Source organism: Bombina bombina, chromosome 1 (assembly GCF_027579735.1).
Source record: "Bombina bombina isolate aBomBom1 chromosome 1, aBomBom1.pri, whole genome shotgun sequence".
Lineage (NCBI taxonomy): Eukaryota > Metazoa > Chordata > Amphibia > Anura > Bombinatoridae > Bombina > Bombina bombina.
This window is the reverse complement of record NC_069499.1, coordinates 547,981,111-548,053,199: the sequence shown is the minus strand read 5'-3', so window position 1 is coordinate 548,053,199 and position 72,089 is coordinate 547,981,111.

Here is a 72,089-nt window from a genome sequence, read left to right as displayed (position 1 = left end):
CGTGTGGTTTCTTCTCTAAGAAATTGTCTCCAGCAGAGTGCAATTATGAAATTGGCGACAGGGAATTACTGGGCATAATTTTGGCACTCAAGGAATGGAGGCATCTTCTCGAGGGTACTAGGGTGCCAGTGCTCATTCTTACTGACCACAAGAATTTAACTTATCTATCTGAAGCAAAACGTTTGTCGCCCCGACAGGCCAGATGGGCGCTATTTTTGTCTTGGTTTAATTATGTGATCTCCTACCTGCCTGGTAGTAAGAATGTTAGGGCTGATGCCCTCTCTTGACAATTTTAGCCTCTGTCCAAGGAGAAGTCTGTACCTACTCCAGTTATACCTCCTGACCATATTTTGGCTACCATACGTACTAATTTGACTTCTCCATTGGGGGAGGAGATCCTGGCTGCACAAACCAATGCACCTCCTGAGAAACCTAGTGGTAAGTGTTTTGTTCCTGGGAATCTTCGAACTAAACTTTTGCACACTTACCACTATCCTAAAGCCGCAGGTCACCCAGGCAAGAACCAAATGATTTGGTCTGTCACTCGACAATTCTGGTGGCCAGGTCTTCGTTCTGATGTTGCTGCGTATGTTGCCTCCTGCTCAGTTTGTGCACAGAATAAGACTCCTCAATGTCTTCCTGTGGGTCTTCTTCAACCTATTGCTAATGGTGAGCGTCCTTGGACACATCTTTCCATTGACTTCATTGTCGAGCTCCCTGTTTCCAATGGCAATACTGTTATCCTTATGGTGGTTGACCATTTTTCTAAAATGTCACATTGCATTCCCTTGAAGAAGTTGCCTACCGCTCAGGAGCTTGCTTACATTTTTGCCCGGGAGATCTTCCGTTTACATGGGTTACCCAAGGAGATAGTGTCGGACCGGGGTAGCCAGTTTGTCTCCAGATTTTGGCGTTCCTTTTGTGCTCAAATGGGGATCCAGATTTCCTTCTCCTCAGCATATCACCCTCAATCCAATGGGGCTGCGGAACGGTCTAATCAAGCTCTGGAACAGTTCCTCCGTTGCTATGTCTCAGATCACCACAATAATTGGTCTGAACTGTTACCTTGGGCAGAGTTTGCTCGTAATAGTACTATTAATGCTTCCTCCAAGTTATCCCCGTTCATGGCGAATTATGGGTTTCAACCATCCTTGTTGCCTGATTCATTCATGTCTCAGGGTATTCTGGCTTTGGAGGAGCATCTCTGGCAACTCCGTTCTACGTGGGTGCAGATTCAGGATTGCCTTCATCATTCTATGCAGAGCCAAAAGTTCCAGGCTGATCGTAGGTGTCTGCCCGTGCCTTCCTACTAGGTTGGTGAGAGAGTTTGGCTGTCCTCCCGCAACTTGAACCTTTGTGTGCCTTCCAATAAACTGGCTCCCCGTTATGTTGGTCCTTTTCAAATACTCCGATGGGTCAATCCTGTGGCCTACGCTCTTGACCTTCCTCCTGCAATGCGCATCTTCAATGTTTTTCATGTCTCCCTCTTGAAACCATTGGTTTGTAATCGTTTTACCACTGTGTTGCCTCGTCCCCGTCCTATCTTTGTTGACAACCATGAGGAGTATGAGGTCAGCAGCATTATTGACTCTCGTATGTCCAGGGGCCGCGTACAGTATTTGGTTCACTGGAGGGGCTATGGTCTGGAGGAGCGTTCATGGGTTCCCTCCTCTGATGTTCATGCTCCCGCCCTCCTCCATGTCTTCCATGCCCGTTTCCCCAATAAGCCTTTTTTCCTTCCGCGGGGGAGGGGTCGTTGAGGGGAGGGTACTGTCAGGGTTTTTTCCCTGATCTGTTTGCCATGTGCTGCTGGCAGCCATTTTACTCACCTCTCTTGCTGATTTTGGTGAATACTGTGTGATGCTGCTCATTTCCTGCACTTCCTTTTATGGCCAGACTGGTGCACATCATCCATGTGAGACAGGATGCAGTCTCAGAATTGTGATGTCATCACATTATTTAAAGGGCCTCTGTTCAGTATACTTTGCCCTTGCATTGTCTCAGACCTGTTTGTGAGAGCTCCTGTGTATTATCTGGCTGCCTGACATCCAGTTCTGGTTTTGATTCCTGGCTTGTTATTTGACTTGTGGACTTTTTATTATTTTTTGCTATTAATAAAGGTGTAATTATTTTTGCACTTCTAGTCTCAGTCTGATTCTTGGCATCCTGACACCCACACACTGAAGCTTGAATGCAAGTCATTTTATGTTTGGGGTACCTTGCATTCCTATTGGCTGAAAAATTCAAATCAGCCAATAGGATGAGAGCTACTGAAATCCTATTGGCTGGGTAGCTTAGGTTTTTTTCAGTGTTAGTTTTTTTTTATTTTGGGGGGTTTGGTGGGTTGGGGGTTTGTATTTTTGAGGTAAAAGAGTTATTTAATTTAGGGCAATACCCTACAAAGGCCCTTTAATGGTTATTGCTATCTTAGTGTAAGATTAGGGGGTGTTTTTATTTTGGGGGGCTTTTTTATTTTTATAGGGGTATTAGATTAGGTTTAATTTTTTATTTTTGATAATTTGGTTTATTTTTTTCTGTAATTTAAGACTTTTTTATTGTTTGTAATTTTAGATCTATTTATTTTAATTTAATCTTAGTTTTTTTTTTTTTTTAAAGTAACGTTAGGAATTTTTATTTTAATTTAAATTTAGTATTTTTTTTATTTTATGTAATTGGGGTTAATTTAGGGAGTGTTAGGTTAGGGAGCTTAGTGATTAAATTAGTTATTTGCGTTGTTGGGGGATGTCGGTTTAGGGGTTAAGTGTAATAAGGTTTATTGCGTTGTGAGGGATGGCGGTTTAGGGGTTAATAGTTTTAGCTTAGTAGTAGTGATCTGGGGGGCAGCGGTTTAAGGATTAATAGGTTAATTTTAGTAGTAGCAATGTGGGGGGCTGGTGGTTTAAGGGTTAATAGGTTTATTTAGTGTTCGCTATGTGGGGGGTCGGCGGTTTAGGGGTTAATAGGTTTATTTAGTGTTGGCTTTGTGGGTGGGCAGCGAGTTAGGGTTAATAGGTTTTATATAGTATTTGCGATGCTGGTGATGGCGGTTTAGGGGTTAATAGGTAGTTTATGTGTGTTAGTGTACTTTGTAACATTTTTGTTATGAGTTTTGTGAAACATTTTTGTTTCACAAAATTCATAACTACTGGTCTCAGATAGCGGAATAGATTGTGGCGGTACAAGCCATAATGCTACCGTTATAGCCGGACTGCACAATCTGTAATACCGGTGCAATGAATGGAGAGTTGCGTAAAGGCTAAAACGCTAGCGGTATAGCTGTACCGCTGCGACTTGTAATACGGGAGATCTGCATATTCCGTGCGCAATTGCCAATTTTTCAGCGGTATAGCCGTACCGCACAACTTGTAATTTTGCTGATAGATAGTAACATAGAAATGCAAAATATATATATATATATATATATATATATATATATATATATATATATATATATATATATATATATATATATATATACAGGGAGTGCAGAATTATTAGGCAAGTTGTATTTTTGAGGATTAATTTTATTATTGAACAACAACCATGTTCTCAATGAACCCCAAAAACTCATTAATATCAAAGCTGAATAGTTTTGGAAGTAGTTTTAGTTTGTTTTTAGTTATAGCTATTTTAGGGGGATATCTGTATGTGCAGGTGACTATTACTGTGCATAATTATTAGGCAACTTAACAAAAAACAAATATATACCCATTTCAATTATTTATTTTTACCAGTGAAACCAATATAACATCTCAACATTCACAAATATACATTTCTGACATTCAAAAACAAAACAAAAACAAATCAGTGACCAATATAGCCACCTTTCTTTGCAAGGACACTCAAAAGCCTGCCATCCATGGATTCTGTCAGTGTTTTGATCTGTTCACCATCAACATTGTGTGCAGCAGCAACCACAGCCTCCCAGACACTGTTCAGAGAGGTGTACTGTTTTCCCTCCTTGTAAATCTCACATTTGATGATGGACCACAGGTTCTCAATGGGGTTCAGATCAGGTGAACAAGGAGGCCATGTCATTAGATTTTCTTCTTTTATACCCTTTCTTGCCAGCCACGCTGTGGAGTACTTGGACACGTGTGATGGAGCATTGTCCTGCATGAAAATCATGTTTTTCTTGAAGGATGCAGACTTCTTCCTGTACCACTGCTTGAAGAAGGTGTCTTCCAGAAACTGGCAGTAGGACTGGGAGTTGAGCTTGACTCCATCCTCAACCGAAAAGGCCCCACAAGCTCATCTTTGATGATACCAGCCCAAACCATAACTCCACCTCCACCTTGCTGGCGTCTGAGTCAGACTGGAGCTCTCTGCCCTTTACCAATCCAGCCACGGGCCCATCCATCTGGCCCATCAAGACTCACTCTCATTTCATCAGTCCATAAAACCTTAGAAAAATCAGTCTTGAGATATTTCTTGGCCCAGTCTTGACGTTTCAGCTTGTGTCTTGTTCAGTGGTGGTCGTCTTTCAGCCATTCTTACCTTGGCCATGTCTCTGAGTATTGCACACCTTGTGCTTTTGGGCACTCCAGTGATGTTGCAGCTCTGAAATATGGCCAAACTGGTGGCAAGTGGCATCTTGGCAGCTGCACGCTTGACTTTTCTCATGGGCAGTTATTTTGCACCTTGGTTTTTCCACACGCTTCTTGCGACCCTGTTGACTATTTTGAATGAAACGCTTGATTGTTCGATGATCACGCTTCAGAAGCTTTGCAATTTTAAGAGTGCTGCATCCCTCTGCAAGATATCTCACTATTTTTGACTTTTCTGAGCCTGTCAAGTCCTTCTTTTGACCCATTTTGCCAAAGGAAAGGAAGTTGCCTAATAATTATGCACACCTGATATAGGGTATTGATGTCATTAGACCACACCCCTTCTCATTACAGAGATGCACATCACCTAATATGCTTAATTGGTAGTAGGCTTTCGAGCCTATACAGCTTGGAGTAAGACAACATGCATAAAGAGGATGATGTGGTCAAAATACTCATTTGCCTAATAATTCTGCACTCCCTGTATATATATATATATATATACACATAGGAAAACATCAAGCAGGGGATCTGCACACACAATAAACTTTCAACTTCCGGGGTGCTCTGGGTAGGAAAAGTAAACAAATTAAATAAACAGGTCCCGCACTCTCCACTGTGAAAACACAAACTTCTTTAATTGAACTTCAATTAAAGAAGTTTGTGTTTTCACAGCGGAGAGTGCGGAGCCTGTTTATTTCATATATATATATATATATATATATATATATATATATATATATATATATATATATATATATATATATATATATATATATATATATATATGTGTATATATATATATATATATATATATATATACTGTATATATATATATATATATATATATATATATATACATATCCAATTACCAGCTTCTTCCCACCTGAATGACGTCCGCCTGGGTGCAAACTTGAACACAATACTGCAGCCAAAAAGAAGGTGAAACGTTTTCGGGGATCAGGTCCCCTTCATCAGCATATATATATATATATATATATATATATATATATATATATATATATATATATATATATATATATATATATATATATATATATATATATATATATATATATATATATATAAATATATATATAGGCAGGTAGAAATCTCTTTATCCAGACTGCTTGAGACCGGAAAAGGTTTGGATTTTGGAATATTTGTATCTTTAAAATGGGACAGTTTGAGAGGGGAACGGACAAGTGTAAGCAACAATATCTTATGTAACTTAGGAAATATTTATATGTCATAATACAACTTATGCATGTAACCTAAATGTAGTTTTATATAGTTTTTTATATTTTTGTATACATAGTACCCTCAGAAAGATAGCGCAGGACTGTAATAAGAAAGGTTATATTTGTTGTTTTAAATAAATATAGACTATTATTTGCATTTTAGAACACAAAAAAACAATCCAAAGACACAGGCAGAGAAGATTGTGACATAGGGTAGGTGGGGAAAAATAATCATTTTTAATAATTTTATTTTTCAAAACATTAATTAAAAAGTTTGGATTTTGGAATTCCGGATTTGGGGATATGTACCTACACACACACACATATATATATATAAGATGTGTGATTTGAATAGCACTCTGTTTACAAATAGAAAAATATAGTGTAGTATAGTCTTATCCACTTCTCGTTTCTGTTAACATGCTCACCTTGTTATACCTCACAGTTATGAAATATAAAATGCGCCTGGAGGGGACAATTGATCCCTGTCTGTAGTAATGATAGGAAAGCTGTAGTAAAAGAAGGTTTGTGGGGACAGATTTAACTGTGATCGCCTATAATAAGGAGAGAGATAATAATAATTATGTCACTATGTTTGACGTTAACAGTGTAGTGTGAATTAAAACATATATTTTATTTGTAATTAATATGAAAACTTGAAAGAATGGGGGCGTGTCCGAACCGCGATCTTACATGGTCGCATCTTCTCTGTGCTCTCACTGATCACTTGAGACCCGCCGGTAACAGGAGAGATTCAACAGCTCAAAATTATACCTAACTGTCTATGAGGACAGACCACTTAACAGTACCTGAAATTTTGAGAAGTTTGAGCTGTATTTGTGAAGTCTGAGGCAGACAACGGACATAGAAGGCCTAGAGCGGCGGCTCACACATAGGCAACGCCACCCCCCTCGACCATTCGAGGGTATTTGTCCTAACTGGGTGCTCACTATTACAACTCGATATATATACTAATCTGTCGATTCATATTAACCTCACAAAGCCTGAACAACAGAAGATATTATTTAATCTCCTCTTAATGCTGCATCGCAAAATGGATGCCGAACAGGAAATGGGTCTGCACGCTAGCTGTGATAGCAGCATGGAGAAACTGGAACGCTGTCTTCAGAGCCTGATGAACAGACCACCTTGGGACTTTCTTACACATCTCTACCAAAAGCGGCAGGAACTACTCCAGTCGGCTAAAGTCAACGAAGTGGACATAATGCCGGACCTACCAGAGGCTGTTGATCTTGCGGAGGAGCCACTGCGTTTGCCCTCGACATTTACTCCACAGCCGTCTAGCTACAAGGGGGGTATCAAGAAGATGATCGATTTTTGCTGTGGGAAAACTGTTGCCACAAAGCCCAAGAAGCTGTCGAAGCCCGATTTGAATCCTAATGCTGTTATAACGGAGCCAACCATACCCGTAAAAGCACAGGACTTTCTGACCCCAGGTAACAAATTTAACTCTGCTCCAGATCGGGTGCCTGAGGAGGTCACTTATGCGGCTCTAAACAACAAAAAGAGTCTTAGACTATCGGGCGTTTATAAGCCAAATAAAACTGGGCACTTATACCGGCTGGAATATGGGGACAAGAATCGAGCTGAAAGGTTGTTAGAGAAAGGTGGCTCAGGGTTTTCAAAACCATTATCCAATTACCACTCTCTAGATGTTGGAGGCCACATATGGGACACTGGGACAAAAATTTACACTTTTGCAGGATATGTCAGGATTCAGAAATATGGCGAGGGTCTTTCCTTAGCACGTAGAGCTTACTAGTTATTAAGAAAGAGTCATAAAGACATCTTGGGCTGCTTAGTCATATTTTGCCTGTAATTACAAAATGTTCGCCTGTATTTATTGTCTCATGATGTTATAATACTGGGGGTGAGATACGAGTCCACATTATTAATTAACCATGCTTTTGATGTTATACAGAGGTTCCGTTATTTTTATTATTAAAATGGCCTACTTCCCGCGGTTTGCGGCCGAGACCGAGGAGGGGGCTAGGTACGTCATTACAAAGTTATTGGAACTGTCTTTATTTAAATGTGACTGGTAACAATTTTTGTTAATCAAACTTATATCTCCGGTTTATTACGCCCTTGCACTTTATATAATGCCTTGAAGTATTAATTTCCTTTTTATCTTGCTTGGTAGACATTACTACTGTTATAGTACCCTTAAATATAACCGCATGTTCCCTGTGGGGTTTAGTGGGGGGCCCCCGGGGGAGACATACTATACAACACAGACAAAATAAGGGTCCCTAAATATGAAATATTGTTGTCGCCATATGTATGAAGAATATATTTCCCTCAGACCACTAGTGTAATACATTTTCTTATCCTAATCGCTAATAGTTCCCAAACACATAGTTATTTGCAACACCCACCCAATAAATAAATAAATAAATAAATAGAACATATTAGTGAGGGTGCACTGTTATCTGAGCTGCTCTTTTAGCCTCAAACTGCTGTATACTACCCTTCAGGAGAGGTTTTAAAAGTAAACCTGAATACTCCTTGTTATATCGAATCACAACCTAAACATTTTCAAACTAAGCAGCTTAAGTTCTTTTATCCAATAGAGGTTGATTTGTCTCTTCTTTATATGTTATGGTTCATGCTTAATTGTTTTTTTTTGTGTTATTGTTTAAATTTAATGAGTGAGTACCCAGTTGGGACCTTTGTATCTCCTATCCTTAAAATGTAACACATATTCAGCATTATTATTTTTTGAGATGCTATTTTTCTGTGTATTTTATGTTATTGTTGTTTATTAAACCCCTAAATGAAGCTATTTACAAATATAGGATCCAAGAGTGATCTACTATGACAGGAAAAGGGGAGAAAAATGAAGGGGAAGGTTACTTTATTTATAATTATTGTTTGCTTCTGGTGCATTGTATTTTTTCAGATATGCCATAAATGTTTGTAACGATTAATGTACCATACAATTTATGCCTGTAAACTTCTTTACCTTCAATAAAAAATTTAAAGAAAAAAAAAAAAAAAAAAACTTGAAAGAATAAATAAATATCTAAAAGTAAGAAAATGTTTTGGATAAAAACGACTGTTTCACATAAAAGTTGTTAAAAACAAGTTTAAAAGTTTAGCAAAAGATGGTAGTTTGCTATCCAGTATGTGTTTTTGTAGTTGTGATTTATGGATATAAAGGATTCCTCAAGAGTAATAAATAATCTGATGTCTTTGCTGGCGTGTCCAAGCTGTAACAGTAAGTGACGTCACCGTTATTCAAATCACACGTCTGGAAAATAGAACTCATCCCACAGTGATGGCATTGAGTAACTCTGAAGAAACAGCTAGTTTGGATATAGAATCACGATAAGGTAAAGGAATTAATACGACAACCTCTTGTGTAGCACTAAAACAACCGATATATATATATATACACACATATAAATGAATTTGCTGTAAAATTGTTTCTTTATGCTATTTTTTATTATAAGTTAAAGTGATTGTCAATTTTCCTTGTTTTGAACACATATTCCTGTAGGCAATCATGATATTAACCTAACCACCACTATACATCTATTAAAAAATTAGTAATATGTTGTTTATTTTTTAGTTGAAATATCAACGATTCACTGTACCTGCTCCTCCCACAGTTTACTTCCTTATTTTTAGCCATATCACGTATACAGCGGTCCCACCCGCTGTTTACGTCTCGTCAATGCGCGCTCCCGTTTTGATTTCCCATTGCGCATGCGCGAAATGCTGTTTCCGCTGTCAATCAACCATAGTATTCATTGAATTACTACACGTTGAGAAGAGAAGGAAACAATCTGCTACCCCAGCCCGTAATAACGCCAATTAAAAATACAATACACATCGATTGTAAGTGTATATTGAAACTGAGCTTTTTATTTTCATTATGTTTTGCCTGCTATCTTATATTTTTACAAAAATTTAAACAGACATTGTTCATATGGTTATAATTCCAAATCTTAGCTCCCATTATTGTTGCAAGCACTTGTCTAATCACAAATGTTTAATTTAGAAACTGATTTATAATTGATGTATTTTGTTTTTATTTTAAAACCACAACTAAATGAAATTCATATTGTTGCTTGTCCTAAAAAATAAGTAATTTTATATAATTGAATATATTTTTAACCAAAACCATGTTATAAAATCAAATTATATCTTATTTGTTCAATTCAAAAGAGTTATTATTCATCCAATATAAAATATATATATATATATATATATATATATTTATATATTTATATATATATATATATACTGTATATATATATATATATATATATATATATATATATATATATTTATATACATATATATGTATAGATGTATAGTAGTGTTATATCTATCTATCTATCTATCTATCTATCTATCTATCTATCTATCTATATATATATATATATATATATTCATCTATATATATATATATATCTATACATCTATATATTTATACATCTATATGATATCTTTATATATATATATATATATATATATATATATATATATATATATATATATACATATAGAGAAATAAATTATTAGATATCTATATATTTCAAAATATCTACATTAATATATATATATACATATATACATAAAGATAAATTTACATACATATATCAACATATCTACATATATACATACATACGTATATATATATATATATATATATATATATATATATAGATAAAAAAATATATATGTAATTATATAAGCATATATGTAGATATATACAATAACATATATACATATACATATATATATATATATATATATATATATATATATATATATATAGAGAGAGAGAGAGAGAGAGAGAGAGAGAGAGAGAGAGAGAGAGAGAGAGAGAGAGAGAGAGAGAGAGAGAGAGATACAAACAGTGTGTTCGTTTATATAATATATATCTGCTATGGATATGTTTGGAAGGTATGATGTGAAGAAATGTATTAAAATGTATTAATTACATTATTAACGATATTCAAAATTGGTGTCAAGAATAATAATTAAAATTTATTTTCTGAATTCAAACAGTATTGGTTTGAAAAATAAGCTGTCATTAGAGAATACGGAGCCCTGTTACTGATATACTTACCGAGCGGTACAGTAATTCAGAAATGACAGGGCTCCGTAAAGTAAAACTACTACTGCGCATGCGCAAAATGTGCACAAGCGTAAAAGGAAATCGTCTGTGAACATGATAACAACGCAGGCGCAGAAAGGAGTAGTTACATCATCGTAAGGGGGTGGGTCCCCCTGTGGTTAAAGCCTTGATTGGTTACTAAGACGTCAATCAGAATGACAATAAGTAGGCGCGCGTGCCGGGTGGACGATCAAAATAACGGGAGACAATGAAAAATATTAAAAAACAAGGTATCTAACAAAAACATTGTAAATCGATGAATGAAACTACTATTTATTTTTAATAGACGTTAAGGGTAACATTAGTCAGGATGCACACTTTACATTCACTTTCAGCCTAAAAAAAATAAATAAATGACTAGAAACTTTACTAGACAGTGGAACGTGCAGTGAAAATATCCCCTCTTCATGATGGTCTTCTGATATTGTGCACATGTCAAAACTATCTGTCAAAACTATCTAAGACACTGACCTTGATTCAATACAACCAGTTTGTGAAACTAAAAGATTTGTGCATTCATACCGAAAATCGGATATTCGTTTTCGTAAATATGTGTAAAGAAAAAGTTTAATTTTACATGTGCAAAGAAAACACAGAAATGAAAGGCAGTTCTGTAAAATACTCAAAAATGTTTTCCCCTTTAATCTGTTCCCAATGACCCACTTTACCTGCTGGAGTGTATTAAATTGTTTACAAGTATTTCCATTACCCTTATATTGGCATTTGAAAAAGTTTATTTAGCCTGTGGTATCCCCACCCATCCGGAAAGTTTTTGACCAGTAGAAGAAATTGCAATCCCAGTGGGTTATAGAAGAGATAAGGTAATAAAATGTTAATTTTCCATTGTTCTCTCCAAGTATTGGTGATTGGTTTATGGACAGATATAAGATAAAGAAGCAGGTATATGTACACAATGTGATAAAGTAATGAGATCTTATTATACCTACAAGCTCAACCCATTTTATTAGGTTGTGGCTTCAAAACACAAAATCAGCTAATTTATTTACACAAATAAACCCTAAAAAAGCAAATTTCATACATTTTATACGTATGGTAAAAATGTAATTGGAAACACATTAAGGGAAAAACTATTTTATAGTATACTGTCCATTTAAAAAAGTGTCATTTCCATACTCTGACCCTCAGCCTACATTCAATAAACAGTTTTTCCCCAAGTAAGAAAATGCATACTTCTTACTAATTCTATTAAATAAGAAAGAGTAACTAAATTAACCTTTTAACCAGACTTTCGAAAATAGTTTGCCAATGGACATTTTCCTGAGCTGAACAAATTCACGCAACACACACTTCCTTTTCTATCTAGTTTCTGCCCTGCAGCCTCAGAAAAATCACATCCTTTAATAAAAGTTTAACTCTTTACATAACTGACCATACCCATTTCCACCAGCACAATGGTTTCACAATATGCCATTACTAAAGCAAGCAAATTGCAAAACTACTCATAAACCACTTATTACTGTCCAGCTCTACAAAACTGCAGGAGGGGTTCTGAAAGAACACACTTTATATTGGTGTACAGTCTGTGTTGAGTCTCATTATTTTATGACTTTACCTGTTCTGACCAGTACTGATCATATAGTCATAGGAGGGAAAGTCATCCTTCTAGTCTGACCTCTTCTGAGTTTAGTCCATTAGATCACATCTGCTCGGTGCTTAATAAAAGGAAAATAATAAAATGTTTTTAATGTGTTAGAACATATTTTCATTGCAATATTGCTTCCATGTATTTAATTCCAGCAAAGGCATTAAAACATATAATTAAAGGGCCAATGTAGTTAAAAAATGTACATGCTCTAATTCATTAAAGTATGTAATTTTACTACTAGTGACCCTACTCCTCTATGTATTTAACCCCCACAAAGAGTTTAAACACATAAAAGAAGTACTGCTTGGGATCCAATCAGCAGTCCTAGTGATAAAACTCAACTGTGTAATTGGATCAGCGGTAGTTTCAGCTAGGGACCAGGAGTGCTCTCCGGGTCCCAATTGGTACTTCTACTATGTGTTTAACTCATTTGTGGGGTCATTTTTTTACTATAATGGCCCTTTTAAGTTATTTCAAGACCAGCAAATGTTCTAATGGTCCATCGCTGAATACAGATAGATCAGAGGCAGCATATGTGTGTAGTCACCAATTACTCATCGTCTTCAGCTCAGGACTGACAGTGCATTGCTGCTCTAAAGTGATTTAACAATGAATTTAACCCTTTTATGGGGGTTAAACATTGTTATCTGCGATTGTGTTTAGTAATAAATGCTTTAACACATTAGAATTTCTTTAAAATAAAGCTTTGAGGACCCACTTAAGATATAGTAGGTGCTACAGACAGTATCTTTTACCAAAATAAAATTAATGTGATTGTGCTTCTCCACCACAATTATCACCATGTATTTAAAATAAACGTGGTTCATTAAAATAATATATAATTATCCTATTATTTGCATTTAGGGCTAGATTACAAGTGGCGCTCAAGCTATAAGGGGTTTATTGCTAGTGTTTGCGAGTGTCGGAAGTAGGTGCGTATTAAAAGTTGAAAGTAAATGGGTTTGCTTGAGCACAATTTAAGAGCTCTGGTTCACTGTTACGCTCGACAAAAAAGTTGCACAAAACACATCAAAATAACATTTAAAAGTTCAGTTACACTCATAATAAAAATATTGCAAAAAAAGTTATAAGGGCTCAAAAATATAAAGTCTCAGGTGCTAAGAAAAAAAAGGCTGCAACGGGTTTTAACATAGAGATACATATATGTACATGTCTAAATATATATATGTGTATATATATATATATATATCTATATCTATATCTATATCTATATATATATATATATATTTATATATATGTGTGTGTGTACATATGTATTTATGTATTTATATGTGTATATATGTATTTACAGATATATATATATATATTTATATCTGTAAATATATATATATATATATATATATATATATATATATATATATATATATATATATATATATATATATATATATATATATATATACTAATAAACACATAAATAAATATGTATACATATATTGAAACATACATAAGTGCATTGGAGCCCTTTGCAGTCAACTAGCTGAAAACATGAAAAATCATATGTATGCAATATACACATTGAATAAAGTGTTTAACTGTGTATGCACTGTACATATTTGCACATTCCAATGTTCTTCACATAGGGGAATGTATTCTAAGTAGTTATAAATAGATATTCCTATTACTTTACCAAAAAAAAACAACATAATATATATATGATCTGTATTTAAGAATAAATTGAATGTATTCTTCTATGTGAAGAAAATTGGAATGTGAAATATTAATATTTTTATTTCGGGTTAGCGCACTTGGAAAAATGCGATCAGGTTTGCGTTTGATTAGTGATGTTAAGTTTCTTTTTTCACTTTTCATGCTCCATTGAAGTCTGTGGGGGGAATACGTTAGCACGGTCGCGATATTCAAAACATTTTTTTTGCGTGCTTCAGGTTAGCGCTTGTGCAAAATCTTTTACTTTTAACTTGTAATACACACGCTACCCAACGCGCTCAAAAAAGCTTACTTTTAGCTGAGTTAACACATGAGCGGGATCGATAAATAGCGCTTCACTTGTAATTTAGCATTTAGTTAACATGTGCAGACATTTTTAGGTAGTAAATATACTTCTATGGACATAATTGGTAAATGTCATGTGTATTATTGATAGTGTAGTGAGCATATAATGTGGCACTATACAAATTGAGTACATATTGTTATAAAGCTCTACATTTATTTTGTCCTGTTTATTTTTGCTTTGAATAATATAGTTGCACAAATAAAAATAACACTGTATTTTGATTCCAGCATCTTCCTTGAACCTCACAATATTTTAATTAGCAGGGAAATCTGACACCTAAAATAGTAACCTTCTCCTCTTGTCAGGAAAAAAAAACAGAAGTCAGAGAAAACAGTAAAAGGTAGAAATAGATATATAAAAGGAAAATAAATAAAACAGAATGGCTGTTAAAGCATGAAGCCTTTTAAGAACGAAGAAAGGACAATTTTTTCAGCTCTGTCAGAATGAAACAAAAAAAAGGAGAGGGAAAAATAAATCTTTTGTTTTGTGTGTTTTTTTTTCAAGACTAAATACCCCAAAATGCGACAAGAAAAGTCCTTTTTTTTGGTTTGCCTTTCATGAACTGATTCAGTGAATACAGCTCATTGCTTCTTTGGCTGTGACCTTTGACCTGCAGGGTGCAGAGTCATTTTGTCCTGGGTGCACAGCTTTCCCACAGGCTGTCTGACTGAAAAACAAGCGTTTAGCGCTAGTACCCACTAAAAAATAACAGGGGGAGTTTACTGATTAATATTCATGAATAGGAAACAGCCAGGTTTTGTAATCTCACAGAAACTTCTCATGCAAGGTAGGTTTGAAGGGAGGAATATATTTTAAAAATGTGAGTATAATCTGTAGAGACTTTAAAGGGAGTTTTACATAAAGTCATTTGCAGAGGATAGTCCTTGCACATCAATACAAATATATATATTTGGAATTTGCATTCAAGGCATTATAATTTTAATAGTTATTCAGATAACATATTTTAATTAACATATACTTTTTAACGATATAATCAAAGCAATCAATAATATTTCATATTATATGTTGTTCTTTTGATTAGAAAAAAAACTGATAAGACTGGATAAGCTTATAAGGTGCAGTCACTTTTTATAAATGTTGTAGGCCTCTTCCTATTCATAAGGCTAAAGCCAAGTCCTAATGTTTTTAAAACAAATTAACATCCTTTTTACTGCAGTTATTTTTAGTAGCTATACTCCACCATTTGCCATATTTGGGGGAGCCCACAGACAACAAGGCTAGTAACTACTTTCATGATGTTAGTACATAGTGCATTATTTTTGCAGTTATTTGATAACGCCAATCAGGGACAGATATGTTGCAGGGTTAGCATTGAGAAGTCAGCAGGATGCATTTCAAGTTCTGAGAGTTAGAAATTGCTCAATTATCATAGCTAAATTACAGGAAAAGGGGGAACAAATAAATGATGACAATATATTGTAAAACTCTTTCATTTTGCATAACTAAACATTTTATATAAAAACCTCAATGTGTTTAAAGTTCCCCTAACATTATGGCTGCCGAACCATGTGCCCCACCAACTGTGATCGTCACTCAGTTTTTCTACCACCACTCTGTACTGGATTCCCCAAGCTCCTCCCGATCACACCCATGGATCACCTGGTTCTACCCACAAAACACATGATCCTGCCCTCTTGTCACAACCCCACCCACAAATCACTGGTTTGCCTCTGGGATGTGCTTCCCCAATCATTAAATCCTGGAGAAGCCATTCACAGCACCTCCTATAACTCTTCACAATGTAAGCCCATAAAAAAGAAAATTTGCACCTTTCTAATTGACTTCTATTATCAAATTTTGCATTTTACCATTTGCAAGAACACTAGAGGGCAACACTATTTCCTGCTATGTAGTGCTGTAGACACCTACCTACGTATCTCTTCAACATAAATTACCATGAGAAAAAGCTAATTTGATACCAGAAGTAAATTGGGAGATTGTTTATAATTATATGCTCTGTCTAAATCACAAGAATATCAGTTTAAAGTGACAATTAAAAAGACAAGAATATCTATATATTTTTTAAATATTCTGTCCATATGCTATTTTGAAAGAACAACAATGCACTACTGGGCGCTAGTGGAACACATTCAGTGACACAATAAAAAGTGACATTATGTGCAGCCACCAATCCGCAGCTAGATCCCTGTAGTACATTTCTGCTCCCCAGGCTACCTAGGTATGCGTTACAAAAAAAAGCTGTTAAAAATAGTATGCTCTATCTGAATCATGAAAGAACAATTTTGGATTTCCTGTCCCTTTATGTTTATTTGTTGCAGCTAAACGAGGTTATTTATTTAGGGCTAGATTTCAAGTGGAGTGCTAAATTATTGCACCTGCAAATGGGCAAATGTGTCCATTTGCGGGCTTGCGATAATTAACCAGCCATTACAATTAATTACTAGGCAGTATTTTGGGGATAAAGTTGGTGGGAGTGGGGTGTTAGAAAAAAAACACACTGAAAAGTGCCTTTACATTGTGGTCTATATGAACTGTGTGTTGTTCCCAGTAAATATATATGTATATGCTTATATATTTATGTGTTTATATGTGTATACACATATTAAGACATAAATAAATATATATATATATATATACTGTATATACATAAGCACATACATATATATTTATATTTGCTGCCATTGCTTACCCTCTTCGCTGCGCTTAGGTTCTGATGCTCCCATTGAAGCTTATGGAAGCACAATGCTTCCCAGCAATGTGAATGCGAGCTTGCATTCGCATTTCTGACAACTTGTAATACTAGCGCACATTAGCGTGCGCTGGTATTACACAGTGGAGCGCAAAGAGGAAGAGACGTGCAGAGATGACGTCATCGCCGCACATTCACAGGAACCGCCGCATCCCTGGCAACAGCCAGAGTAGCAACCGCTTTGTCCCTGGCAATAGCGGCCCAGGAAGCGGCGTGACATATATATCTATATTTACAGAATATAGCTTGATATTATTGGTATAGATATATATATAATTAAAAACTATCGGCCAGATTACGAGTTTTGCGTTAGAAGCTGTGCGGTGCTAACGAGCAGTTTTTTCTGACCGCTCACTTACCTGCAGCGCTGGTATTACGGGTTTTTACAAACCCGGCATTAAAAGGCAAGAAGTGAGCGTTGAGCAAAATTGTGCTCCTTACCGCACTCCAATACCAGCGCTGCTTAAAGGATTACTTTCTGTTATAATTTTTAAGCTTAACAACTAACATATTAAAGTTAATAAACATTAATTAAAATCTACTGACCTATATTTTCTCCAAAACGAAGTTTCATAATGTTCTAAAAGTTATATCTTTTATTTGCCGATGATGTCACGTTATCCTGCCACTATTTTCAGCACTGAGTGTTCAAAATACTTAAACCAATAACTTTGTGTTTAAAGCGCCATTTTGAAACCTAGGTATTGTAAACGGATTGGTACAGAGCAAAGGATACCCACGGAGTGGGTTTGGAAAACAATTAAATTTGCAGACAAGATTTCTGATATACGGTAGAGATATGTTAATGAAATTCTATTGATAAAAAGCGTATTTGGGGTAGTTAGTTAGTAACAGGCATAGAAAATATTTACTTACAGTGTCCCTTTAACTATTTAATAACTACCTAGCTAAAATAAAGACAAAATGACCTGTAAAATAAAACCTAACCTAAGTTACACTAACACCTAACACTACACTACAATTAAATAAATGACCTAAATTAAATACAATTAACTAAATTAAATACAATTAGCTAAAGTATATAAACCCCCCCCCACTAAATTACAGAAAATAATAAACAAATTACAAGATATTTAAACTAATTACACCTAATCTAATAGCCCTATCAAAATAAAAAAAGCCTCCCCAAATAAAAAAAAAAATCCTAGCCTAAACTAAACTACAAATAGCGCTTAAATGGGCCTTTTGCTGGGCATTGCCCCAAAGTAATCAGCTCTTTTTTAACTGTAAAAATACAATACAAACAACCCCAACAGTAAAACCCACCACCCACACAACAAACCCCCCAAATAAAAATCTAACTAAAAAAACATAAGCTCCCATTGCCCTGAAAAGGGCATTTGGATGGGCATTGCCCTTAAAAGGGCAGTTAGCTCTTTTGCGGCCCAAAGCCCTAACCTTAAAAATAAAACCCACCCAATACACCCTTAAAAAACCCTAACACTAACCCCCTGAAGATCAGATTACTGTTCTGAAGACCGGACATCCATCCTCAACGAAGCCGGGAGAAGTCTTCATCCAAGCCGGGGCAAAGTGGCCCTCCAGACGGGCAGAAGTCTTCATCCAGACGGCATCTTCTATCTTCATCCATCCGACGCGGAGCAGCTCCATCTTCAAGACATCCGGCGCGGAGCATCCTTTTCATCCGGAGTCTTCTTAATGAATGAAGGTTCCTTTAAATGGCGTCATCCAAGATGGCGTCCCTTAGATTCCGATTGGCTGATACAATTCTATCAGCCAATCGGAATTAAGGTAGAAAAATCCTATTGGCTGATGCAATCAGCCAATAGGATTGAAGTTCAATCCTATTGGCTGATTTAATCAGTCAATAGGATTGAGCTTGCATTCTGTTGGCTGTTCCAAACCGGAGCGGCAGATTAGGGGTTAAAAATTTTATTTTAGTATTTGCGATGCGGGAGGGTTTAGAGGTTAATAGGTAGTTTATGGGTGTTAGTGTACCTTTTAGCACTTTAGTTATGAGTTTTATGCTACGGCGTTGTACCATTAAACTCTTAACTACTGACTTTAGAATGCGTTAGGGATCTTGGAGGTAGAGGATGTAACACTCACTTTTTGGCCTCCCAGGACAGACTCGTAATACCGGCGCTATGGAAGTCCCATAGAAAAAAAGGGTTTAAAAAGTTTACGTAAGTCGTTTTGCGGTAAGGCCAAAGAAGTGTACGGTGCCCCTAAACCTGCAAGACTCGTAATAGCAGCAGGCGTAAAAAAGCAGCGTTAGGACCTGTTAAAGCTGCTTTTTACCTTAATGCACAACTCGTAATCTAGCCGTATATTTTCTTCTATTGGAAGAACATAGGAATGCCATATATTCAATATTCGAATAACCACTTTCGCCTGTAACTAAGTATAAGAGTGATATAGACCTAGAATAGCCATAAACAGGGCCGGTGCTAGTATTTTTGGCCACACAGGCGAGGATAACTTTTGCCGCCCTCCCTAGTGGTTGTGCTGCATAACAAAATCAGACAGTGGTTGAGCTGCATAGCAAAATCAGATAGTGATTGTGCTGCATAGCAAAATCAGACAGTGGTTGTGCTGCATAGCAAAATCAAACAGTGGTTGTGCTGCATAGCGAAATCAGACAGTAATTGTTCTGCATACCAAAATCAGACAGTAGTTGTGCTGCATAGCAACATCACACAGTGGTTGTGCTGTATATCAAAATCAGACAGTGGTTGTGCTGCATAACAAAATCAGACAGTGGTTATGCTGCATAGCAAAATCAGACAGTGGTTGTGTCGCATAACTAAATCAGACAGTGGTTGTGCTGCATAACAAATCAGACAGTGGTTGCTTGTGCTGCATAGCAAATCACACAGTGGATGTTTGTGCTGCATAACAAATCAGACAGTGGTTGTGCTGCATAACAAATCAGACAGTGGTTGTGCTGCATAACAAAATCAGACAGTGGTTGTGCTGCATAGCAAAAACAGACAGTGGTTGTGCTGCATATTATTATTATTATTATCAGGTATTTGTAGAGCACCAACAGATGCATAACAAATATATATATATATATATATATATATATATATATATATATATATAATATATATATATATATATACACATACAGATATATTTAAAATTACATCTAAATCTAATTGATTTATTATTACTGACTGATCAGTGACAATGAATGATGAGGGGGCAAAGTGTGTGTGAGTAAAACTGAGATAGAGCCACTGCCTCAGGAGGACAGGACTTACCTCCATATCGATATGTTCTTCTCCCTTTGGACACACCAGTGCTATTCTTCATAGCGTGAGAGTGGGACGCCAGGCCATCCAAGGAGCACAGAGGGAGTAAGGGAGGGCAGCACATCATGTGTCTAACCCCTGTGCTGGAAGCCTGGAACTAACTAGCATCGCTCTGCACAGGCTGGTGTCCAAAGCATGCACGGCACGCCTGACACTTCAGAAGTTCAGCTCAAGCATTGGGCTCCCGGCTCTGCAGTCTGCACGTCAGATACATCACATCAAACTAACTGCAGACTGACGTGGTGCGTGCAGACTATGTTTTTTACCCCAGGGCGGCACTGGCGGGCAGCCAACACATTGTGCGCAGCGCAAGTGCAACACATATTGCCAGTATTAGCCTGTCATCATTACATTTATACAGCTGGCCCTTAACTGTGATGACTTCTGGCCTGCCACCGCCACCGACAGTTTTTGAATTAAAAAAAAAAAAAAGGCTAAAACTCCTGGCAGCGCCTAAGGAATATAAAAAACTGTGAATCGCACCTTTCTGTAAAGTGCTCCTCTGCAGCAAATGATTATGAATAGGCGCACTAAATAAAATAAAAAAACATTAAAGGGCCACTAAACCCAAAATCTTTCTTTCATGATTCAGATAGAACATACAAATTTAAACCACATTACAATTTACTTCTATTATTTATTTTGCTTAATTTTTTAGATATCCTTAGTTGAAGAAAAAGCAATGCACATGGGTGAGCCAATCACATGAGGCTTCTATGTGCAGCAACCAATCAGCAGCTACTGAGCATATCTAGATATGCTTTCCAGCAAAGAATATCAAGAGAATAAAACAAATTATATAATAGAAGTAAATTAGAAAGATGTTTAAAAATGCATTCTCTTTCTAAATCATGAAAGAAAAAATGTGGGTGTCATGTCCCTTTAAACAAATTATCAGTGTTGTTTTTCTCCAAGATTGCGCCCAGAGGCGTAACTAAAAACCACAGGGCCCAGGTGCAAGAATCTACCCCCCCCCCCCAAAAAAAAAAAAGTGAACTTGATACATATCTTTTTTTTTTTTTTTTTACATTTAACACAGAAAAAAAAGTGAATCAGATTACATGTCTGCAAAAGGAGGTACCCTGTGCCCACAGTCTGTAAGATGGCCTTACCCCCTATTACTGTATATAGTGACACTGTTTAACCCACCAGTACTGTATATAGTGAGTTAGTGTCTGTAATCTGTCGGTAAGATGGCCGGCCTGACCCTACCCGCCCCAGTACTTTATAAAGTGACCACAGTAGTCTGTGACATGGTCCAGCCCCCCTGTACTGTATATAGTGATACTGTATAGTGCCACTGTTTACCCCCCCCCCCCCCATGCTGTAGTAACAAGGTCTGTAATTTGCTGGTTCCACAAACATACACACATACATGCATAAATACACACACAGTCACATACATACATACATACACACACACACACACACACACATACACACATACATGCATATATACACACACAGTCACATACATACAAACATACATACACACACAGACACACACACATATACATGCATAAATACACACACAGTCACATACATACATACACACAGACACACACATAAACACCAATGGGTAAAACAGAAACACTAACCCCTGTAGTCAGAGACACTAGTGAAGCATCATGTCACACTCACATGATATCAGTACAGGCAGTGGCAGGTCAACGTTTTTTATTGTAAAAAAAAATATTTTTTTTTAAGCTGGGCCCCCAAGCTTGGGGGCCCAGTCGCAACTGCAACCTCTGCACCACCTCTAGTTTAGCCCCTGATTGCACCCCCCTGCTTAGGCACTTAAAGTGGCTGCCTAACCTGCCTTTATGCTAGCGCCGGGCCTGGCCATAAAGAGGCTATATGCAGGGAAAAAACAAGGATTTTGGATGGCACTACCAGATATTGAAAGTTATAATATAGCAATAAATGCCAAATATGTAATTGATTGGTTCTTAGAATTAGGAAATTTTTCAATTTTGGAAGTAGAAAAATTGTTGATAGCACCTTTCTCTCTTAAATCCTTTGCCCATATTTCGGTAAATAAATTACCCAAAAGAATTAAACAGCTGGCGGTTATAGAACAACCTATACGGGCCTGGCAGAAATTTTGTTTAAAGCTAGGGATAAATTATAAGGTATCATAATTTTTAACTATTAGAGTGAATCCTGAGTTTTCTGAAGGATACGATTCAGCAAGATTCGGCAAATGGTCTCAATTAGGTGTGAGGTATATAGTCCAGCTACTTGATATGGAGAATAACAGAGTAAAAACATATAATGAATGCAAAGAATAGTTTGGGATCCCAAACCAACAATTCTTTTCATACCTTCAACTCCTTCACTATGTTGAACAATTTCTGAAATATAGTAATATAGAATGGGATAATTCAGTTATAAGACAGATTTTGCTTCTATTTCAACAAGGGAATCTTTCTTTTACTAGCACATATACAGTATCTTCTTAGTAAAATCCCAAGACAATAACGGGAGATATCTCAAGTTAAAATGGGGCAGCAAAGTCTCAAATTAGGATGTGATTGAGTTACTGATGTCTTCAAATACAAGGTTAGCTAAAACTACGATGGAAGAATATTACAAAGAACAGCAAATTAAGATATTATATCAGACCCTTATTACACCAACATTTTTCTCACAATGGTCAAAGGAAGAGGTTAAATTATCCTGTGTAAAATGTAATTTTAGAGGTGCAGACATGCTTCATTATTTTTGGATATGCCCTATAATTCAGAAATTTTGGGCGAAAATATCCTTTTAGGCATCCAAAATATTGAAGTGTATACCGTTTTAAACACGATGTTCTTTTTTTCAACATCCTTTAAAGAAAGTGGTAGAAATGTACATTTACTAAATACAGCCATTCTCCTTGGTAGAAAAGGAATATTGAAATATTCGAAATCCAAGTGAGAACCAAAATTCTCTGAAATGAAGAATAATATTTCTTATCAGCTATTCTTAGAACAAGCTAAAGCACAGATGGAGATACTAAACATTTTTTTGAAAAATGGAAAGATTATATCAAGTCACTGGACATTAATATACAAAAAACAATTATCAATCAATTTAAAAATTAAATTTTCAGATTGGAAGCAAACTTAAGAGGCAAATGGCTGTATCCTGAGTTTGACCAGTGAATTTTACATTATATGCAATAATATACATCATGGGTCTTTTTTGGGAAAAATCATGTTACCTAAGGTCTATTAGGGTGACTATTTCAGATTTTTAATCAATTATTATTGATTGTTGACAAATAATATAAGAATTTGTTTATTCTACAGATTGGTTCTCTGTATTATACACAATGTTGATGTATGGATCGGGGGGGAAAAAAAAGAAAAAGGAACTGGCTTAAATAGTTACGGGAAGCTGTGTCTCCCAATTTTTTATATTTGGTTGTTGTTTAACAAAGCTAGTCAATAAAGAACATAAACCGGAAGTATAACAGCGATAAGAATTTTATTTTGGAAAGCGAGCTTCATTCAAGTCTATGGGGAGAAAAGGTTAACGCGGTCGTAATATCCGAAGTTCTGAAGCTAGCGTGCTTCCTGTTTTGCTTGTTTGCTATTTACTTTCAACTTGTAATATACGCGCTAACCTGTCCGCGTTAAAAGTTAACTTCCAGCAGTGTTTACGAATGAACAAAAGCACTAAATAGCTATCCACTTGTAATCTAGTCCACCATGGGGTTGATTTATAAAGCAGTGGATGCTGCTTCCGACCCACTCTGCTTCGGGTCCATCTGAAGCGGAAGTTAAGAAGCAGCAGTCGTAAGACCACTGCTCCTTAACTCGTCTGATATCTCCGAGGCGGCGGACAGCAATCAGCTCAATCGGATACGATCTGGTTGATTGACACCCCCTGCGAATCTACAGGGGGCGGCATTGCACTAGCATTTCACAAGAAATGCTTGTGCAATGATAAATGCCGACAGCATATCTGTGGCGGACATGATCAGCTTCAGCGCACTATAATAAATCGGCCCCCATTTGTTAACTCCTGTAAGGGAGTTAAATACATAGTCAAAGCTCTTGCACCACTCCAAATAAGTGAGTATACAGCTGGTGAGCAAATGAGAAGCAAACATACATTCATATACTCCAGTCAGTGGATGCGCGCTCATCTGGAGCAGAGAGGGATGCGTGTGTAACTTTTTAGTAACTGAAAGAACATGTTTAAAAATAAAATATTTTAAACAAACCCAGAGATCTCTCTCCCTATATTGACCCAAGAATTTTAACCTCTTAAGGACATATGATGGAATTTTTCCGTCATAAAACAATTGAGCAAACTGAAAGCTGTGTCCTTAAAGGGTTAAACGTTTAACCTTTATTCAAACTTCCTCATTAACACATCCAAGTCTGAAATTTTAAATCTCACCCTACCAACACCTAAAGCAGAACTGGCACAAATGGAACCCTAACTCCCTCAAATATCTAGGTGTTCATTTAACCACATCCATTGAAAAATTTGTTCCACTCAATTATGGCAGCATAAAAGAAGATATCAAGTTGGAGATCCAAAAAATAGTCCTGGTTAGGACGTATAAACTTAATAAAAATGAATATTTTCCCAAGGATTCTATACATTCTACAAACACTACCAATACCCTTACCAGAGACATATATTACATTTCTACAGAAAGCATTTAGTGACTTTACATGGAACAAAAACACCTTAGAATTAAAAATAAAAAAATTGTATTGTAAATTGTAAATATACTTGAACAATCCCTTAAAAAAATAAAAGATGTATATCGTTAGAACACCACATATCCCAATCTACTAACATGACTAGACCCTGTTGGTCATTAACAAAACAAAACCCTCAAATACATAATACCAACCCGATCATATCAGAAACATATAAAACATGGGATAAAGCCTTTCCCACACCTCACGTCTAAACCCTCTCCACTTACCTCGTTAATATACAACGGAGAACTAAACCTGGGCACACATGCATTGACTCACCATCATCCTACTCATTTGTCCGATTTCCCAATAGAACAAGAACAAATAAAATCCCAGGAAACTCTTATACAACAGGGATTCACATGATTTAAAAATTGGTTTACCTATAGAAGAACACACAACTTTATAACAACACATCACCAAAACAGAAACATGACCAGAACGCTAACAAAATTTGAGAATGTATGCGAAAGAGAACCCCCAATAAGATACACTCTATCTCTTCTATACAAAATACTAAGCACCCCTTTTCCAGGTTATACAATGCCATACTTTGAAAGATGAGAATAAGACCTTGGAATTATTATAACTCCACAGATATTTTCAGTAATAATCCATTCCTCACTTAAAACTTCCATATCATCAGCAGCACTCAAAATCAATTTAAAATTTCTACATAGATGGTATTATACTCCTCGAAAGCTTCACCTTCTATTTAAAAGGGCAAAAAAGAAATGCTGGCGTTGTGGTCACGTCTGTAGCGATATGGCCCATATGTGGTGGTTGTGGTGGTGCAATGCACATCGAAACAAAACCTTTGGAGATCCATAATCTAAGAAATTGAAGATATCCTAGAAATTCAGATCCCCCTAGACCCTCTTATATGGTTACTAAACAAACCCCCTAAAATAAAATATAAGCCATTCCTAAAATTATTTTTTATACTGACCAACAGTATCAAATTTGTAATAGCTGAGAATTGGAAATCCAAAGACCCACCCACAGAAAAGATGTGGATACAAAGAGTATCAGAATTGTTATTATTAGATAAATGTTATTATTTGAAACAGGATATAATGGATGTTTATGCAGAAATGCTGATGACATGGGAGACATACCTCAAAAGTAACTAAAACAAATCCCAGATATGAGGCCGCTAAATAGAGTGATTTATACACATATAGCCTGATTGGTACCTAAAACATTAAGTAAATACTTAGAAAAACAAACATGAGAAAAGACACCAATCACATTGTCAGCGATACCTTGCATATGTATTACTTTTTGTTTTAATTTTAATTTAATTTTTCTTCTGTTCATTGATAATTTATATGTTATTTAGTAAAATCAAATTAGCTTAACATATATCATTACAACTCAATTGTACTAAAATGGAGCAGCGCCTCCAATCTATGTGAAAAACCTATATTATTATCATCAATAAAGCTAATTAAAATATATATATATTAATGAGAGTATTTTTCACACTAGAATGATGTCCATTTAATGGAAATCATTATGTTAATTAATGTATGTCATGTAGTATATTTCTCCATTTCAAAAACTGTGGTCGACAGTAGAATTTTACTACATGTTACTAACAAGGTTTAAAAGCATTGCCCCAGATCTCCAATCATCTGTTTAAAGTATTTGAAAGTTTGTTTAACTTCCTGCTCTTCCATCTTGCTTTAAGCAGGTCAGTTTTCGCTGGCACCATAGTGGGTGAGTTAACATCAACATTCCTGTGACTCCCAGCAGGTCACTGATAAAGCTGACATTTGAAAACTAAATCTAAATCAAAGTATAACTTGTCACTTAGATACTGATAATATTATCAGGTAACTACACACAACATTTGGAATATTTTCCTCCCCATGGACCTATCCCAAGGCTATTGCATTCCAACCAGTCTGGGGCACATAGCTAGCAAAACATATAGTTATGTGTTCACTAATGTGAAGTGTTAGAATAAATTAGAGCGATAGCTAAAACATTTTATGAAATCACAAAATGTGGCACCTTTAACCTATGGCCAAATCATACCAATATAACTGAAAAATCAATGGATATTCCCTATAAAAAAAGAAAGAAAACCAAATCTGTATACTACGGTGAGCCTACACAACAAAAATATTTATATGGCTATTTCAAATTAATAATAAGAGCCTATTAATATCATAAGTATTTTTGATATTACAAAATAGAAAAGCATAATGCTATAAAAATATATACATATGTACATAAAAACTAACCGCTAGATTTAGAGTTCTGCGTTAGCCGTCAAAACCAGCGTTAGGGGCTCTAAACGCTGGTTTTGGCCGCCCGCTGGTATTTAGAGTCAGTCAGGAAAGGGTCTAACGCTCACTTTGCAGCCGCGACTTTTCCATACCACAGATCCCCTTACGCCATTTGTGTATCCTATCTTTTCAATGGGATCTTTCTAACGCTGGTATTTAGAGTCTTGGCTGAAGTGAGCATTAGAAATCTAACAACAAGACTCCCAAAAAGCCAGGAGTTAAGAGCTTTCTGGGCTAACGCCGGTTCATAAAGCTCTTAACTACTGTGCTCTAAAGTACACTAACACCCATAAACTACCTATTTACCCCTAAACCGAGGCCCCCCCACATCGCCTCCACTCTATTAAAAATTTTTAACCCTTAATCTGCCGATCGCACACCGCCGCAACCTACGTTATCCCTATGTACCCCTAATCTGCTTCCCCTAACACCGCCGACCCCTATATTATATTTATTAACCCCTAATCTGCCACCCCCAACATCGCCACCACCTACCTACAATTATTAACCCCTAATCTGCCGACCGGACATCACCGCTACTATAATAAAGTTATTAACCCCTAATCTGCCTCACTCCCGCCTCAATAACCCTATAATAAATAGTATTAACCCCTAATCTGCCCTGCCTAACATCACCGACACCTAACTTCAAGTATTAACCCCTAATCTGCCGACCGGACCTCACCGCTACTCTATTAAATTTATTAACCCCTAAAGCTAAGTCTAACCCTAACACTAACACCCCCCTAAGTTAAATATAATTTTTATCTAACAAAATAAATTAACTCTTATTAAATAAATTATTCCTATTTAAAGCTAAATACTTACCTGTAAAATAAACCCTAATATAGCTACAATATAAATTATAATTATAATGTAGCTATTTTAGGATTAATATTTATTTTACAGGCAACTTTGTATTTATTTTAACCAGGTACAATAGCTATTAAATAGTTAATAACTATTTAATAGCTACCTAGTTAAAATAATTACAAAATTACCTGTAAAATAAATCCTAACCTAAATTACAATTAAACCTAACACTACACTATCAATAAATGAATTAAATAAAATACCTACAATTATCTACAATTAAACCTAACACTACACTATCAATAAATTAATTACATACAAAAACCTACAATTAAATACAATTAAATAAACTAACTAAAGTACAAAAAATAAAAAAAGAACTAAGTTACAAAAAATATTTTTTTTTTACAAACATTAGAAAAATATTACAACAATTTTAAGCTAATTACACCTACTCTAAGCCCCCTAATAAAATAACAAAGCCCCCCAAAATAAAAAAATGCCCTAACCTATTCTAAAATACAAATAGAAAAGCTCTTTTACCTTACCAGCCCTTAAAAGGGCCTTTTGCGGGGCATGTCCCAAATAATTCTGCTCTTTTGCCTGTAAAAAAAAACATACAATACCCCCCCAACATTACAACCCACCACCCACATACCCCTAATCTAACCCAAACCCCCCTTAAATAAACCTAACACTAAGCCCCTGAAGATCTCCCTACCTTATCTTCACCACGACGGGTATCACCGATCCGTCCAGAGGAGGCTCCGAAGTCTTCATCCAAGCCCAAGCGGGGGCTGAAGAGATCCATCATCGGGCTGAAGAGATCCATCATCCGGCTGAAGAGATCCATCATCCGGCTGAAGAGATCCATCATCCGGCTGAAGAGGTCCATGATCGGGCTGAAGAGATCCATCATCCGGCTGAAGAGGTCCATCATCGGGCTGAAGTCTTCTATCGAGCGGCATCTTCAATCTTCTTTCTTCCGGATCCATCTTCATCCCGCCGACGCGGAACATCCATCCTGGCCGACGACTTCCCGATGAATGACGGTTCCTTTAAATGACGTCATCCAAGATGGCATCCCTCGAATTCCGATTGGCTGATAGGATTCTATCAGCCAATCGGAATTAAGGTAGGAAAATTCTTATTGGCTGATGGAATCAGCCAATCAGATTCAAGTTCAATCCGATTGGCTGATCCAATCAGCCAATCAGATTGAGCGCGCATTCTATTGGCTGATCGGAACAGCCAATAGAATGCGAGCTCAATCTGATTGGCTGATTCCATCAGCCAATCAGAATTTTCCTACCTTAATTCCGATTGGCTGATAGAATCCTATCAGCCAATCTCTATCTGAATCATGAAAGAAAAATTTGTTCTACCCATAGTATCAAGTCCTGTTCACTACCATGCCAAATCTAAAACAAGTCATCTATCAAAGGCCCTATTAGGTTCAAAATGGAATGTGATTATGAACAAATACATTTTTTGGATTTAAATATTTTTAAAGTCAGAACTGAACAACACATTAGATTTGGTACATCTTTATACACTAAGAGCACTGACAGAAACTCGCTGCTGCTGGCATCTAGCTATCACCCATGACACCAAAAGTTAGGCATAATTTCCTCTCAACTCACGCGAGTAATCAGGAATAATTCCGAACCAGAAATCTGCAGTGAACAATTGGATGCTATGTGTAAGAAATTGGAGGAAAGGCTATATGACATTAAGGATATTAATATGGCGAGACAGAAACTCCACAGGTGTAACCAAGATTCACTCCTAAAACATAAAGAAAGAAAAAACACGACTGAAGAAAAGTTCAACTTTACTTTACCACATTCTCTCCATCACATGAGACCATAAGGGATTCCATTCACAATAGATGGGACTTACTTGAGACCGACAAGAGCCTGGCATCCTGGAAAACTAACACTCCAAGAGTGGTTTACCGACGGGCGAGGAGTATCAGGGACCTACTGGTAAAAAATGATCCCAAAAGTTCCCATCAGGGTGATACGTGGTTAAAATCTCGAAAAAGTGGTTGCTACAAATGCGGTGATTGTGTTAACTGTAATTCCATTCAAGTTAGAGATTCTTTTCAACATCCACACAAGAATAAAAGATATACCATTTGTTACCGTCTGAATTGTAACAGCTCATATGTCATATATATCCTAATTTGCCCCTGTTCTCTGGTCTATGTGGGGAAAACGACCACCCCTTTCAAAGATAGAATGGCGAATTGCAGATGCTCAATTAGGGAGGCTCTGAAGAATGGAACATCTGATCTCCCAGTTGCCCGACAATTTGCTACACAGAAACATAGCATCTCCAGTCTACGCTGCATAATTATTGATCATCTACCTATTCCAAAAAGGGGGGGAGACCGCAACAATATGTTACTTAGACTAGAGTCCAGATGGATCTACTTGTTGGACACCGTCTCTCCTAAAGGATTAAACATTAAATTGGACTTTGGGTCGTTCATTGGATAAAAATAACCCACTAATGTATGAATACAAATGCATTAAATGTTTCTATCATTGGATTACTACTATGTTTTTAACTTTTTTCATTTTTATTTTATTTTTTTCTTCATTTTTTTCATTTTTTCTTCTCCACATTTTTTCTCTTCCTTTGCTACTTGGCTAATGTGCTATTAGATGTCATTCATTTAACATCACCACCCCCCACATGTTGCTGGATTGTGTGCTCTATCAAGCATTTTCTGCTAATCTTGCATGGGAGCTTCATATTAACCAATGGGCATGTACCCGCTACAAGTGGGGCATTCGTGTTGTCTGATTTGAATAGATTGAATGTGTATTACACCCCATCGATATTTCCTGATATTCCTGCATTAGCTGTTGCTTTATGAATAAATGCGAGGGTGTACCCGCTATAGGTGGGACATTTGATCTCCTCACTAGAACTTTTGAATGTGTATTACATCCCAGTACAATGTTCAGTACATCATGCGCCAAGGTGAACATGCAGCTTCTACGTTGATTGACAAAGGTGACCCCTCACCAACCTGTGTAAAACATACGGCATCGTTGTGCCAGAAGCAGTTCATAAGTCACAGGCTAATATCCCTTTGCTTGGGGAAGTTTCGCTCACAGCAGAGAAAAGTGGGCGTGTATGATGACACCTGAAAACATCGCAAGATCATTGGACACTACTCCGGTGCAGATCACTCCCACATATGCAAATTAGCCATGCAGTTGCTCAACTAACAGCACAATGAAGTATAAAGCTTGTGGGCGGGAACGGAACCAGCTGATCAGATTTGCAAGTGATTATCCACAACTGAACACAGCCTCGATGTCAGCTATGACTTGTATAAATATAACACTTTTAGCTAGTAGTTTTATGCTCTCATGGGGAACACCACATAGCTGGTGTGACCACTTTGGATTTACCTTTTGGGACATTTGAAAAAGATGCCAGTTAGGCATCGAAACGTCATGTTTTTCCCAAGATTTTAACTTTTTGTATGATTAAAAGTTAAATTTTACTTACAAATGACCAGTGAGTGCTGCCTTTTTTCGTAATAATTTCGTAATAATTGAGTCAGCTATGAAATATTGTGCACTGTTATGTTCGTTATTAACATTTTGTGTCTCGCATCTTTATGTTTGCTATTTAACATACTGTGTTAAAATTAAAGAACTAATACTGGTCACTTTTTCCGTTTCTATTACAGAATTGTTTCTCTTGTTAATTGGTCATGGTGTACATTTGACGTCACCCTAGACACCTCCTCCACTATCATGTGACATAAACAACACGGAACTTTCTCAGATTGACATATTTTCCCATGTTTGGACCATAACTGTTTCCTGATTGGACAAAAACAGCACATGACCACGGATCGGACCTGAAACGGAACTGTTATGTAATGAACTACTCGTTTGAGGACTTCTTAATACTGCTTGTTCATTGGTCCAGACATTCACCAAATGTTTTGATTGGTTAAAAATTGTATCAATGTAAAACTATGCGTTTAAACTTCCAAATGTTTTTAAAACCTAATCTGTCATTTAATGACATTATTTTAATCAGAGTTTTACTTGTATTTCTATTTAAATAGTTTAATATTGATGCTTTTGTACAATAATTGAATATCCTGTGAGTCCAACTTCCTGTGTTTGACAGGAAATTGGAACGTTTGTTACCCTGTATATATACCGGCTCCATAGTCACAGCAGACACACTCAAGATTTGGTTTAACTTACCTGTTTTACCTGTTTTTTTGTATGCTCTTGATAAAGACGTGTAATACATTGAAACGCGTTGAGCAAATAAAATACTTTTACCCTTTGTTGAAAGATTGACAAGATCTTGTTCTTGCTGTGCCGGGCCGGAATCTCCTTATTCATGGAGTAAGTTACTAAATTTTTTCCATTATATATTGGATACTTTGGTCACTTGGGTTTTCATTTATTTACAGTCCAAAACTTTGGATACCCTTGAAAAATCAATATTTGACACCAGGACCCTGTGGGCTCTTTGCCATTTGATGTCATATTGCTTTCCAGCTGAACAGACTCATCTTATGGAGTGAGTATATTGCACCCATATAAATTGGCTTTTATATACGCTCCAAGTCTTTTTCTCTTTATTTATTAGAGAAAATCATTCAATAGACCAGCCCCATCTATCACCACTATCTATCTACACACAGTCCAAAGGGAGAGACTGCAAGAAGGCTGCGGTCTGACCTAAAGGAGAGTATCAGTTCTTAGTTCATTCGTTACAGAATATTGTGTTTTTTCCATTCCACACTTCTGTATATCTGTATATATCTATACCTACAGTATAAAACAGACATGAGTAAACCCCGGCGCAATATCACTTAAATGTCAAATGATTCAAAATTGTATAACCTAATAGTAACTGCATTACATCTAAGTTTTACAGTAGGGTATTTGCTCTTATGTAAACTTAAAAACAAACAGTTTAGATTTACTATATTAAAAATACCGGCCCCAAAGCAGGAAATCAATACAACAAAAGTCAGTGCATCTTTCATTACTGAGATTCAAATCTTTTATTTTTTTCAATACTTTGCATGCCCACCTTTATTTTTGATGACAGGCTCAATCCTCCTTGGCATGGAGGAAACCATTGTTGTATACATTTCTGGAGAGATGTTCTGCCCTTCTTCAGAGATAAAAATTTTTCAGCTGCTCTTTGCTGGAGGGGTTGTGTTGCTCTACCATTCTCTTTAAAATACCCCAAAGGTGTTCTACTGGATTCAAGTCAGGTGACATACATGACCATGTCATAGTTTTCACTTGTTTCTCCTTTAGAAACCCTTTGTGATTTTGGCAGTGTGCTTTGGATTGTTATCATGCTGGAATATTCGCCCTCTGCCAAACTTCTGGAGACTGGGAGTCATCTTGTCAGCCAGTATTTTGGTATATTGCAGGCATTCATGGTGCCATCTATAAATGTCATCTCTCCAACACCTTTTGCAGTTATGCAGCCCCATATCGTCACACTCCCACCCCCATGATTCACTGATGGGACTATGCATTCACTGTAATAATCCTGACCAGGTTCACACCAAACATGCTGCACCCCATCTGAGCCGAAAAATTGTATCTTGGTCTTAACCATCTTACCAAATAATGTGCTCCCAGTATTCATCAGGCTTTTCATGTTGTTTAGCAAAGTTTAATCCTGCAGTTTTGTGCCAAAGAGCAAGCAAGGGTTTTTTCCTTGGATGCTGTCCATAGAAGTTGACATTATGCAATGTCCTTAGCACTGTCTGAGCTGTCACAGAAACACCAATTTCTATCGATAATCCCTGAGCCAAATCTAAAGCACTTGCCTTGATGCAAATCTGAAGAACTTGCCTGTTGCCCGTTTTTCAGAGCTTGATTGTGCAAGTAGCGCACTGTCCGTGGCGTCATTTTAGGAGGACAACCACTGCGGCTCTGATTTTTGGCACTGTGTATCGATCATTACCTCCTGATTACTGCTGCAACTGCGTTTATCCTTCCTGTATCCTTTTCTCACAATCAGATTTTTCAATTCCTCTGGCAATTCTTTTCCATGTGGAGACATGATGCAAACTTGCAGATAGACACAGCCCATTGGTCAAAAAATTAGACTGTTCTGCTAACTATGCTCATGCAATTAGGCTTATTGTAAATCATAGGTGTACTCAATTTTGTTTGTAACATGTGTGACAGTGACCACAGGTGTATTCACTTTTGTTGCATTAAGTTTCTACTTTGGGGCCTGTATTTTCAATATAATCTTTCTAAAGTATTTGTTTTTGATTGTTTATAACTTCTTGTCGTAAACTTAGGAATAAAACAATTATTGAGAGGTGATACAATTTTGAATAATTTGATATTTAAGTGATATTGCCCAGGGGTGTACTCACGTCTGTTGTATACTGTTTATATAATCATCTATATATATAGTTATAGATATATATTGTACCAAACAAAAATCATATATATGTAGAAATATGTCTTTATGAATAAATAGAACATATTCTTCTATGTGAACATTGGAATGCGATAAAAATGATATAAAAAAAAATTGATACAAAAGTTATAAGGGCTCAAATATATGAGGTCTCAGGTGATAGAAAAAAAGGCATATCCATGTCTAAATATGTATATGTGTGTGGGTATATATATATATATACAGTATATATATACGTATATATATATATATATATATAGTATGCAAGTAGAACGCACTCACCGGGTCTTTATCAACAATAAGTCTGAGTTTATTTTAACATAGTGACGTTTCGGGGGTATTAGCCCCGTCCTCAGACCATGGTACATGTTACAGTGCTGAATGTGTGCTAATGTCAGTCACAAACTATCACTACATGACGTTGTATGTGTTATTGCAGTTTGTGGTGGCAAAGTAAATAGTGTTTATACATACTGGCAGACAATACTGTTAAAATCACAACATTGGGTTACAGCTTGGGTGCAATTTTGTAGAGGACCTTTAAATATATATGGGCTGAAATCCCTTGACTTTCAGCATCCTGCCCTACCTTTACTTTTTAACGCCCGCTGGTATTACGAGTCTTGCAGGTACAGGTGTACCGCTCACTTTTTTGGCCAGACTTGAAAATACCGCAAATAACCTTACGTCACTTGCGTATGCTATTTTTTCAATGGGACTTGCATAGCGCCGGTATTATGAGTCTGCCAAAAAGTGAGCGGTAGACCCTCTCCTGTCAACACTGGTACCGCATTTTAAAGTCAGTAGTTAAGAGTTTTACACTACAATGCCGTAGCATAAAACTCTTAATTAAAGTGCTAAAAAGTACACTAACACCCATAAACTACCTATTAACCCCTAAACCGAGGCCCCCCCACATCGCAAACACTAAAATTAAATTTTTAACCCCTAATCTGCCGAACTGGACATCGCCGCCACTATAATAAATATATTAACCCCTAAACCGCCGCACTCCCGCATCACAAACACTAGTTAAATATTATTAAACCCTAATTTGCTGTCCCTAACATCGCCAACACCTACCTACATTTATTAACCCCTAATCTGCCGCCCACAACGTCACCGCCACTATATTAAAGTTATTAACCCTTCAATCTAAATCTAACCCTAACCCCCCCTAACTTAAATATAATTTAAATAAATCTAAATAAAATGACTATTATTACCTAAATAATTCCTATTTAAAACTAAATACCTATAAAATAAACCCTAAGCTAGCTACAATATAACTAATAGTTACATTGTATCTAGCTTAGGGTTTATTTTTATTTTATAGGCAAGTTTGTATTTATTTTAACTAGGTAGAATAGTTATTAAATAGTTATTAACTATTTAATAACTACCTAGTTAAAATAAAGACAAATTTACCTGTAAAATAAAACCTAACCTAAGTTACAATTACACTATAATTAAATGAATTCCCTAAATTAAATACAATTAAATACAAATAAATAATATTTTCTAAAGTACAAAAAAAACCAACACTAAATTACAGAAAATAATAAACAAATTACAAGATTTTTAAACTAATTACACCTAATTTAATCCCCCTAACAAAATAAAAAAGCCCCCCCAAAAATAAAAAAGCCCTACACTAAACTAAATTACAAATAGCCCTTAAAAGGGCCTTTTGCAGGGCATTGCCCCAAAATAACCAGCTATTTTACCTGTAAAAAAAAGTACAAATCCTCCCCCAATATTAAAACCCACCACCCACACAACCCTACTCTAAAACCCACCCAATACCCCCTTAAAAAAACCTAACACTAACCCCTTGAAGATCACCTTACCGGGAGAAGTCTTCACCCAACCAGGTCGAAGTCCTCAACGAAGCCAGGAGAAGTCTTCATCCAAGCCGGCAAAGTGGTCCTCCAGACGGCCAGAAGTCTTCATCCAGACGGCATCTTCTATCTTCATCCATCCGGCGCGGAGCGGGTCCAACTTCAAGACATCTGGCGCGGAGCATCCTCTTCCATTGAAGTCTTCTTACTAAATGACGGTTTCTTTAAGTGACGTCATCCAAGATGGCGTCCCTTCAATTCCGATTGGCTGATAGAATTCAGCCAATCGGAATTAAGGTAGAAAAAATCATATTGGCTGATGCAATCAGCCAATAGGATTGAATTTCAATCCTATTTGCTGATCCAATCAGCCAATAGGATTAAGCTGGCATTCTATTGGCTGTTCCAATCAGCCAATAGAATGCCAGCTCAATCCTATTGGCTGATTGCATCAGCCAACAGGATTTTTTCTACCTTAATTCCGATTGGCTGATAGAATTCTATCAGCCAATCGGAATTGAAGGGACGCCATCTTGGATGACGTCACTTAAAGGAACCGTCATTTAGTAAGGAGACTTTGATGGAAGAGAATGCTCTGCGCCGGATGTCTTGAAGATGGACCCACTTCGCGCCGGATGGATGAAGATAGAAGATGCCATCTGGATGAAGACTTCTGCCTGTCTGGAGGGCCACTTCGTCCGGTATGGATGAATACTTCTCCTGGCTTCGTTGAGGACTTTGGCCCGGTTGGGTGAAGACTTCTCCCAGTAAGATGATCTTCAAGGGGTTAGTGTTAGTTTTTTTTTAAGGGGGTATTGGGTGTGTTTTAGAGTAGGGTTGGTTGTGTGGTGGGTTTTAATTTCGGGGGGGGGGGATTTGTACTTTTTTTTACAGGTAAAAGAGCTGATTACTTTGGGGCAATGCCCTGCAAAAGGCCCTTTTAAGGGCTATTTGTAATTTAGTGTAGGGTAGGGCTTTTTTATTTTGGGGGGCTTTTTTATTTTGTTAGGGGGATTAGATTAGGTGTAATTATTTTAAAAATCTTGTAATTTGTTTATTATTTTCTGTAATTTAGTGTTCGTTTTTTTAGATAATTTTATTTATTTGTATTTAATTGTATTTAATTTAGGGAATTCATTTAATGATAGTGTAGTGTTAGGTGTAATTGTAACTTAGGTTTTATTTTACAGGTAAATTTGTCTTTATTTTAACTAGGTAGTTATTAAATAGTTAATAACTATTTAATAACTATTCTACCTAGTTAAAATAAATACAAACTTGCCTGTAAAATAAAAATAAACCCTAAGCTAGATACAATGTAACTATTAGTTATATTGTAGCTATTTTAGGGTTTATTTTACAGGTAAGTATTTAGTTTTAAATAGGAATTATTTAGGTAATAAAAGTAATTTTATTTAGATTTATTTAAATTATATTTAAGTTAGGGGGTGTTAGACTTAGATTTAGGGGTTAATAACTTTAGTATAGTGGCGGCGACATTGGGGGCGGCAGATTAGGGGTTAAGAAGTTTAGGTAGGTTGCAGCGACATTGAGGGCGGCAGATTAGGGGTTAATCAATATAATGTAGGTGTCGGCGATGTCGGGGGCAACAGATTAGGGGTTCATAAGTATAATGTAGGTGGCGACGGTGTCCGGAACGGCAGATTAGGGGTTAATCAATATAATGTAGGTGTCGGCGATGTCGGGGGCGTCAGATTAGGGGTTAATAAGTGTAAGATTAGGGGTGTTTAGACTCGTGGTTCATGTTATAGTGTTAGGTGTAGACATAAATGTATTTTCCCCATAGGAATCAATGGGGCTGTGTTAGGAGCTAAACGCTGCTTTTTTGCAGGTGTTAGGTTTTTTTGTCAGCCGGCTCTTCCCCATTGATTCCTATGGGAAAATCGTGCACAAGCACGTTCAGCCAGCTCACCACTAACGTAAGCAGCGCTGGTATTGAGGTGAGATGTGGAGCAAAATTTTGCTCTGCGATCACTTTTTTGTGGTCAATGCCGGGTTTGTAAAAACCTGTAATACCAGCACTGTCTGTATGTGAGCGGTGAGCATAAACTGCTTGTTAGCATCGCATAGCCTCTAATGCAAAACTCGTAATCTAGGTGATTGTTTTCTGACAGAGGGCTATAATACACCATTTCATGGAATGAACTTCCACAAGAGGTAGTAATGACAAACACTGTGGGCAGGGCCCGACTGGGAAATCAGCCCAGCTCTGGAAATTTGTATAGATTGGCCCAGCCCCGCCCCTCCCCCTCCAGCCCAGCCACGCCCCCTCCAGCGTGAATTATAAAACAAAATACAGAGTTCTGAAGTTACACTGGCCTGGCACCCACAGAAAACACACTCAAAGACACACATACTCACACTAACACCCACAGAAAACAAACACAAACAAAGACACACAAACACACTGTGACACCCACAGAAATAACCAGTAAATAATAATACACATTAATTATCATATATAAACAAGCTTAGTGGCGTGGGCTCAGCTGGCTAAGGTTTAGGGCAATGTTGGGCAAATGCTTCTGAGACTGTCACACACACTCTTCACTTCAGCCAGGCACTGGGCAGTAATACATTGATTCATACATCAACATCATACATTTTTAAACCTAGTAGTCGTCCCTACCTTTCTTAAAAGTAGATCCCTGTCTGATGATCTCTCTGAATCTGATCCCTGGCCAGTGGCCTGTAGCTATAATCTGACCGGTCGGTGAGTCGGTGACACTGAATGACTGTCAGGCTTAGGCGGCTGGCGGGTGCTGTGCTGTCTCTTGACTTGAGTCTATCCCACGTGGCCCGTGGCCTCCTTACTCGGCTCCCTGTTGCGTGAGACTGTGAGTGTGCTCAGGTGACGTTCGCCAATGTCCTGCCCCCGTAATCCTCCCTCAGCAGTGGAAGCCAGTAAATGAGTATTGCGGCCCACGACAGCGTGATATCCATCTCTGGATCTGTAAGTTACTGTAACGAGTCCTGAGCACTGTCTGCCGACTGTCGCTGTGATGGACAATTGGGAAGCTAGCAATTTCATGGCCGAAGCCCCCCAAAAAAGCCGCCGGCACAGTGCAGCTAGTACTGGCCCACTGCCCACCGAGATTTTTCCCGGTATCCCGGCGGCTCAATCCAGACCTGACTGTGGGGGACTTTAAGAATGCTTGGGAGAAGCATAAGACTAGCCTACGAACTAGATACATTTATACTTTTAGGAAATATCAGGCAGACTTGCTGGACATATGGCTCTTATCTGCCATCAAAATCTATGTTTCTATGACAGCTAAGGGGTTAAATACATGTCTAATAGCTTTACCATACAGGAATTAAAGGGACATGAAACCCAAATGTTGTCATTCATGATTCAGACAGACCATACAATTAAAAAAAAAAAAGTTTATAATTGACCACTTTTATCAAATTTGCTTAATTTATTCATGGTATTCTTTGTTGAAGAGATACCTAGGTAGGTAGCGTGCACATGGCTAGTGGTGCACTACATCTCAGAAAAAAGTGATGCCATCTAGTGTTCTTGCTATTTTATAACATTCTTGCAAAACTGATGCCTTATAGTTCTTTTCAACAAAGGATATCAAAGGAACAAAAAATGATAATAGTAAAATGGAAAGTTGTTTAAAACTGTATGCTCTATGTGAATCATGAAAGCAAAAAATATGGTTTCATGTCCCTTTAAAACTAAAGCATTTTGTTTATTGTAAGGCTATTCCAGCATTCTCACTGCTCAAGGAAATTCTCTGGAACTTAGATGTCCTATTTTTAGTTCTGAGTATCTTGTGCTTCCTCCATACCAGCTTAGGTGTACATATTTCACTCCCCTTTAAGGAAATCCTATTGGCTGCCACATCCTCAGTGCCCCCTGGCTTGTTGACATAACATTCACTCTGTTAAAGAGTTTCCTGTACAAAGGTAAAAGCCTTCCATCTGTCAGCTTCATTCATTTAAAGATGGTAAAGAGAAACTCGAAAATATTTACTTTCTATCTGCGTGATGATCTGTGAGCCTCAATTATTATTTTTTTCCATTAAAAACATAATTCTAGAAATACTATGATGAAGATATCTGGCACACAAAATACCAGATGAAAAATGCTCTGCTTAAAAAATAAGGTTATGGGGCTGAATTATCAAGCTCGGAATGGAGCTTGATGCTCCTTGTTTCCGGCAAGTCTAAAGACCGCTGCTCTATAATCGAAATCAACCCGGGTTGATTGACATCCCCTGCTAGCGGCCGATTGGCCACGAATCTGCAGGGGGCGGTATTGCACAAGCAGTTCTGTGCAATGATAAATGCCAACAGCGTATGCAGTCGGCATTTATTGATGTGCACCAGAGATGATACGCTACATTGGATCATGTCCGCTTCGACTTTAATAAATAAGCCCCTATTTCTTTTCATTATGGGGCTTCCTAAATTAAGAGAATATAACTTTATTATTGACATGGCCTTTGTAGAGCACTGAAAAAATAGATTTTTTTGTTTTGTAAAATGAGACTTGTATGTAAAAGCATGAAACATAAACATATTTTTTCAATATGCAGGTTAACTAGACCATTGGTTTTCAAACCTGTCCTCAGACCTCCTTAACAGGCCAGATTTTTAGAATATCTTTGGGTGAGAGCAGGTAAAATAACCATGTTTACTAATCAGCTGATTATTTCACCTGTGCTCCAGTTCAGATATCCTCAAAATCTGGCCTGTTAGGGAGGCCTGAAGAGGGCAGGTTTGAAAACCAGTGAATTAGACCTAATAGAGCAGATTAGTTTTATATTTTAAGTGCACTGATAGAGAAGTAAAAGTTCTGCCTATTATCCAGTGAACAATCAGTCCCTAGGGTCTATTTGTATCCAGATATATACTTGCTGTTATCTTTAGAAAGTAAGGGCATATTTACCATTAAGAATGCAGGAATCATATAAGAAGATCTAGGGGGCATTGGCCTTAACTGGCACTATGTGACGAGGGGTGTAGGGGCATGAATCTCATCTTGGAACTGATATCTGCTAATAACCAAGGGTACAAGAGGGATAGGTCTGGTCAGTGATCTTATGTTAGCTCACAAATGTAAATGTAGATAGACAGCATAGACACCAGGGTGTAAAAATATTACTATTTTTACTTGTGAGGGGATAAAGGTCACTTGACAATTCAGTGTTTAAAAAAAAAAAAAGATTTTGTACTAGTCAACTCTAATTTCTTACTCATCCAGGACTACAGGATATAGATACAGAATATTTGGTGAGACCGCCCTTTGCCTTCAAAACAGCATAAATTCTTCTAGGTACACTTGCGCAAAGTCAGGGATTTCGAAGACATATAATCAAGTGCATGATTACACAATTATACCAAACAGGTGCTAATGATTTTTAATCTAATATGTAGGTTGAAACACAATCATTAACTGAAACAAAAACAGCTGTGTAGGGGGGAATAAAAAAGCCAAATTCTGATAACAAGGTGAAGTTGCTGAAGACAGTTTAATGTAAAAAGTCATACGCCATGCCAAGACTAAGCACAGCAACAAGACACAAGGTAGGTATACTGAATTAGCAAGGTCTCTCCCAGGCATAAATTTGAAAGCAGACAGGTGTTTCCAGATGTGCTGTCCAACTGAAACGGGCAACATTGAGGACTGTAGACACAGTGTTCGGCCAAGGAACTTTAGTATAGCAGAAGAAAAATATATCATGCTTACTTCCTCTGCACAATCTTAAGATGTCCAGCAGTGTCATCAGCTTAGAATTGGCAGAAATCAAAGGGACCCTAGTACACTTATCTACTGTCCGGAGATGTCTGGTCAGAAGTGGTCTTTGTGGACGACTTGTGGCCAAAAGCCATACCGCTGATGTGGAAACAAGGCCAAGCAACTCAACTATGCACAAAACACAGGAATTGGGGTGCAGAAAATGGAAGCAGTTGCTCTGGACTTATGAGTCAAAATGAAAAATAGCAGAAGGCAGTTTTTTGGCTGAATTGTACAAGAATGAGTGTCTGCAAGAAACTGTAAAGCATGGTGGAGATTCCTTGCAAGTTTAGGACTGTATTTCTGCAAATGGAGTTAGGGATTTGGTCAGAATTAATGGTCTCCTAAATGCTGAGAAGTACAGGCAGATACGTATCCAGTCCACCATGCAATACCAGAGAGGCATCTGAATGACCCAAAAAATATTCTGCAGCATGACTACGACCCCAAAAATACAGCCAAAGTCAATAACAACTAACTTCTGTGTAAAGAAGAACAAAGAGTCCTGAAAGTGATGGCATGACCCCCACAGAGCCCTGATCTACACATATGTCTAGGATTACATGATGAGACAGAAGCAACTGAAGCTGCCTAAATCAGAACTGTAGTTAGTTCTCCAAGATATTTGGAACAACTATGGGCATCCACAAAAGCTTTTTGTTGGGAGGGGGGGGCTGCTGGTGCAAATCAAAATCAAATTAATCACTAAGGGACTGATTTTCAGCCAAAGTGCACCCTACAGTATCACAATGTAGAAGGATTTAAAACCTCCCTTTCAGAGCCTTGCCATATAGTTTCCCTGTTAGCCACATCCAAATATCAGACCTCAGCTGCATGTGAAGGCCTATATAAATATAAGGCCCTGCAGCTGCTTGTGAAGTTCTATACCCACATCAGATCAGACGCATGGTCCTGCAGATGCTTGTAAAGTTTCATACCCAAATCAGATTAGAAGACTTGCCCTGCAGCTGCTTGTACAATTACTGCTTCCACAGTTTTAAACCATGTAGTGGAGAAACAGAGCATTTTGAGCAAACAAGGAAGTCTGCATTAACACCTTAATGACCAGCGATATACCCTGTATGTCGCTGGTCTGTCAAAGGGGCATGCTTTTTTGATAGCACCACTTTCACCACCAGCCTATAAGATGGAGGCCTGCAGGAGGGAGGTAGGTTGTAGTAGTGCAGTTTTGCTGCTGGTGGAGAGACCTGTGCTATTACATGCCAAACAAACCTTAAAGGACCATTATGCACTAATATTGATTCACAGTTTATATACACATTTACTGTTATTTAGTAAATATGTCCCAACGTAATAAAAATACATGTTAGAAATCTTTGTAAAATTTATACTGTAACTTACAGTTTCACTGTTTGCCCGTCGCCGTAATGCTCCGCCTACAGAGAAGGGCAGAGCTAAGGATGTGTAGGCATTAGCATACTCTTAAACTACTGACCAATAAGGTCATTTATTCAAATTACCATTTTAAATTTCCCCTTTCTAATTGCGCATTCTCTAGCTCTTACGTGCACGGCTTGCCCGTGCACGGCATGTTTTTGAGCATGCGCATATTATTCTACACCTACTGATGCGCACAGCACGGACTGCCTTTTTTTTTTTGCCATATAAATGTAAAAGACACATTAGCGTCCCACATCCTCTCTGCTTGCTAGATTAGCCATGCTGTAAAATATATTTATAGCATGTCATACTGCTAATCAGCAGAAGCAGCGCTGTGAGGGTTTGCACATTAGTGGGGTCCCGGATCAGTAAGATAACTTAATGCCAACAATGTTTTCAGCAATCAGCAGTACTGTGAAGTTTGTGCCTTGCAGAGCTTACAATCCTTATACCCCTATTACTTACATTAGCTGACAGTTCTATTGTGAGGAGCGTTTTATTGCGCTCCTCACAATAGAGCTGACGTCACCGCCAATGAGAAGCATGGGATCACGGCACTCCTATGCGCGCTGCCGCGATCCCATGCTGAGGGAGAGCTGAAGACAAGGATAATGGCACACATGCTGTTCACAGGAGCGCGCATAGTCAGAGCGGCCGAACGTATTCTAACAATCTATTTGGGCTTGGTAAGTTTAAAAAAAAATAGAGCGTTCCGCTATAAAAATAATATACTTCCATTATGTTACCAATGCTCATTAGGGATACACTACATGTTAGCAACATGCTACATCCAATAAAGATAAAAAAATATGGGTGTATAATGTTCCTTTAAGGACCAGCGCCATTAAAGGGTTAAGCATTTTGTAGTACAGTGTTAATCTTCATTTTTATAATATACAGGTGTCACAGTACATATGAGACACTTGGGCTCGATTTATCAAAGCCCTCACAAGAACTTGTTTCTGTAATTTAACAAGCAGCGGTCACCAGACCGCCGCTTCCCTAACCTCTTCGCCACCAATAAGGTGGCGAAATTCAATCTCTGCGGTCTAGTCCTGCGGGTAATTTCGCCCCACCACAGGCGAGCTGAGGCGTACAGGGGTGCGTATACGCGCCGCTGTCCGCTTCAGCTTTGATAAATCTAGCCCAAAATATACACACACACACAAACACTGGAAACTAGTCCTGGACAATTAAGAAGCTACAGATAAGTGAGATTAGAAGTAAAACAAATGTGGCCTTTTCCCTATCTTTGAGCAGACTAGTAACTTTTCCCTCTGGTCTAGTAACTTTTCTTTCTTGACTAGTAAAGTACAGTCATATCTTTCTTCTCATATACAAAGACAGTACACGATTAGGGGTAATGGGCTTTAATATGATTTAATATACAGTAGGTAATAGTAACCAGTTTTCAGATGCCACTAAAGAACAGAGGTGTTAGTTTGATCATTTATGAGGAATTATGAGTTGTTTTTTTAGCAGCTCCATTAAAGGGATATGAAACCTAAAAAATTTTTTTGCGATTCATACAGAGCAGACGGCTCTTGCAAATAGATAATATTCTTGCAATACTGCGGCCATATAGTGCTACAGAAATGGGCTTCTAAGCATACATCTCTGCTTTTCAACAAAAGACACCAACAGAACAAAGACAAATTGATAATAGACGTCAATTAGAAAGTTGTTTAAAGTTTCATGCTCTATCTGAATCATGCAAGACAAATGTTTGGTTTTATATTTCTTTAAAGTTGGTCACAGTATACAGATAAGTACAAAGTTTATAAAACTACTTTCTTTTATATTAATCATATGCACAGCACTACACTACTGTATATAAAAGTGTAGTGTAATGTTTAGCCAGATATGAGAGTTCTCCTGAATCGATATGGTTATGTATCTTCCATCAAATTATATTTGTGGGGCTTTATATAAGAGATAGCACAGTAATTCTAAAGTTAGCAGTTAAAATAAGGTCAGATTTGAACTACATTTAAGGCTGTATTTGAGATAGAAATTCAATTTGAATGAGCTGAGAAAGAAAAAGAAATGTCTCTCCCTATCCAGTTTTACAGAGACACATATTTCATTTCCACAGTCCAGGCTGCCCTTTATCACATTAATTGAAGCAGACATTGGAATCCCTGATAACACAGGCCTTTCTGTGTGCAGAATACGTTATACAAAAAATTGTGTAACCAGAGAAGCAAGATCCTAATTAAAGCTAAAAAAAAAAATGAAATAATATTTGCCATGGAAAAATAAAGATGTGATTTAAGAAGGCTTTTAAGGGCTAATGCTGATAACAATAGTTTTATTGAGGCATTTATTTTAACTTAGTACAAAACAATTCTGCACAATGAAATACAATGTAAAAATATTTGTCAAATTATCTTTTTTTTATTAGAACAAAAATGCACAAATATTGTTTAAAAAACATAAGTTAATAGACAACATTCCTGAAAGTAATGCCTTTGTATAACTTTTCTGAACCTCTAAATGAAAATGTTTTTTCTGTAAAGGGCTTTTTTTTGTAACACATTTGGAGCCCCATCCGATATGCAGTGTCGCCCGCGCCAGATTTTGCGCGGGTTTGGTATCACATATACGGCGTAACATAGAAGTTACGCTCGTATATTTCTGCCTTCGCCCGTAGTTTTTTGGCCCATAGACTGACATACAAAACACGCACAGTTTGGTATCCAATATACAGTGTAAGGCCTTACGTGGCGAAAATGGAGAAATCTTACTCCATTTTCACCTCGCCACAAAATGCAGGTGTAGCAAGCCTTTCGCTGAGTATTGGAGCACCGTAACTCCCTAAAATGCCTGCAAAATAAAACCTAACACCTAACGCATGCGCAATGTCTATCTACCTGTCAACCGCAATCCCCCACCGCAATACCTAATAAAGTGTTTAACCCCTAAACCGCCGCTCCCGGACCCCGCCCCCACCTATATTAAATATATTACCCCCTAATCTGACCCCCCTACACCGCCGCCACCAATATTAAATATATTACCCCCTAATCTGACCCCCCCTACACCGCCGCCACCTACATTAAATATATTACCCCCTAATCTGATCCCCCTGCACCGCCGCCACCTACATAAAATATATTACCCCCTAAACCTAAGTCTAACCCTAACACCCCCTAACTTAATTATTATTTAAATAAATATAAATAATATTAATATTATTAACTAAAGTATTCCTATTTAAAACTAAATACTTACCTATAAAATAAACCCTAAGATAGCTACAATATAATTAATAATTACATTGTAGCTATTTTAGGGTTTATATTTATTTAACAGGTAACTTTGTATTTATTTTAACTAGGTACAATAGCTATTAATAACTATTTAATAGCTACCTAGTTAAAATAATTACAAAATTACCTGTAAAATAAATCCTAACCTAAGTTACAAATACACCTAACACTACACTATCAATAAATTAATTAAATAAACTACAATTATCTAAACTAAAATACAATTAAATAAACTAAACTATATTACAAAAAATACAAACCCTAAACTAAATTACAAATAGCCCTTAAAATGGCCTTTTGCGGGGCATTGCCCCAAAGTAATCAGCTCTATTACCAGCCCTTAAAAGGGCCTTTTGCAGGGCATTGCCCCAAAGTAATCAGCTCTTTTACCTGTAAAAAAAAAAGAACAACCCCCCCCACATTACAACCCACCACACACACACCCCTACTCTAAAACCCACCGATCCCCCCTTAAAAAATCTAAGTCTAACCCCAAGTGGTCCTTACCTGTCCTGAAGACCGGCGGAAAAGGTCCTTTTCCAGGCGGTGAAGTCTTCTTCCAAGCGGAAACCTTTTCTTCTTCCAGGAACCAGCCGGCGTGGAGCGGAGGAGTTGAAGACCGATGACCGCGGAGCTGAAGACCGGCGACTCTGGAACTGAAGATCGGCGATGCTGGAACCGAAGACCGCAGAGCCATGGAGCGTGGAGGATCCTCTTCATACGATCTCCGCCGTACACTGAATAGGAATTCAAAGTACACGATTAAAAATGGCGTCCCTTGAATTCCTATTGGCTGATTTGAGCCTGATTTGAATAGCCAATAGAATAAGAGCTACTGACATTCTATTGGCTATTCAAATCAGCCAATAGAATTACAGTAGCTCTTATTCTATTGGCTATTCAAATCAGCCAATAGAATTACAGTAGCTCTCATCCGATTGGTTGATTTGAATTTGAAGGCTCAAATCAGCCAATAGGAATTCAAGGGACGCCATTTTTAATTGTGTACCTTGAATTCCTATTCAGTGTACGGCGGAGATCGTATGAAGAGGATCCTCCACGCTCCATGGCTCTGCAGTCTTCAGTTCCAGCGTCGCCGGTCTTCAGCTCCGCGGTCATCGGTCTTCATCTCCTCCGCTCCACACTGGCTGGTTCCTGGAAGAAGAAGAGGTCGCCACTTGGAAGAAGACTTCACCGCCTGGAACAGGACCTTCTCCGCCGGTCTTCAGGACAGGTAAGTACCACTTGGGGGTTAGACTTAGGTTTTTTTAAGGGGGGATCAGGTGGGTTTTAGAGTAGGGGTGTGTGGGTGGTGGGTTGTAATGTGGGGGGGATTGTTCTTTTTTCACAGGTAAAAGAGCTGACTACTTTGGGGCAATGCCCCGCAAAAGGCCCTTTTAAGGGCTATTTGTAATTTAGTTTAGGGTAGGGAAATTTAATTATTTTGGGGGCTTTTTTATTTTATTAGGGGTCTTAGATTAGGTGTAATCAGATTAAACTTCTTGTAATATTTTTTTATTTTTTGCAATCTAGTGTTTGTTTTTGTAATATAGTTTAGTTTATTTAATTGTATTTTAGTTTAGATAATTGTAGTTTAATTAATTTATTGATAGTGTAGTGTTAGGTGTATTTGTAACTTATGTTAGGATTTATTTTACAGGTAATTTTGTAATTATTTTAACTAGGTAGCTATTAAATAGTTATTAACTATTTAATAGCTATTGTACCTAGTTAAAATAAATACAAAGTTACCTGTAAAATAAATATAAACCCTAAAATAGCTACAATGTAATTATTAATTATATTGTAGCTATCTTAGGGTTTGTTTTATAGGTAAGTATTTAGTTTTAAATAGGAATACTTTAGTTAATAATATTAATATTATTTAGATTTATTTAAATTATAATTAAGTTAGGGGGTGTTAGGGTTAGACTTAGGTTTAGGGGGTAATATATTTAATGTAGGTGGCGGGGGTGTAGGGGGATCAGATTAGGGGTTAATATATTTAATATAGGTGGCGGCGGTGTAGGGGGGTCAGATTAGGGGGTAATACATTTAATATAGGTGGCGGCGGGGTCCGGGAGCGACGGTTTAGGGGTTAATACTAGGATAGGCTTATTGCGTTGTGGGGGGTTGTCGGTCTAGGGGTTAATACATTTATTGTTAGGAGTGAGAGGGGGGATTGCGGATAGAGGGGTATACGTGTCGGGCTATTTTTGGGAGGCGTATTAGACAGTTACGGGAGATTTAATATTTTAGTTAGTTTTTTTAGGCGCAGGCAGTTTCTAAAGTGCCGTAAGTCACTGGCAATTCCAGAAATTTGTACTTACGTTTATTTCTGGACATCGCTAGTTTGTCCGACTTACGGCACTTAAGCAACTGCCAGTGGCGTATATTGGATACCCCGATGTGCGAGGTGAAACTACGGGCGGCGCAGGTTACCTCGCTTGCGCTGAAAAGTACGCTGTATATCGGATCGCGCCCCTGGTGTACATTTGAAATTATCAGTGCACATTTTTCATATGCCCATAATACCACAGTGACTTGATTCAATAAAACTGATGTCTTGCTGAAAAAACTTGCCACCACTCAGGGTTGCCACTAGAAATGTTTGTGCCCCTGACTCAGCCAGTTTTCAGGTCCCCCCCCACCCCCGTGCCTGTGTCTTGGCCACTGTGTCTTGCCCCCTGGCCGGGGGCAGGGGCAGGGGGCAGGACACAGTGCCACATGGCCCAGGTACAGCATCTCAGCCATCTTTCAATTATAGCTTGGCAATTGACAATTTGACAAAAAAAAAAGAAAACCAAATAGAAAATAGTAAAATAAGGCTTTAAAAAAAAAAAAAAAAAAAGAAAATAGGTTTATTATTATTATTATCGCCGGTTATTTGTAGAGTGCCAACAGATTCAGTTTAGTATCCCTTAGATTAGGTGATTGCATAAACATTTTTTTTAAAAAAAACTTTAGCCAAGATCTCAATCAAGTTTTAAAATTTACCTACTATGAAAAGACATAGAGATGACATATTTGGCACATTTTTCATAAAGGTTTGATTTTCGAGGCTGGACCTTAATGAAATTGACGCATGCTCTTTATATTTCATTAAAAATGACAGTTCCTTTGTATGGCTCAGCTAAAGAGCCAGTGAGGCGCATCTGACTCTGACAACAAACTCAGGTACTACAGCCTGGCATCAGGGTTACTTGCCCAGCCAGAACTGTCTCTAAGCCACACGATAAACACTGTGACATCCCACAGTGATAATGCTAACCCTTTGCTGCAGTTAAATAATTAAAAATAAATATAAAATCATCATTATCATAATCCGTTACTCTGTGATGATGACTTGACTAGTCTGTCTGACTGTATACCCGGTCCCTACTACCGGCTCTGCTCGCTCCTTACCTGATGGCTGGTGTGATGACCTGACCACTTGAGTTGCTTGTCATTGCGATGAGTCTCCAGGGGCTGAGTGAGGGCGAGATGGCTGCTCAGCTGCTCTGACTGAATTAACAGTAGTACACTGCCGACAACTTCTCAAGTGCGTGCCACTGCGTCTGCCTGCATCGCATCACATGTGACGGTGTGCTGTGTGCCTGGCCAGTAGTCCCAGGCAGCAGCGCACGCTATCATCCTGCCCCTTCTCCCCGAGTCCCCGCACCCTAAACAATCAAAAAATCCAACTAGGAGACAGAGTAGAGTAGGAGTTAGTGACGTGAGTGACACTCAACAGTTCCAGTCAGTCAGCATCAGCAGCATTGCAGTTCAGGCAGGCAGTTAGCCAGAGTCTCGGGAGAGGGTGGGTGGGTGATTTAGGCGGAGCTTGGAGACAGTGATGTCATCAGGCACAACCGGTCCGGCTTAAAAAAAATAAAAATTAATGAATTGTTGCTATGTCAGCAGTGGGCCCAGGGCCTTCAATCCCGGCCGGCCCCCTGACTGCTGTCACCCCTGTCACCCCCTGATGGCGGCCTGCAGCCACTTTGCTGCATTAAAGCAGCAAGTTGCAAAATCAGCTCTATTAAAATTAATCCTGAAATTCCCATGCATAGAATGACTTCCACTCTTAAAGGGACATAAAAGTATTCAATTTTAAACAGCTTTCTAATCGACTTCTGTTATTAAATTTGCTTTGTTCTCTTTGTATCCTTTGTTCAAAAGTATAACTAGGTAGGCTTGGGTGGGAGGTGGGAGCAAGCTGTTGATTGGTTGTTGCACATATATGCCTCTTGTCATTGGCTTACCAATGTGTTCAGCAAGCTCCCAGTAGTTAATTGCTGTTCTTTCAACAAAGGATATCAAGTAAATTAAGTAAAATTGACTATAGAAGTAATTTGGAAAGTAAAAATGTATGTTCTGTCTGTCTCTTTAAGGGGGGAACAACCTCTATAAAATAAAAAATCTATCATATACACAAATGAAGCAATGAAAAGGTTGAAGAAAAATAAAATAAAATGAGAGCTGGAAAAATCTTGTCAGTTTTGACATAGTGAGGCACGACCATAAGACAAGATACTTCACATGGGAAGTCACGTCTTGCTAAATCATGTGGAGTTGTAGTGTAGGTGAATACAGCCCAGGATGCCAATGGTTAGTTAGTCCATTGCTAGTGGCTGTGAGATTGCCAAAGGCAAATTTCATTCTAACCAGCGACAACACTCAACCATAACAAAACAGAGATGCAAATGTTTAACAATTATGTTAATTTAAAAAAAAAAAACATTCTCCAAATGTGTTTCCAAAGCATTGTGTTGTAATTTGTGTGCCTCGGCGTGGCTAGTGGTTCTCCTTTGTTCAGTGCCATTTAACACAACTATATAATGTTCGTATTAGGAATGTCCATTGGTGATTGGCCAGAAAAGATAGGTGAAGTGAGCCTCAACAAATTTCAACCACAGGTTCACCTTGATGATGAGGCCCCACAGCAGCCTTACGAACAACCATGAATCTAGCCCATCAACACCTTAAAGTGATATGAAACCCAACATTTTTCATTCACAATTCACATAGGACATGTGATTTTAAACAATTTTCCAATTTACTTCTCTTATACATTTTTCTTAATTCTCTTGGTATCTGTTGAAATACAGGGAAGCATGCTTAAGAATACCTACAGAAAGAGAAGCCATCTGCCAGGAATGAACAACAGCTCAGTGGCTTGTTCTATGGCCCAGTTATCACTAGCTTCTTTTAGCACAATTGTGTTTTTCACAGAGGAAAACTTCCCTGAAGTATATGTCTGGTCCCGCCTAACAAGGTCAGTCCAGCCCCAAAATACCAGGCAATTCTCCTCTAAAAAGGGCAAAGGCAACCCCAGATTATTGTTTCGACCTCCTTTGGGCCTCATCAGTGAGGTGCAACCATCACATATATACGACAAAGAGTCCACATCTGTTTTCCCCTATTACACTTAGGAGCCAGCCCATTTCTGGATCACTATATGGGAGCAGTTTTGCAAGAATGTTATCCATTTGCATGAGCACTAGATAGAAGCACAATTTCCTGCCATGTAGTGCTCCAGATGTCTACCTAGGTAACTCTTCAACATAGACTATAATGGGAACTAAGCAAATTTGATAATAGAAGTAAACTGTAAATATTTTAAAAAAATAGTATGCTTTGTCTGAATCACAAAATAAAATGTTTGGGTTTTTATATCCCTTTAAAGGACCAGTCAACACAGTAGATTTGCATAATCAACAAATGCAAGATAACAAGACAATGCAATAGCACTTAGTCTGAACTTCGAATGACTAGTAGATTTTTTTCTGACAATTTTAAAAGTTATGTCTATTTCCACTACCCCTGTATCATGTGACAGCCATCAGCCAATCACAAATGCATACACATACCATGTAACTCTAATAACTCTAATAAGCAAATTATGTAGTGCATTAGGTGATTTTCTCATAGCCCTGTTGCTTTCCTGTTACTATATGTTAAACCCATGTTGCAAACAACAATACACTTCTGATCCTGAGCTAAATTCTAAGGGTGATTTAAGGCTACACACATATGTCACTTGTGATTGGCTCACAGCCAGTGTTCAGCTCTGGATCTACAGCACATTGTCTTTAACTATGTAATTAACTGCCTTTGCAAGGTTAAAACATAGTTACAGGCCCTTGGTGCTAACTGCAGGCAAATATTCAGTAAAAAAAAACAAGCAATAGCGAACAAAATGTAATTATCACTGAGACATATACAGTATGGGATAAAGTACTTAGGGAATTCCCACACCTAACATCCAGATTCTCACCACTGACACCCCTAACAGATAACGTAGATTTTAAACCTGGGTGGGGACATAAGATAGAACAGGTTAAATCCCCCAAAAGAGTATTACTAGTACACAACCTAGGTAATGAAACTCAATTATTCACTCAAAATGAACAAATTGATCAAGGTTGGGAAGTATTCAAAAACTGGTTCTTACTACACTAATGCCAATCATATATCACAAAACATCCTGAAAAGCTTAACTTACTTAGACCCTTAACAAACTTTGAGAAGTTATGCACATTAAATACCCGAATACGGAGATCCATGTCCTTAAAGGGACAGTTTACTCAAAAATTTTCTCCCCTTTAATTTGTTCCCAATGATCCACTTTACCTGCTGGAGTGTATTAAATTGTTTACAAGTAGCTCCTTTACCCTTATATTGGCATTTGAAATTGTTAATTTAGCATGTGGTATCCCCACCTATTCTGAAAGTTTGTGGCCGCGCGTACCAGCTATAGATAAGCTTTGTAAACACAGCCAGCAGAAGAAATTACACTCCCAGTGCGATATAGCAGAGATAAGGTAATAAAATGTTGATTTTCCATTGTTCTCTCAAAGTACTGGTGATTGTTTTAAGCACAGATGTAAGATAAAGAAGAAGGTATATTTGCACAATGTGATACAGTAATGAGATCGGATTATACCTACAAGCTCAACCCATTTTATTAGGTTGTGGCTTCAAAACACAAAATCAGAGCTTTAATATACACAAATAAGCCTTAAAAAGCTAATTTTCATACATTTTTTACTCTGCAGTTGGTAAAAAAAGCAATTGTAAACACATTAAGGGAAAAACTATTTTACAGTATACTGTCCCTTTAATTTACAATATGTTACAACAAAGACTTCCAGGGCAATGTCCTTATTACTTAGATAGATGGAGAAGTGAACTAAATATACAACTAACACAAATCGACTTAAATCACATCTTCTCCAACATATCAAAGGTGTCAATCTCTAGTAAATATATAGAGTTAAATATTAAAATATTACACAGATGGTATCTCAAACCATGTAGAATAAAAAACTTCTACAAGACAAGCAGTGACAGATGTTGGCAATGTAAAATAGGAAGGGGCCATATGTCTCATATTTGGTGGGTTTGTCAACAAATTTATTCATTCTGGTTCTTGGTGGCAGAAGAAACATCAAAACTACTAGATGTTTTTTACCAGCAGATCCCTTAAAATCGATATTTAATAAGGTCCCCACTAAACTCCCTAGTTTTTAAAAAAATACTATCTTCATGGCTAGCAATAGTGCAAAATACCTTATTGCATGTAATTGGAAGAATTCAATAACTCCCACAATTACGCAGTGGAGACAGCAACTTTATCAAACTATTAACTTAGAAGAATATGGGTATCTCAAAGCACGGAAGCTCCAAACATATGTTATGATGAGAGATTTATGGGATAAATATATATCGGAGACTTTTAAATAATAGTTACCTGTGGATAGGTAAAGAAGGATAATGAAAGGAACTCTGGACATAGAAATAACCAACCAATCATTATGTTATATTGTGTTAAGGTGATGTGGACAACCTTCATTGTAATGTAAACGCTATAAAGATATACAATTTGCGATATCTCTGACATGCACATGCCTCTCTTGGCTGTTCTTGTATTTTTGTTCTCTCATTTTTCTTTTTTATTTATTTGTTTATTATTATTATTATTTTTCTCATGCTCATAACATTTGTATTATTTGCTCTCGTAGATACAACAACATTTTGATCAGCATGTATAATAATGTATATTGTACCTTTTTGTCATCTTAATAAAGCTGATTTAAAAAAAACTTTTATAGGCAAGCAAAAGTATTAGTTGTGGCAAACCTTTATTTTTATATTTATTTAGAATTATATACATTGTGCAAACCTTAAAATTACTGGCCATGACAGTTAATATATTGATTTAGAGGCATTATGGGAATTCCCAATACCAAACATACCCTAAATGTCTGCATGTGTTCCATGTATTCTTTTGGATTGCATGTCCCCTGACAAACATAAACTATCAGCAGACAAAACTAATCTGGAGATGACAGGACTTACCACTGTCAATGTGTTAACAAAATCTCCATTGTTTGTCATCAGCAAAAAGATAAGAAAACAAAATGCAAATTATGGAGAGGTATGTGACAAGGTTAGGCTTGTGAAGACTGCTATGTGCCCTTACAATTTCCAGGTCTGGAAATCCACATTGTTCTTCTGACATAAATTACAAAGAGGCAAAATAAATAATGAAAGTTTATTGTGAAGTTTTCTTACTATTAGGGTTGCCACCTCAGCCATGTTTTCCTGGATACTTATGAGTTAGACATGTTGCAGGTTGTACAGGGAGGAATAAGAATAGTACTATCCAGAAACACAATACATGTTCCCTTCTGCACACCCTACAGTAACTCATAAGGGTCCAGGAAAGCATGGCTGAGGTGGCAACCCTTCTTTCTATATTAAAGTGACAGTAAAAGTAGTTATAAAAGGGACATGAAACCCAATTTTTTTCTTTCAAGATTCCGAAAGAAAATATTATTTCAACAACTTTCCAATCTGATTTGCTACATTCTCTTGGTATCCTTTGCTGAAGAAGCACAAACTGTACTACTGGGAGCTCGCTGAACACATTGGGTGAGCCAATAACATGAGACATATGTGCAGCCAACAAACAGCAGCTCCTCAGCATACCTAGGTATCCTTTTAAAAAAAGGATATAGAGAGAACAAAACAAATAAGATATTAGAAGAAAACTGGAAAGTTGTTTCAAATCCCATGCTCTATTTGAATAATAAAATTAAAAAAAATGGGTTTCATGATTTAAGCACCAGAGAAGTGCGGAGAAGCATTTGGGCTTATTATCTCCTAATCAACAGCTATAACTAGCCCTCCTTTTTATATTTTTAGTATTTACCACTTTTGTATGCAAATGTGTACCAGCTACATTCTGTTTATTTATTTAATTTGTATATCCCTACTGGGGTTTGTACCCAGTGTACCCTGGGTTTAGTTGCCTGAGCCAAAGCACGTGCACCCAATTTTACTCTCAGAGTGCTATTGGTAACAACCCCATTGTATTTTAAGGGCTCTGCTAGGGAACTTTTACTGTTTTACTATCCAACTGGCGTTGTGTATGTCTCTTCTTTTTATACAGATGTCTTCTATAATCCTATATGCAGCCCTTTGGTGTAATTTGGGTGTAAATGCAACTTTGACATTTTGTAGAAAGCTACAGCTGGCTTCAGAAGGAAGTTTATATTTATCTCAAATATTGTTACTGTTTTACACAATTGTTCATTTGCTATTTTGTAATTTGTTCTCTTTAAACATTGCAAAGGTTACAAGAAAAGTACAATATGTAGACTTCATAGTAAAGGAAAAAATCATTCAAATATATATTTTAATGCATAATGGTTATTTTAGAAGTTTTGCATTTCTCTGTCAACTAATGCACAGGTCTATTTATAAAAGAATACATTTAACTCTGGTAACAACCTTAGGTAATTGTTTTATCATTTCTTTGTATAACTCTGAGATATTGTAGGGAAAAAAAATTGTACAAATTCAAGAAATCAAATTGAGATAATTTGCTTTGTATATGATGGATATGTGCCTTATAGAAATATAAGGGTAAGTTAACCTTCTAGTGGTACCATGATGTCCCAGAGGTTCAGAGGATCATTTTAAATGAAGCAGACACCTGTGCATGACAGCATGGGAGAAGAGAACAATAGGGAGCAACTTGCAGACTGAAATCAGAAACCATGTTTCCTTCTGCCTCCTTGTAACACAGGCTGCTGGTGCAGATATGTAGAACCAGATGGTTGGACATATTGAATGGGGCTGCTAAGGGTGACTGAGAGGCAGCTGCAGAAAGAGGCAGAAACATTAGTAGAAACTAGATATCCTACAAAACTATGAGAACAGTGTTTGAAACCTTGTTATTTTTCCTGAACAAGCCATTTATTTGCTATTAGATGTCATTTTTAATTCTGTATCAAATTCCACACCCTTTCTTTTTTCCATTTGGGGACACTTACAAAATATAATAATCAAATTCAGATGGGCACATGAGAAGTTTACCTGTTAACCCAATCTATCTGAGGAGTGCCCCCAATAAGTTTTTATTTTATACATATATATAATCCACTGAAATAAGTGCACTCCCATGAACAGTAAGTTTCAATTCTGCCAGGGTGCTATAGAAAGTTCAAATATCCAAGTTATAACACAAGCACTCACTGGACTTGATACAGGTGAAAGAAAAAGTGTTTTATTCCATATAAACAAGTGACGTTTCGGGGTGTCCATCAGACCATATATATGGAATAAAACACTTTTTATTTCACCTGTATCAAGTCCAGTGAGTGTTTGTGTTATAACTTGTGTATATATATATGATCTGTCCATAGGCTACTTTATGCCTCATATTTGTCTAATTAAATAATGTTTACATGATAATCACAAATAGGTAGCTCACAAATGAACTTTAGACTATTGCATAGCAACAATTCTGTCAAGTGTACGTGCAGCTATGTGCAAACAACATAAAGTCCATGGATGGACGGAGCAAGGGCCGTTGCCTCCCCCCCAGCCCCCTGTAGATGTGAAAGAACAGGGGTAAATGTTCTGGTGTATGATCACATCTCCTGGAATATTGTCACTTGCATGCAAATTTATGATATAGTGCGGAGTATTCAGCGCTATCAGAAGAGCTACATACGGTGTAGGACGTTTTTTGTGTGCAAGGGTGATGTACAGCCTGTCTGGCAGAGTTGCCACAATGCGCTGATGAAAGCCAGTGGAGTTTCTAAACTGCAGGATGGCTAAAACATGTCACTAAACAAGCACAGGCAGGGTGTACGGCTGAGAGATAACAGGCACCCAGGCCTGGCAAAATTGCAGTTTCTCAGACACCACTGCAACTACTCTTACAGACAATGTCAAGTAAGGTTACTTCCCTCCCCCTTATCCCTGCCCAAGCGCAGTGCTGAAGGGCTCTAATGTGAGGCTGCAATGAAAAGGTAAGGGGGCAGAAAGCTGCACTAAATACGGCCTGTTTGTTGGCAAAGGATTCCTGTCCTTTTGACGTGTGCTGTTGTCCAGCACTGGGCGTGTGTTCTCAGCCACTTACCCTACAGTTTAAATAGGACATTTTAAGAGATGATGGGCTGTTTGTTATAATCATATGTGTGTATATCTCACACTTCTCTGCCTTCTGTCTCTCTCTTCACTACCTCTTTACTTTCTTCCTTCTTCCCTTTCTCTCCCTCACACAATTATTAGTGGCCCCTCTACATTTACATATGGTTCCTGATGAAAGAGTAACAGCAGCATTGCCTCCCAGCTCTGTGCATTCCTGCTCATAGACACTGCTTCTCATATGCATGCCGCACTGCAAGCAGCACAAAACTGAGAACAGCAGGAATGGGGGCATCTAATATATTTGTCTTAGGTTTACTGGAGCATTATAAGTGGCCATGAATAGGGCCGCAGGTGTTAATTATCTCACTGGGGTCTGTTTGAGCACATGGATGGCATGAATGGAAGATGTTTCTGGACTGTTCTCTCTTTGTCCGTTAATGACATAGAGATGGAACTGGGTCACTATGTTTTGGGTGTGTGGACATACAATTGCCATTACACAAGTTCAAGTGCCATCGGTTTGGTCTGGGAGTCTATGGGCATATACCCGGCCTACAGTTGGCTCTGTTCTGGGTCCTGTGGGCATTTATATCTGACAGGATAGGGTCAATAGTTCTTATATTAATTACATGGTTTGCAATAATGTTTAGTATGAACAGACATTATTTATTGAAGTTTTAAATTGACTGCAAGGTAAAAGCAAGAGTGAGGTTTCTATTATAATTTAAATGAATTTACACTTTATTTAAAATGGTTTGATTTATAGGAAACTTTATTTGCATCTTAGATAATAATTATGACTGCTGTACTATTGGAAGGTTTATGTAGATAAGTACAAACATATCATATGAAAGGAGCGGAGCTTCTATGCCTCAGCTGCTGGGTTGTACTTGGCTCACATTTTAAGTCCTCCCCTGATAAAGCTGTGCAAAAATGTAGTGACCGCTCATAAATAATAGCGATAACTGTTCCTTTCTGTGGGAGTTGCTATACCAGGGGTGGTCAATGGATTTGCAGGAATGTACCTAAACTGGCGATAATGTAACAGTTCCCTCACAGGTTGTATAGAGCTAACTGTGGCAGTATGGAGTCAAGCCTTGGGAAGAACTGCATGCAGTGTGCCAACATGTTTGTTTGGCCCTTGGACAAGCAAGCCAGTACTTGACACCCCTGTCTTATACCATAGAGGTGACAGTATTGAACTCCAAAATACACTGTTTGCAGCTGGTTCCATTTTTCCCTAAGGCTGTTTTCACCTGGTGTAAATGATCAAACTCATGACTATAGTTGATAAAAAATAAATGATATGCAATAAATCCAAATCTCACTGTAGCCTTTAATTGGACATCCAACATTATTATCCATAACTATGGCCTGACCCTGCTAGTTTGGGTCAGGCCATAAGAGTATTTCTGGTGATGGAGGTTTTTGTATTGGGGTCCTTTGGATGCTGGGGAGAAGTACAGGGCGGACACTGTGTCATTAGGATCTCTTGGGTGTTAGTGGGGCTGGGTCAGGTTAATGGGGTCTATATAAGGTGAAAGATAGTAACTGTGGGAATTCATTCTGCAGTTAAAAATAGATAGACCAGGTCATGGTTAGGAAAAGCTGTGTGTTGGGGGGGGGGGGGGGGGCAGGGAGAGCCTTGTTTCAGATCTGTTGTGGTGATGTTGATATATATATATGGTGTCAGGAGTATCTTACCTGTCTTGTCATAGCAAAAATCTGTAAATGTATAATAGCAATTTTACTATGCATTCAGTAACAAAACTGTGCTTTAGGAAATCTAACTTCTTCAGTACGGCAATTTTAACAGGAAGATTTCCTAGCTTTTGGGCTGATTGATTCAGAGATAAAGGGGAGACTCAAAAGTAGGGGGGAGGAGATGGGAATTTTTATTTTTGTTCTTTCTTTTCCTTTTTTTTCCTCCTCTTATTTTTACATTTATTTTAACGTTGAGATGTAGGAATAATCTGTTAACAACTGGTGAGGAGAGAGAGGGAGAGTACAAAGGAAAAAGGCGAATAGTCTAATATTTACAATAAATCATGATCAACTACTCAAAAAAAATAGACATTTTCAAAAGAATAAGAAATATCTAGATAAAATACAATTGTGTTTTATACTTATAATATAATTTTGCTGTCTATGGGACACTTTAGTATTTCAAATTTCACTCAGAGATTTCTGGGTATGTTTGATGTTATGTTATTAAATTCCTTAATAAAGCTTTTTAAAAATCCAAAAAAACTAAACTGGGCCGTTGATACAGATGTAGCTTAAACTGACAGAATACCTAATCATGTATATGAAAGGCCTCTATCTAAACATGTTAACATTTTTTTTTTATTAAAAAAAAAGAAGTTATTTATTTATTATGATTTTGAAGTTAACATGAAGTGGGTGGAAATTGCTCAATGGCTGATCAGCAGAATTCCCATTGCTATTTAGTGGTACAATTTTAGTAAATATGGTATATTTCACCATTTTAACAGTATATATAATTATTCTAAAAACTAACACCTAAATTACGAGTTTTGCGTTAGAGGCTGCGTGGTGCTAATGAGCAGTTTATGCTCACCGCTCACTTACAGACAGCGCTGGTATTACAGGTTTTTACAAACCAGACAAGAAGTGAGCGTTGAGCAAAATTTTGCTCCTTACCGCACTCCAATACCAGCGCTGCTTACGTTAGCGGTGAGCTGGTGTAACGTGCTCGTGCACGATTTCCCCATAGGAATCAACAGGAAGAGCCGGCTGAAAAAAGTCTAACACCTGCAAAAAAGCAGCGTAAAACTCCTTAACGCAGCCCCATTGATTCCTATGGGGAAATATATTTTATGTCTACACCTAACACCCTAACATGAACCCTGAGTCTGAACACCCCTAATCTTACACTTATTAACCCCTAATCTGCCGCCCCCGACATCGCTGACACCTATATTATATTATTAACCCCTAATCTGCCGCTCTGGACACCGCCGCCACCTACATTATACTTATTAACCCCTAATCTGCTGCCCCCAACATCGCCGACACCTACATTATATTTATTAACCACTACTCTGGCGCCCCCAATGTCACCGCCACTATAATAAACATATTAACCCCTAAACCGCCGCACTCCCGCCTCGCAAACATTAGTTAAATATTATTAACCCCCTAATCTGCCGGCCCTAACATTGACGTCACCTACTTACATTTATTAACCCCTAAACTGCCATCCCCAACGTCGCCACCACTATATTAAAGTTATTAACCCCTAAACCTAAGTCTAACCCTAAACCTAACATCCCCTAACTTAAATATAAGTAAAAGAAATCGAAATAAAAATTCCTATCATTAACTAAATTATTCCTATTTACAACTATATACTTACCTATAAAATAAACCCTAAGCTAGCTACAATATAACTAATAGTTACATTGTAGCTAGCTTAGGGTTTATTTTTATTTTAGTTTGTATTTATTTTAATTAGGTACAATAGTTATTAAATAGTTATTAACTATTTAATAACTACCTAGATAAAATAAATACAAAAGTACCTGTAAAATAAAGCCTAACCTTAGTTACAATTACACCTAACACTACACTATAATTAAATTATTTCCTTAAATTAAATACAATTAAATACAATTAAATTAAATTATCTAAAGTACAACCCCCCCCCACACTAAATTACAGGAAATAATAAACAAATTACAAGATTTTTAAACTAATTACACCTAATCTAATCCCCCAACAAAATAAAAAAGCCCCCCCCAAATAAAAAAGCCCTACCCTACACTAAATTACAAATAGCCCTTAAAAGGGCCTTTTGTGGGGCATTGCCCCAAAGTAATCAGCTCTTTTACATGTAAAAAAAAAATTACAAATCCCCCTCAACATTAAAACCCACCACCCACACAACCAACACTACTCTAAAACCCACCCAATACCCCCTTAAAAAAACCTAACACTAACCCCTTGAAGATCACCTTACTGGGAGAAGTCTTGATCCAACCGGGCCAAAGTCCTCAACGAAGCCGGGAGAAGTCTTCATTCAAGCCGGGCGAAGTGGTCCTCCAGACGGGCAAAAGTCTTCATCCAGACGGCATCTTCTATCTTCATCCATCCGGCGCGAAGCGGGTCTATCTTCAAGACATCCGACGCGGTGCATCCTCTTCATCCGACGGCTCTTCTGGAATGAAGGTTCCTTAAAATGATGTCATCCAAGATGGCGTCCCTTTAATTCCTATTGGCTGATAGAATTCTATCAGCCAATCGGAATTGAGGTAGAAAAAATTGGATTGAGCTGTTCCAATCATCTTGTAGATGGAACCGCTCTGCGCCGGATGGATGAAGATAGAAGATGCCGTCTGGATGATGACTTCTGCCCGTCTGGAGGACCACTTCGCCCAGCTTGGATGAAGACTTTTTCCCGGCTTCATTGAGGACTTTGGCCCGGTTGGATGAAGACTTCTCCCGGTAAGGTGATCTTCAAGGAGTTAGTGTTAGTTTTTTTTAAGGGGGTATTAGGTGGGTTTTAGAGTAGGGTTGGTTGTGTGGGTTTTAATGTTGGGGGTGGGATTTGTAATTTTTTTACAGGTAAAAGAGCTGATTACTTTGGGGCAATGCCCCGTAAAAGGCCCTTTAAAGGGCTATTTGTAATTTAGTGTAGGGTAGGGCTTTTTTTATTTTGCGGGGGCTTTTTTATTTTGTTAGGGGGATTAGATTAGGTGTAATTAGTTTAAAAATCTTGTCATTTGTTTATTATTTTCTGTAATTTAGTGTGTTTTTTTTTTACTTTAGATAATTTAATTTAATTGTATTTATTTGTATTTAATGTATGGAAATAATTTAATTATAGTGTTAGGTGTAATTGTAACTTAGGTTAGGTTTTATTTTACAGGTACTTTTGTATTCATTTTATCTAGGTAGTTATTAAATAGTTCATAACTATTTAATAACTATTGTACCTAGTTAAAATAAATACAAACTTGCCTGTAAAATAAAAATAAACCCTAAGCTAGATACAATGTAACTATTAGTTATATTGTAGCTAGCTTAGGGTTTATTTTATAGGTAAGTATTTAGTTTTAAATAGGAATAATTTAGTTAATGATAGGAATTTTTATTTTTATTTCTTTTAATTATATTTAAGTTAGGGGGTGTTAGGTTTAGGGTTAGACTTAGGTTTAGGGATTAATAACTTTAATATAGTGGCAGCAACGTTGGGGGCGGCAGATTAGGGGTTAATAAATGTAGGTAGGTGTCGGCGATGTTAGGGACGGCAGATTAGGGGTTAATAATATTTAACTAATGTTTGCGAGGTGGGAGTGCGGTGGTTTAGGGGTTAATATATTTATTATAGTGGCGGCAATGTCCGGTTTGGCAGATTAGGGGTTAAAAATGTTTTTTTAGTGTTTGCGATGCGGGAGGGCCTCGGTTTAGCGGTTAATAGGTAGTTTATGGGTGTTAGTGTACTTTTTAGCACTTTAGTTAAGAGTTTTATGCTACGGCATTGTAGTGTAAAACTCTTAACTACTGACTTTAAAATGCGGTACCAGTCTTGACAGGAGAGGGTCTACCGCTCACTTTTTGGCAGACTCGTAATACCGGCGCTATGCAACTCCCATTGAAAAAAGAGGATACGCAATTTGTGAGTGGTACACCTGTACCTGCAAGACTCGTAATACCAGCGGGCGTTATAAAGCAGCGTTAGGACCTCTTAACGCTGCTTTTTTAACCTAACGCACAACTTGTAATCTAGCCGTATTTTTTTCTTTTTGGTGAAATTTCCCTGTGAAATGTTAAAAGGTCAGTTCATTTCCTATTGTTTGCTACAGTTTAGCTATTAAAACGAGTCAGGGAACTTTCATAGTCCTATTATACCTTCCAGGCAAGAATGAATAGTAAGATTCTGCTTGTCAGATGCGATTAATGAATAATAGGAGAAACTTTGGGTTGATGGTTTTGAGACAAAATTAATGGGCCTTTCAGTCTTTATTTGTCTTTAATTTCCTCTGTCTTGTTTTTCCTTCATGGCTAAGAAAAGTTTATGAGAATGGTCTTCAGGGAGCAAAATTCTCTTCCCTTTGATAATTCTCACATAGAACATGAAAGATAAAAAGGGAAATATTTATATTCTGACAAAACAGCTTTTTCTTCTTCAGTTCATGTATTTTTTATAACTAGCTCACTGGAATCAATTTTTCCTTTCCCTGTATCCTAATATGTGTACTATAGGGAAAAACAGATATCCTATGGTATAGTCACACCTCATATTTCTTCAATGTCATGATCATATTTGAAGCCCTCTTTGGCAACCATCTTTATATTTTTTTGAATTGTATATAATTAAAGATTACTCATTATTACTTGTAAAGTAAGGGATAAAATATCACTGGTTATATTAATGATACCTATCATCCCATATAACTGATAATTTTATAGTAGCATTTTGTTCATGACAAACCGTCACAGTTAATATAAATTTTAAAATAAAGCCATGTATCACTTTCCTTTTATAATACAAATCCCGACTCTTAAAAAATACATTCCTATTGTATGATTACACTCTTATTTTTGTTGGCTTCACCTTTTGACATATCTTCCATTATCAGATATACACATTTAACTACTTTAAATGGACAATAGACAATAAATGCTAGATAGAATTATGCACTCAAAGAAAATATTAGTCTGAGAATAACATCGTAGATGTATTTTTTAAAGTTTCATTAACTGTTTAAATATTGACAAAATAAGTGTAAAGTTTTAGTGTCTATAAAACAATAGGAGCTGCTATGTTGTTACCTTCTCTGCTGTGGCCAATTAGGGACAGTTATAAAAAAAGTCACTAAAGTGTGCAGCCAATGGCTGTGTGGAATATAACAGTGTTCTGCACTTCTGTTTCTAACAGGAACTGAAAAGCTCATGATTACAGAATGGAATTACAGGAAAAGGGGAAAAATAAATGATGAAAAACTATTGTAGAGTTTTTTTATTTATATACAATTAATCATTTTATTTTACCATCTCAAAGTATTTAATGTCCCTTTAATTTAAATTTGTTGCTGGTTACTAGACAGATGAACTCTTGTTAAGAATTTTTTTTTTAATTAAATTACATACACATGCCAAGATAACATTTTATAATTATTTTATGGTAACTTTATTTCAGATTTTTTTGAAGATAAATCCTTTGACTGTTCTAACCAAAATATTTATTTGACAGTGTTTAGGATCTGGCTAGAAATGTTTCCATGTTCTTTGTTCTTCTCAATTTAACTTTTTCTTTTGTCGTATAGCCCCACATGATCTTGGAAATTTCTACCTAATTCCAACATAAATAATCAGGCAGTTCCTGCGGAGTCTCAGTATTTTAGTATATATATACAGTATATATCTTTTACAAAAGCCAGACAATTAATTGGCAAAATGAAATACATACATATATATATATATATATATATATATATATATATATATACATATATATACTGTACATACAAACACACACATAGAGAATGACTGAGTTTACATTTTCATCCAAACTTTAAAAACTTAAAGCTATTAACCCCTGATAAAATATGTTTTTTTCAAATTATCAATAATATCACCAATGACATCTAAATGTAATAGTTCTGACTAGGGATGGATGAATGTACTGAAAATTTAATTAGTTTGGTAGAGCGAATACTCCTGTGGACATTTGTTTTGGACAATCGAATGTTAATAAGAATGAAAATCCATTAAAATTCGGAAATCAAATGTTACTTTTGTTTTTTGAATGTTCATAATGAAATTGAATATCCACATTGGAAATTTCAAATGTAACATTCGATTTAACAAATACTTATTCAGAAGTTCAATAGTTCATATGGTAGGGAATTTAATAAATTGATACATAATAGACAAAATATATCAATTCCAATGTTTCTATTTTGAATATTGCATAATTCGAAAATTACATTTAGATAGAAAATTAGAAATACTATTACACACATATATATATATATATATATATATATATATATATATATATATATATATATATAAATAGCTTTGAATTTTCTAATTTGAATATTACATTAGCATTTCTAATATTATCATTAGAAATACTATTACTAATATATAGATTCTGATTTTCAAATTCAAATACTGTATAATTCTAATACAATTATTAGAAAATTTCAAATAGAATATTACATTTAAAGAAAGCATTAGAAATACTATTACATAAAACGAATGAACGAATGTTTTGCAAACATTTGAAATTCAAATGAATGAACAAATGTGTTAAAATTGGTTTCAATTTTAGAATATTGCAAACATTTGCCCATCCCTAGTTCCGACATCAAAAACCGCATCATCAATGACAACACCCATTACATGACAATAATTATAATTGCTGAAATCATACATGATAAGCTTTATAAAAAAATATCGATATATAAGTTTAACAATTAAATTAAAAAGTAATTGTTTACATGTTCATACTATGGGGCCGATTTAATTAATTAATGTGCAAGCGGACATGATACGAAGTAACGTATCATGTCCACCGCACATCGGCATTTATCATTGCACAAGCAGTTCTGGTGAACTGCTTGTGCAATGCCGCCCCCTGCAGATTCGCTAGCAGGGGGTGTCAATCAGCTTGATCGTATAGGATCGGGCGGATTGATGTCCGCGGCCTCAGAGCAGGCAGACAAGTTATGGAGCAGCAGTCTTTAGACCACTGCTTCATAACTACTGTTTCCGGCAAGCCTGAAGACTCGCGCGGAAACAGGGGCATCAGGGGCATTTGGAGCTTGATAATTCGGCCCCTATTACTAAAATTTAACAGCTAATAGTATTTATTTATATATATATATATATATATATATATATATATATATATATATATATATATATATATAAAGAAGCTCTTCATAATTTTAATTGAAAAAAGGTTTTTATTGAATTTTCCAATTACAAAGAATTCCATTAAAGTTACATTCTCTGCAATTCCCCCCTCTATCTCGCTTGAGAACAGAGTTTACACAGTGCAAACGAGAAGCATCCCAGCATGACATTTATTTCCAAACAATCATTTCTAGACAATAAAAGGAAGGAAAGGAAAAACCCCTACCAATCCAATGTGGGGGCCCAACCTAGAAGAGACCTGTGTATATATCAGTAAACTATCCTAAAGGCTCACCCTTTCCCTGCCTCAGGAGATATGGGATTCGACCTGTAGGAAGGGGAAAAGGAAGTGTGATATGACCCATCCAGACAAGCTGGACGGGAGCTGAGGAGGCAGAGGATGCGACCCACCTTATGATCCCTAGCGGATTCTAATCAAGTGTCCCAGTGACCTGCTGTCTATTCCTACCCTCAACTTCCATAATCCAAGGTTCCCAGATAGAAAGAAACTGCTCTTTGTTACCTATTATATCTGCAGAGGCGATACTTATCTGATAATAAAAATCAATCTTGTTCCTAATTATCGAATATGTCGGGATCACAGTCCTCCAGTACCTTGCTATGCTTAATTTAGTTATAGTACAAATGATAGCCACTAATGTATTTGCCTTAGGGTTTAGGTCTGGAAGAGACTCGTGTAATAGTGCCTGAGTAGGTGATAAATTAATTTACCTATCTAGAATTTCACTCAAAAGAGACGATGTTTGGGACCATATATTGGATACATGACAGCAATGCCACCACATATGGGGATATGTACCCCTCTCAGCGCAGCCACACAGACAATTAGTGTTAGCATGGTCCTTATGTATTCTAGAAGGATGGAAATACCATCGAAAAGCTACTTTAATAAAATTTTCCTTTAGATGAGCACATATTGAAAAAGAGGTACCAGACCTCAGTGTATCACACCATTAAGCTCTTAATAATTTTCAAGTTAGAGGATGTTGAAATAAAGCTTTATTATTTTACTATATTATTATTTTTTTTTTTTTTTAAAAAAAGATTATTTGAGATAAAAATAGCCATTTTTTTAAATTATTGCTTTATGTAGACCATACATGATTATTTATTTATTTTTTTTAATTTGCAAGGAATAAAATCCAGGGGTTAACTGTTGCGCTCAAATAAAAAGCTGCACCTCACTGATGAGGCCCACAATAGGCCGCTGCACCTCACTGACGAGGCCCACAATAGGCCGAAATTTGACGTTTCTCTCGTTCAGAGAGGAACAGCCTAGTATTTCGGGACTGGACTGCACTGTTAAGTCAGAATTAGACTGATATACTACAGGAAACTTCTTCTCTGTGAAAGGCACATGTTGAGCAAAAAGAGGCTGCTTCTTCGGTGGTAACTAGCCATAGAACAAGCTATTATGCTATTGTTCATTCCCAGATTGAGCACTTCTCTGTTTTTATTTATGCAAATTATGACCCTGAGGGAAGTCTCCCTAAGTGTGATGCGGGAAGCCAGATGTGGACCCATTGCTCATTGTGCCTAGAGAGATATGGCTGCACTTCACTGACGAGGCCCACAATATGCCGAAACGTACATCTGGGGTTTTGCTGTTTCTCTCGTTCAGAGAGGGATTGCCTGGTATTTCAGGACTGGACTGCACTGTTAAGTCAGGATCAGACTGATATACTACAGGAACGTTCTTCTCTGTGAAAGGCACATGTTGAGCAAAAAGAGGCTGCTTCTTGGGTGGTAATTAGCCATAGAACAAGCTATTATGCTATTGTTCATTTCCAAAATGAAAATGAATTTATTGACTTAACAAAAAACCCTGAATCTTTAATCAATCCTATCACTTTCTTTAGAGAAGAACAAATAACAAGACCAAAGATATATAATTCTTATCACAAAAAAGAAAATACTAATAATCAAAACAAAACCAAAACTACCGGGGCTACAGACAAACACAAATATGGGCTAAATATGAATTCTAGTTGTACCCATAATAACACCAGACACCCCAGAATAAAACAAATTATAGAAGAAAATAGAGATTCTAATCCCCCTAGTAGTTTTGAGAATTATACTCCAAAATGGAGGAGGAGAAATTACTCCTATGTACCTACACAAACTAAAAATCAAAAAAATATTTTTTAGAGAAACGCAAAAGAAGAGAATCCCCTTAAAAATACCCCACACAATTTCCTTCAAGAAAACAAAAACACAGACTAGACTGCACAGAAGAGGATGCAGAGCAGGAAAGTACAGAACAAGAAAAAAGCCAAACTGGCAAAATTCGACCAAAAACACGAAACAAACAGAAAATAAAATAAAAATCTTTAATCTGTCAAAGAGAACACTAGATAAAATGGAAGAGTAAGTCCTAATACTGTCTTTTGCACCTAATAAAGGTTCAAATCCCTTCACCTTATTTATCGACACAAGCAAGTTTATTAGAAAAATCAGACTGCAAAGACATTTTAAAAAAAGACTCAAGACTCCAGAAAAGATGGCTAAATATAGAAACAAAAAATAAAACTGAACATCGAGAATATGAATTGGATGTAAAACTTACTCAAGAGGATGAAGAAACAATAAAAATCCTACAAGGGTTAGAAAATAATTCTTTATTTAAAGAAAAAATGTATATCATACACAAGTTCCTTTAAACCAAAATCTGTCTTTTATCAAGTTCACTCAAAAGGAAAATTCATAACCATGTTCGAAGATTCAGTATTAAGAGATCTTGACACCCTGTGTCAATCATTTAAAGTAAGAAATACTAATTTAAGTAAAAAGGAGAAACAAACTCTAAAGAACCTACGTGAGGACCAAAATATAATAATTTAGAGAAGCGGACAAAGGTGGAGCTATCGTAATCCAAGACAAAGAGGACTATTTAACAGAAGCTATACGAATATTGGCAGATGATACAACCTAAAAAACGATCCAACAAAAAAAAATCTGAATGAATACCTCCTTCTCATAAATGTGGCTCTAAAAAATGAAATACTCACTGATGAAGAATATAAATTTATTAAAAAAAAATAATCCAAGAATTGCTATCTTTTAACATCTTCCAAAAATACACGAAGATCAGAATCCACCAGGGAGGCCAATCATTTCTGGAACAGACAACCTCACAAACAATCTTTCACAGTACATTGACCAGGGGCGGAACTAGCGGTGGTGCAGAAGTCGCGACTGCGACCGGGCCCAAGAGGCCCAACCCTCAGGGGGGCCCCTGGACCCAGCAACAAACTTTTTTTTTTTTTTAAATGTATTATTATTTTTTCATTATTTTTTTTTCAGCCGCTGCAGTTTTAAATCAGAGCATTGCCGTTGTTTACCATGACAATGCTCTAAAACATTTCCTGCTGAGCGGGAAAGGACGCTGAGCTGTCTTCTTCAAGAGGCAAATGCCATCAGCCTGCCGAATAACTGAATTAGCCACTATTTTGGCAATGAGGTAAGCACAAGGTTGACATCCTTAGCACATCTTCCAGCTGCAGGTGTCATGCTGAGGGCTGATCGATACATCATCCACAAACAATTGGTACTAGCCTACCAAGTCAAGCGGTGGCTATTACTTTCATTACAGTCCCCAAATAACAGGTCATGGCTAGACTGCGGTAGATGAAAGCAGATCAGAGGATCTTTCACAACATTGCAAGAACCAGATTACCAGTGTGAGTGCAGTGCATTTGACTAATCTGCATAGCTAGTATAAACATTGACACTTATTTTTTATTTATGTACATTTTAGTTTACTTTCCATTTATGGGTTCACATTTGTTGTCCCTGTGTTTTGTACACATCAGAGCAGTAGTGGGGGTAACAGGATCCCTGACTGGAGGGGAATGAGAAATTAGATAATTTCCTTGAAATATTCCCTTGTGATACATATGAGATGTGTGTGTGATAGGGCATGCAATTGCACATAGCATGAGACCCAGAGAGATAACATTTTCTGACCTGTAAAAAGCCAAGAAGAAATTTCTACCAGCATTTCATGTGACTAAATTGTACCTTTTATAGCCTTGTTCACCAAGTGTTGTGTGAAACATGGACAGGTATTGTATGCAGTATTGGTTGATTTTGAGACTGATTTCTCACATACTGTATGTGTATGACATCAGGAATATGTAGTAAATTATATGGGCACTTCAGTGCTTAGAGGATTTTAAGGCTTTGTTTTTCTTAGGTATCTCTCACACAAAGTTTTTTAGTGTCATGTCTGGGGTCACATAATCCCATCTCAGGGACAAAAAAGTGCAAGAAACACTGTCAGCTTCTGATTGGAGAAGAGAATATTACATTATTGTTGTATGGTTGTCTGTCTGTCTATCTCTCCAATAAATACAGAACCAAAAAATGTTTAATAAACCTTATAGATTATGACTTACTTGTATTTATAATCTAAAGGGACATTCTATTAAAAAAATACATGCCGTATTTTATAAGGACATGTAGTTTTTGCACTATCAAGGTTACAGATCTAGTTCTGTGTGTTTTACTGCCACATTAACATATAGATTAAAGGGACATGAAACCCAAAATGTTTCTTTTATGATTC